General features: G+C 44.4%; 1 long non-coding RNA gene across 1 annotated transcript; it reads left to right on the top strand.

Moving 5' to 3' along the window:
- Positions 1-38,998: 38,998 nt before the first annotated feature.
- Positions 38,999-52,877, top strand: LOC131481084 (uncharacterized). Its single transcript, XR_009246020.1, has 3 exons — positions 38,999-39,057; positions 48,867-48,965; positions 52,806-52,877. It is a non-coding gene; the product is annotated as an uncharacterized LOC131481084 (long non-coding RNA).
- The last annotated feature ends 19,212 nt before the right edge of the window (positions 52,878-72,089 follow it).

A 72,089-nucleotide genomic window follows, 5' to 3' on the forward strand; every position in this document is an offset into this window, starting at 1 on the left:
CACTTCATTCCCATCCACAGTGCAGACAAGGCCCACAGCTCAAGGTAGGTCACACAGGGTGGACCCTTGGGGATGGGCCTGGCTCTGTCCCAAGGTCGCACTGTTGGGGCTACTGCCCTAATCACCCTCACCACACGGCAGCAGCCAGAGCCCCAGGAAATAAACTAATAAGGCTTGGGCAGGGACCTGAATCTTCCACAATAGAGGAAACGGAGGAAAGTGCTATTTACACTCAAAGCTTCATGGGAAAGGAGGCAGCAGGATCAAACAATGTTTGCCAATGCTTCAGATCTGCAGTGTGTCCTGCATGGTGTTGGTTATGTCACAAGGCCAATGGCTTGGGATAGGAAACTCATCTCTCCAAGCCTCAGCCTCTTTCACTTGTGAAATGAGTTGGTGAGCTCTACTTCTTGGGGCTGCTAGGTGGAATAAATAGATTATGCATGTACAGTACTAACTTATTCCTGGCAGATAACAAGCAATCAGCAAATAGCCATGGTTATGTCATTCCTGTTGAAGTTACTCTTTGGTTTAGATGTTGAAAGCATCCCACGCAGTATCTCCTTCATGTTAACCTCAGAAAGCTGACACTGTGCAGATGGGTGACATTGCCTAGGCAGGCGATATGCCCTGTCATCACACCTGCTGGTCTGCTCCCTGGAGAAAGTGGCAGGCACATCCAAATCATCCTCTACCACAAGGACAAGCAGGTGGAAGACCTTTTTCTAGATCTCTTCCTCACTGTCTATCCATCTTTCAAATGAATACTAGAAACAAACAAAAATGCAATCCAGGGAAGTCACATGACCAGTCTCAAAATGAGACAGTACTCTGGGTGGGATATAAACTCCATTCCCCTGACATGCAGGCTGACTTCTCTGCTTGGCAGGAGTGGGGATTTTAGCTATAACTGTTCATTCATCTGGGTACTGGCCCTCCATTGCTCCCACTGGCGGCCAGTGTAGCCTGTTACATGGACAGGGAGAGGGTCCGGGGATGAAGCACAAACAGGAGACCAATGATGGTAGAAGTCTCTGGTTAGTCTCCTTCACCTCTCCTTATACACTCTTGGCCCCAAGTCCTTTAGCCAAACAATTGGATACCCATGAGTCCAAGTAGTCTAGGTTTTTTTAGCTGAAAGCCCATTTCCTGTTACTGCTCAGCTCAACAAGTGCTAAATAACTCCTTAGCCCACAACACTCCAACATGCAAGAAGGGAAAAGCGAGGCCCAGCCCATCTTGGGCCTCTGTGCATGGAGGAGACTTGGGCAAGGAATGACTCCGCACATCCTCCTTCCCTCCTTCCATATTCTTCTTCCTCTGGTTTAAGTCTTACCAATCTGGACCAGATACTGTGTATGAGCACCCGGCCTGGGCTTTTTCTAGGTAATATATTTCCTGTTTGCAACTTGGGACATGGACATCACTGTTCGTGGGCTCTAAAAACACAGAGGGAATTGAAAGCAGAGACCACACCCACCCTGCCAGCTCAGTGTCTTGCCCTAGGAGAGCCTCTGCTAGTCCACATCCACCACTCAGATCACTCATTGACCATATCACTGCACTCATCATGGTTGACAATGGCTATGACACATAAAAGGGCTGCTTTGTAGGCAATGAGACCCACCAAAGGCTTTCTTTCCCTCCATTGTGCGATGTGCATGGCACCACGGCATGATGGTGGGCACAGGCCGGGAGGACTGCTGCATGGCTCACAAAGCTCAGAGCAGCAGAGGCATCCTGACCCTAAAGTACTCCATCGAGCATGCCATCATCGCCAATTGGGATGACATGGGGATCTGGCACCACACTTTCTAAAATGAGCAGTATGTGACCCCTGAGGAGTACTCTGTGCTGCTGACTGAGACCCCCCAGGAGCCCCAAGGTCAACTGTGGGAAGCCAGCCATTTACATGCTGTCCCGGTATGTCTCTGGCCACACCACTGACATCCTGATGGACTCCGAGGATGGGTCACCTGCACTGTGTCTATCCACAAGGGACACATCCTACACCATCCTAAACCTGCACCTCATGAAGATCCTCACCAAGCAGCATGGGTATGGCTTTCCTACCAAAGCCAAGCGGGAGAGGTCTGCAAGCAGGAGATGGATACCAGCATGTCCTCCTCCCTGAGACCCCCGTCAGCTCCACCATGATGTGTGACACTAACACCCACAATGACATGTATGCCAACACAGTGCTGTCTGCAGGCACCACCATGGACCCAGGATTTACTGGTAAGATGGAGAGTGCATAATCTGGGAGTGGGAGTGGCCTAGTAGGAAAATAGTGGGTGCCCCCTTCATGGGTTACCACTCCCACTGGACGGCATGAAAACCAGGACTGGGACAGGGGTGGCTAGACAGGCACCCGCCTGTACATATGTGGGCTGGATAGCAGGGCAGGTTGGGTTGAACTAGGCTTCAATGTCCATTGACATGTACGAGAGCTAAATGGGATGTGGAAAAGACCGAACAACTGTGCGGTACAGGCTGGCAAACATGGGAACCAGAGTAGGGGGCAGGTCTTGTGGGGGATATGGGGAGTCACCCCGACTAGGCTGCAGCTCCTACTGGTTGGTGTGAAGGCTGAGTATGAAGTGGGCAGGATCGGGGTGGACTGCAACAACCATTGGTTCGCGTGGAAGACAGGGCTGGAAACAGAACTGACCCAGCAATTGCAACCACTAACATATAGGATTCAAGATGGTGGAATAGGGTAAGGATACATTTAAACAGAAGGCGAAACATTAGCCAGGGTGAAGCAGAGAGGCCACATTCTAGGAAACACGAGAGGACAGACCGACAACAGAGGGACATCTGGATACTGATGGACACAGGAAAGCAGCAGAGACAGCAGTGTGGTGTGGCAGTGACCAACACCCTCACGGTATTCAGCAAGCAGTGATCTAAATTCCACCAGTGGCCAGGACTCCACCAGAAACCAGAAAGGAAGGAGAGTTCACTGGGAAGTCAGGAGGTGAACCCAGACAAAGAACTGTCCATCCTGCTGGTTTGTTTCATTTGGCCAGGAGGAAAGACAGAGCAGCAGATCCCAAACAGGCTGGATTTCACAGCCCAGACCCCCAGTAAAGCCGAATCAGATGCCATCTTGTATAGGGAGGCAAGGCAAAGTGGGACAGGACTGTACAGGCACTGAGCTGGGAGTGAATTCACTTCAGGCTCAGTGAATTGCAATGACCGACACCCTACAGGTTCCACCCAAAATAGGTCCGGGTAGCCCCCAGATCTAACAAGCTACAGATCAAAAACCCCATGAGTGGCATATCAGGTGCCATTTTGTACAATGAGGTGAAGGCTTTGAGATTACAGGAACAACGGTGAGCCACGCATGTGCTGAACTGGGAACGAACTCACTGAGTTCAGTGCATTACACTGGTCCCACATCAAAATAATACCAACTTTGGCAACTTACGATTCAAAATAGGTCTGCCCTCAGACCTAACAGCCAACAGGTTCCAGCAAGATGAGCACTACCAACAACCTAGTTATTTAGGACACCTTGTATCTCCCTAATCCTGGGACCTGCTCAAACTAGAAGTGGGAGAAAGGTTGTACAGACAATGGTACAGTCTCAGCATGGGATCACAGGAGGTGGAGACTGGTGAGCAAGGAACTGGGGCTATGGACAGTATGGTGGAAATCTAACATAAGAACCCAAACCTGAAACTCGCTGGAGGGAGTGGCACAAGTGATTGCAAGCACAAAGAATTGGGTACCAACTGCAATAAGTACAATCGAAGTGCAGATCTGTGTGTGACACAGCTTAGAAACCTGCCCCAAAGAGAAGAATCTGATAACCACAAGTACAATGACCAAGAGCAGAAGAGACAGAGGCACAATGAATATTACTGAAGACTCCCCTGCAAAGGAGCAAAAGTCTTTGCCAACCTCAGAGTTAATTGAGGAATACATCAAGAAAATAGGGGATACAGAATTTAAAACACTTGTTATAAAGCTTCTTATCAACAATGAGAAGCACATACCAGAGTTCAAGGAGTATGTCACACAGGAAATAGCAACACTGAAACAAAATCAAGCCGGATTATTAGAAATGAAGGATTCAATAAAGCAAATCAAAAACTCAGTAGAAAGTATCCATAATAGAATGAAGGAGGCAAAAGAAAGGATCTCAGAATTGGAAGATATTTCTTGTCATAATGGAGAGACAATCAAAAAGCTGGAAGTAGAGTTGGGTCAAGCTAAAAAAAAGCATTCAAGAATTAAGAGACACTATTAAAAGGCCAAACATAAGAGTTATGGGAGTTCCTGAAGGTGTAGAAAGAGAAGCTGGGTTTAGAAATTTATTTAATGAAATAACAAAGGAAAATTTCCCTAATCTGGAGAAAGAATTGGGAAACAACATCCAGGGGGAGCACAGAACTCCCAATAGGGATGACCAAAAGCCATTTTCACCATGACACATGATAATCAAGCTCTCTGCAATCAAACATAAGGAAAAGATCCTTAAATGTGCCTGTGGAAAAAAAAATCAATTGACCTATACAGGAATGGCAATTAAATTCACAGCTGACCTCTCAAATGAAACTCTACAGGCAAGAAGAGAATAGAGTGACATATTCCAGATTCTAAAAGAAAAATATTGCCGGCCTAGGATAACATATCCAGCAAAGCTTTCCTTTGTCTTTGAAAATGAAATAAAATTCTCCCACAGTAAAGATAAGTTAAAAGAATTTGCCTCTTCCAAACCTGCACTACAAAAGATACTGAAAGATGTTCTCTTGACAGAAAAGGAATAGCGCCCATCAAAACCAAAGGCAAATATGAAGAGAAGATCATCCCAGTAAAATAACAACAGAAAATTAAATCAATGAACAACCTATTGCTAAAATGATAGGACCAAATTATCACACATTCATATTAACCTTTAATGTAAATGACTTAAACTCATCAATCAAACATCATAGATTAGTAAACTGGATTGAAAAACAATACCCATCTATTCGTTGTCTACAGGAGACACATTTCACCAACAAAGATCAACAGAAACTACATCACATCGATCTTGATGTTTTGTTTTTATTTTCATTTCTTCAAAAGAGTTTTTTCTCATTAAATTCTTCAATGGCTCATAGATCATGCAGTAACATCATTCTCTTCAAGAAGGTTCCTGATTTTCATTTTTTCAGCAATACATTATTTATTCAGCAATATGTTATTTAACTTCATGGCGTTGTAAATTTCTTTTTTTCCCCTCCCTGTTGCTGATTTTGTTTTGTGGCATTGCATTTAAGGGGGTGCATAGGAACTGTGTAATGGAGACTATAATATCTAGTGGCATGTTGCTTCATGGTGTTGTTAATTTCTGTTTTTCTTCCTGTTGATTTTGTTTTGTGGCTTTTCTCTTGCAGAGATTTATAGTGACTACGTAGTGTGGACTGTCATGCCCAGATGTGAGGATATGGTGCAGTATGCATCTCTACTTTCAGATCAAGGATGGACTCCAGTGGAACTGTTGGATGTGTCTTGACAATGGGATGTTGGACTCTCTGCCATTGTCCATGCCCACAATGATGGACTTATGACTGTTTATAAGGAAGGGGTAAGGGAAATTCCAGGGCCTATAGAACTGTATCATAAAGTGATAATAACAATAAATGAAAAAAAAGTTTTGTTTCTTTTGAATGGTCAGCCATGGTGGCCCCCCAACTTAACTAAGTGAAAGCTTTTGGTCTCCCAAAGTAGGCTGAGGTGTGGGGACAGTCAGGAATTTCCTGCATCCTAACCTTGAGACCATTTCAGTAAGTGTATACATAAAAACAAAACACAAAAAAAGATAAAAATGGAAATAAAGACAGAGAACTGTGGGACATCCAGCACTACTCCTGAAGTAGGCAAGCTGCCTCTCATCCTGGCAGTGCCAGCTGAGGGAGGGGGCTGCCAATCCCACACACATGTCCTAATGGCGCCTTTCAGAGCAGGGAGAACACAGTGATGTATCAGCCTATTGACCCTGACCCCTCTCTCCTCTTCACCCTGGAAGCTTCCCCAGGGAGCCTTGCCTTCCTTCTGGAGTCCTAGACTAGGAAGCCAGTGCTCTGGGTCCCAAGCTGTGGTTTTAGAGCTTGGGGCACCTGATTCCCTGGAAAGCCATACCTGGATAGTCCTTCCAAAGACCTGTGTCCTAATAGAACTCTCTAGAGAAACAGCAATGGTCTCCTTGGAGATCATAAAGTTTCTGAGCTATCAGACAACTGCCAACATCTGGGCCCAGGGTTTAAGGAAATACCCAGTAAGAACAACTGTTACCCACAGACCTGATGTGGGTCACTTGAAATCATTTTGTTGTTTGCCATCCATTGGAGAGGCCCGCAAGCTCTCTCAAGTGGGTTTGAGTTCACTGTCTTCCACTTGACTTAAGAAGTGTTAGTGCTGTAACGGATCCAGGGTTGTTGACACACTTTCTTCTGTGTCATATATTGGTCTTCCACATATATAAATACACTAGGCAGAATGAGGTGTGAGGCTTGAATGTTGATCAAAACAGTGCTCAGCAACAGGTCCTTGAATTCAGCCTTCTCATTATAAGAAACTGAGGCCCAGAGAGAAACAAATTGCTCCAAAATCACACGGTGGATGTCAGAGCCAGCCATAGAACCCACACAATGCAGGAAGCCTGGGACGCAGTGAAAACTGACACAATTTCTTATTCATGTCTGAAATTTCACCATCAGGAATTCTTGGATTTTTAAAAAAGATTTACTCATTTTTATTGGAAAGGTGACCATATGGGATGCAAGCATTGCAGAAGGCAGCTTAACCTGTTATTCTACAACACTGCCTCCCCCATGAACTTCTTGAACTTATGAAAATATATATTGTAAAGATAGATTTATACAGTCTAACTATATATTATCCCATCTATAAATTTAAGGTCAGATTGCATTGTTTTGAGATGTTGTCTGATCATTCTTTCCTGGTGGATCCATACGAAACCTTGGTATTTTATCAGTCAATCTACAGCACATTAATACATGAACAATCCCCAATGTGTACTTAGCCATTTGTCTACCTTTGGATGTTCTGGTTGTTCCTCATATTTTTCCGTTATCGCTAAAGTTGTGGTGAACCTTCGTGTGTATAAGCCTCTGGCAAAGAGCCAAGGTTTTTATAGAAAAGCTCCCTAAAAAGTGAGATCACTTGCCTAGGCAAGGTTTCATTTCAAGTTTTAATGATTCACCTTAATGTTGTCCATAAGTTCCTCTTTTTAAAATATTTATTTTATTTTTATTTGAGATGCAGAGCTACAGAGAGGAGAGAGAGAGAGAGAGAGAGAGAGAGAGATTTTTCATATGCTATTTCACTCCCCAAATAACTGCATAACTGCAGTGGCCAGTGCTGAGCTGATCTGAAACCAGGAGCCAGGAGCTTCTGGGTCTCCCACAAGGTTTCAGGGGCCCAAGGTCTTGAGCTGTCTTTTGCTGCAGGAAATGGGATGGGAAGTGGAACAGCAGGGACATGAACCAGCATCCATATGGGATCCCAGCAGCCACTACACTACAGCACCAGCTTCTAGAAGTTTCTGTTTTGAACCTTTTTTGAAGATCCATGGTAGTCATAATTTTTTTAATACTTTACCTAGAAACATTACAGCAATACCATGAAAACAGAGTGAGTTTGGACCCTATTTTATGAAACAAATCCACCAAACTAGTAGCAAAGAGGAACCATCTCACCTTGAGAAAAAGCATTTGTCAAAAAAAAAATCTCTCATCACAGTTAATGGTGACAAGCTGAATGCTTTCTTTCTGGGAACAAGACAAAGACACTTGTTTGAACATTTTGTTTTAGCAGTACTGGATGTTCTAGTTAATACCGAAAGGCAAGAAAAAGGAAAGAAAGGAAGAAATAAAATAAAATAGTTCCTATTTGCCAATGACTTGACTGCCTTGGTAGACAATCCCAAAGAATCTACAAAACATAAACACAACTCAAAAAACCTTCTAGAACTAATAAGTAAGTAAGGCATGGTTGTAGAATACGCAGTCAAGTTACAGAACACACAAAAATCAAGTGTATTTCTGTGGTACAGGGAACAAATGTGGGGCATTGAAAGTGAAACACAACCCCTTTCAGTTTCTCCAAAAAAAAAAAAAAGAAACATGAGTATAAATGCAGCAAAATACATACAGCATCCCCATCCTGAAAGTTACCAATGGACTGGGGGAAAAAAAAACGTTGTATAACTGATTGACATTCCTTGTCTGTGAGTGCAAACCATGAACCTAATCTTATTAAAAACCTTATTGGGGGCTGGCACAATGGCTCAATAGGCTAATCCTCTACCTGCCAGAGCCAGCATCCCATACGGGTGCCAGTTCATGTCCTGGCTGCTCCACTTCCCATCCACCCCCTTGCTTTTAGCCTGGGAAAGCAGTAGAGACTGACTCAACGCCTTGTGATCTGAATCAGCTTGGGAGACCCAGGAGCAGATCGTTTCCTGACTATGGATTGGCTCATCCTGTGACCATTTTGGGAGTGAACCACTGGGTAGATCTTCCTTTCTGTGTTTCTCCTTCTCTCTGTTAAACACACACACGCACACACCCACCCCTTTCCAATAAATATTTTTTTAAAAATAAACTGGTTTCTTTTTCTTGCAAAATATAGTCCGGGAAAGTATTATATATAAAAGCATTTTCAAAGGTATTTAAAATCATCTTGAAGCCAGGAAATGGAGCCCAGGGTGACACAACCTGCAATTCACAATCTTTGCGGGATTCACTGGTGCTACAAGGTTTATTACTGCCACAAAAGCTCTTGTTATTGTCACAAACATTTTGTTTCATAATCATGCATTTTGTTGAAAGGATGGGGGCTGAGCAAGCCAAACAAGTAAAGACTGGAAGTTCTCAGAAATATGAACATCAGACCTACAGAGAGCATCCATGGAGTAAATGTCCAAGTTCAAGGCAGTTATGAGAGCAGTTTGATTACTGATGCTCACCAGACTGCAGCCAGCAACCCACTCCAGCTGGCATTCACACCCCACTCCCTTTGCTTAGACAGCCCTTATTAAGGTCACCATGTCTGCTACATGGCCAAATCTCATGAACGGCTCTTATCTGACTGGAGCTGTCCATTGGGTTTGACACACTTGGTCACTCCACTGTCCTGGACTTCACCATTGGGTTCTGGAGCATGCACTCTTCATCTTTCTTTCCTACCCCAGATCCCATTGGCTCTTTCTTCAAAATGTATACAGAAGGCAACACTTCCAGTCTGTTTTGGGTTGTTGAAATAGTGTTGCTATTTGTTCTCACATCCTTGCTTCTACCATCATTATCTACATCCATTCTCAGGATCCCTTGAGAATGAAGCAGATCTAATGGAAGCGTTGTGGTGTGGCAGGTTGTTGACTGAGATGCCCACATCCAATATCAGAGTGTCAGTTCAGGTCTCAGTCACACTGTTTCCAACCCATCTCCCTGTTAATGCTCCCAGGAGGCAGCAGAGGATGATTCAAGTGTCCCTACCACCCCTAGGGGAGAGCCAGATGGAGTTTCTGGCTCCTAACTTTGGCTTGACCCAGCACCAGGTGCAGCTAGTGTTTAGGAAACAAACAAGCAAATAAAAAAAAAAATTTCTGTATCTGTCTCTGTGTGTGACTCTGTCTTTCAAACAAGCAAAACATGCCATGCTGTGCAAATGTTCCAGCACTTTCACCTCTTTCAGAGTACAAATCCAACTCCGAGGTAGGGTCTCGACCCCTTAGTCTCCTCCCGAATGTCACCCTTTGCTCCCTTGTTCTAGGCACCAGTCCCACCAGTGTGGGACATAGCAGGACTCTTTCTGTCCATCACCTATGGGCAGATGCCCAGATGGCACAAAGTTATGCCCTTCACCCTAAAATATCAATTCAAGGTCGCCTTCTCGCAGATTTTAAACTCCAACATCCACATTCTCCTAATTGTCGTTAGCAGTTCTATTTTTTCATTTTCCCAAAATCCCTTTCACTTAAATACGTACGCGTAGCCTCTGTATTCATGGATTTCATCCACATTCTTAGATTCACCAACTGGGAATCAAAAGTATTCAGAGAAAAAAAATGGCATCTGTGGACAAATATGGCTATTTTCCTTGTCCCAACTCCCTAAAACATATAACAACCATCTGAACAGCATTTAAATTGCATGTTTTAAAATATATAGGAAGACATGGGTAGGTTATATGCTAGTGCCATTCCATTTTACACTTGTATTAGGCACTTGTGCAGCTGGAGTTGGGTATCTACAATGAGTTCTGAAACCAAACCCTTTCTCATATACTGTTGAAACCTACTTTTACATTTTCACCCGTTAGTTAGAATTCCTGCTTCTTTTCTGTCTCCTTGATTCACTGATACATCCGCAGCAGCTGTATAACCACACATAGTAAGTGCTCAATAATTTCTGGTTGAACTAACTACTGATTAAATTTCCAGGGCATTTAAATATCACAAGAGTTCACTGCCTGTTTCAATCTTCACTGAAATCTTGTGACACCCACCAAAAGTGGTGCTGCAAATTTTACAGATTAAGAAGTCAAGTGCCCAGCGCCATGGCCTAGATGCTAAAGTCCCTGCCTTGAAAGTGCCAGGATCCCATATGAGCACCGGTTCTAGTCCCGGTAGCTCCACTTCCCAGCCAGCTCCCTGCTTGTGGCCTGGGAATGCAGTCGAGGACAGGCCAAAGTCTTGGGTCCCTCCACCCACATGGGAGACCTGGACAAGGCTCCTGGCTCTTGGCTTCGGATTGGTACAGTACCGGCCATTGCGGTCACTTGCGGAGTGAAATCATCGGATGGAAGATCTTCCTCTCTGTCTCTCCTCCTCTCTATACTCTGTATATCTGACTTTATGATAAACATAAAATAAATCTTAAAAAAATGAAGTCAAGTCACAATGAGGCTAAGGGTCTTCATTCCTTTATTTTAGACATACTCGTTCATTTGTTCAATAAAAACATATAGAGTCCGAGGTGGGAATTTAGCATAGTAGTTAAGATGCCTGCATCCCATGTCAGTGCGTCTGAGTTAGGTACTGCTACTGTGGCCCTGGGAAGTAGCAATGACAGCCAGAGTGGCTGGGTCCCTGGTGCCTGCATGGAAGATCTGGATTGAATTCCCAGCTCCCAGCTTCAGCCCAGCTCATCTCCTGCAGTTGTGAGAGCTTTGGAAACGGGTCAGTGGATGGCAGTTTGCTTTCTCTTTCTGTCTCTCAAATGGATAAGTTTTTACAATGTATTGAGAGGCATCACAGTAAAGCTATACTTAGAACAAGAGGGTTATTCATGGCCATTCCTGTGGCTTTCTGCTTTTAAGTAGGCATGTTCCATTTTGAGAAACATTCAAATCTCAGGCACCCCCATTTTACTGATTTGTTGCAAGGGTTTGGGGCTGCATCCCTGTCTGCCTTGCTCTGTGGCTCTATGACCTGCGATGCACTCCTCATAAATTTACTTCCTCGGTGCTCACACTGGTGAGGCAGGAATGGCAATAACAGCTACCTGATAGCACAGTCACAGCCTCTATAGTCATTGATCCCGTGAAACAATGCAGCCCATAGGATTTGATCCAATTTCTTCCAGTACTTTGTGTGATGAAACCAACAGGCTTTTGTTTTGTTTTTGCTTTTGTTTTTCATTTCCAAATATAAAGACAATATTGGATAAGCTTTTTTTAAACCAAAGAGTTTACTATGCCCATCCATCATCCTGGGCCTCTCAGCATTCAAAGTGCTAAGTGTAACGCCGCTTCCAGAGAAGCCTCTGCCCCATGTCCTCCTCCTTTTGCATCTGTTCCTGGCAGAGGAGGAACCACTGATTTCCAGCTGCAAGGTTGAAATGGAAACCATGAAAAGCGCAAGCAAAGGGCTCCATTTCCCAATAGTTGCAGCTGTCTAGCACTCTGAGCTATTTTTACATCCCTTTTCAGAAACTCCAGTGCTTGCAATGGATCTATTTTCTTAACTGCCAAAAGATAATGCTTAAAAGGGATAGGTTGAAAATATTCCACAGCAGCCATAAAAAATGACTGAAATAGATAGTGCATAAGACGGCCTTTGTCTGGGCAGCAGAGCAAAGTAAGATGAAGTCTTTCAGACCCCAGGGCAGCGGTGCGGCTGGCTCTGCTGCTGACAACCATGGCTTTGTGTCTTGAATGTGCACTATGACCAGAAAAGGCAAGAAAACCAAACAGTAATTGTAGAGAACATCAGAGACCTGGCATTTAAATCGTTCATGAACCCCAGGAAATAGGAGACCCTAAAATAACTCCCAGAAACTGTCCTTTGACTTGAGCTGCCTTATCTGGCAAACCTGTCCAAACTGCCTAAACTGAACTTGCCTTCTGCCCCTTCCTTGAACTCCCAAGTTTTCTCTGCCTCATTTGGTAGAACCACCAGTCACAAAGTTAGGCATCATCTTCAACTCTGCTTTTCTTCTCCCACATCCAGTAAAATCTTACCAGTATTGTCTCAGTTCACAGTTTCCTTGTATCTCCACTGCTCTGATTCAATGTTTCGTCATCTCTCATCTGGATTTTTGCAAGAATATCCTTGTCGCTCATTTTTGACCCACCTTTACCAATTGACTTTTTAAAAATGTAAACCTTATTATGTCACTTCTTGCTTAGAATATCTTGGAGTTCCCTAATTGCTTTTAGAACAGATTTCAAGCTTTATATAACCTGACCTGAGGCCCTCCATCTCCTGGCCACTGTAATCACTTCAACTGCAGTCATTCTGTAAACCCCTTATGCTTTGGTCACAGTAATATCAAGCTACATGTTATTTTGCACATACCATGGTATTTCTGCTTTCTATCTTTACTTGTTCTGGTTCCCCTGTATGGAATTATATTTACCTCTGTTCGTTAAAAGAAACATTTTAGTGACAAATGAAATAAATATCATCAAACATGTAAGTCCTGCAAGTGCAACTTGACGTATTTTTATAAAACTGATGAATTCAAGGAAGACCTTAGAAACCTAGAATTAGAATATTACCATCATTCCAGAAGTCTCCTTGCTGTCCTCTCCCAGGCACCAGCAGTCTGAAAGGTAGGAAATAATCTGATTTAATTCCCAATTGATTAGCTTCACCTGCTATTGAACTTTACTTAAATGGAATCTAACATTTTTGTGTTTTTTTTTTTTTTAAGTTCAGCTTCTTTCACTGTTTTGTGTGTGGGGATAGGGGTGGAGGGGACTTATCCAGGCTGTTGCACGTACCAATGGCTGGTTTTTTTTAATTATTTATAGAATTTCATTGGACACGCATATCACAGTGTGCTAATCTGGTCTGTAGTAGAAATGCATGGTTTCTAGGAGTTAGCGATGACAAAAGCACTGCTATGAATAGCTTTATGCTCCTTCTCTTGGTGACTAATGTAGACATTTATGCTGAGATTACAGACGCATTTGGCACACAAATACATGTTTAATAACTATTGTCAAACAATCCCCTAGAGTGTACTGCTTTATATTTCTGCTAATCCTGAGAGTTCTAGTTTCTCTATGCTTTTGTCTACACATAAGATCGTCAGGTTTTTTGCTGAATTTAAAAACTATGTCTAATAACATTCGACTTTTTATTGGGATGTTGAAATCATTTGCACTTAATGATTGATTGAGTTGGTTTAAATCAATAATCCTGTTATTCATATCACATCGATTCCAACTTTTGTTCTAGCTGTGCTTTATTCCTTCCCTTGACTTCTTTTGGGTTACTGAGTGTATTTTAGTGGTTGTTTTAGGTTTCGTACTATGCATTTTGAATTCACACATTCCATCTTTTTAGTCTTCTAAAATCTCATGCATAGCATAAGAAGCTTCTATGAGTATATTTCATTTCTCTCCCTTCTTTATTGTGCTTTTATTATTGTTGTGGGGAGAATATATTGTAAAACAAACCTGGAAGAAGCTTCTGCTTCCAGTTCTGGTCATTGTTGCCAGCTGGGAAGTGAACCAAGGGATGAAGACATTTCTATGTCTCTGCTCTTGGTCTGTAAATTTGCCTTTCAAATAAAAATAAACCATTTTTAAAAGATCTGATAATAAGTTCATTCATTAAATTCCTAATTTCAAGTATTACATTTTTCAGGTCTAGATTTTCTATTAAATTTCCCCAGGGTACCTAATCCGCTGATAAAATTCCCCACCTTGCCATCACTGTCTGGATGAAAGTTCCCACAGGTACTTAACAGGCTATGTTTGTTATCCTCCAGTTCCACATTACCTGTGGGTCTATGTCTAGCTGTTTCTCTCCTTGGAATTTCGATCTTACAGTTCTCTTTTATTGGGATACCTCATACTGTGCTTTATTAGAGGCTGGATATTCTATTCAAAAGTCACAGAGACTTGAAACTGATTTTAACTTACGTATGTATTTATCTACCTTGGTAAGGCCTAATCTATTTCCAAGTGACCTTATTCCTAGGACATGGACTTTCATTGACTTTACAGAAACTACAGCTGTTTGCCAAGGCCTTTCCTCTTTGATGGACCTTGAATTTCCCAGTATTTGGGGTTTGCCAAAAATTTTTGCTTAGACTTTTACACTTTTAGCTATCATTTTCCAATGGTCTTATCGGTCTCTTTTCTGATGAACTGCAAATGCCTTCGGGGGAAAGTGATGTGAAAAATCAGGTGGACAGGTCTGCATTTCACTTTTGTCTACCAGATTGACCTCCTAAGTCCTGACTACCTTGGGTGCTTTCCAACTCCAAATAGTTATTTTTGGATTCTTGTTTGATACGCTGGGTGTTTCATTTGTAATTTAACCATCCTTGTTTCTCTGGGCAGCAGCACTGGCACATTAGAAGCAACCTTCCAATAAAAAGCAGCAGGTGCCCCTCTGTTCTGTTTTTGGCCAGCAAACTCCCTTTATCCTCCTAGATTTAGACACAGCCTCTCCAGAAAATCTCCTTTTACTTTCACTCCATTCCATCCTCTGCTCTTGATGGCTCACATGCCTTCCTCTACAATCCCATAACACTCTGTAGAGTTCCCATAGAGCATGAGAAGCATTGTGAATCATTATTCATTATCGTTAGGGTTTTTTTTTTTCTGACTCTCTTCCTCCTCTAGACAGTAAGCATTTCAATGTCAGGGAGTGTGATTTGTGTATCTCAGCATCTTCTGTGCCTTAACACAAAGCCTGGATAAACCAATACATGCTCAGCCATGAACCCCCATCAGTTCTCCAGAGATGTTTAGGAAAATATCAAAATGTCAGCTCATTCCCAAGATGTGGGCTTTTCCTGACCCTGGAAGCTACCACCAAAATTTCCAGCCCCATCGTTCTGACCCTTGTTAAGTCTGTTGGGTAGTCTCCCAATAGCGTTAAGCAAACGACCACAGAAACCAAGTGGTTTGTCCTATATACGTTCAGAGCCATCGCCACAGAAAAAAAGTTGCACTGACTTTTTTTTCCAGACAAGCCATTTTGGCTCTTTCACCTTCACATCAATCTTGGGTGAAATGAATGTATCAAAATCTACTTTCTTGGGTTGATGAGGATCAGTTGTTACTCTCTGGCTAAACACACATACTTTGAAGCCTGACATTGTGGATACAGATCCTGGCCACATTTCTTACAAGCTGAGCATCTTGGGGGCAAGTTACACAGTCTCTCTGTCAACAGTAAGTTAACATTCATGAAAGTCTTAAAGCAGTTTGTGATAGCAAAGTGACTCTCAGCCATTAGTTTTTCCTATAAGGATGAAATGAGGTCTATTCTAAGTAACCTATAAACTAGCATGGCAGTACCATGATTTAGTATTATTATAATTAAGTAATCTTTACTGGAGAAGGGCAACTCACCCTGAGCTTCAGTGAATGTCACCAGATGCCATACTAAACTATGAACACTCAACCTTTTCCCATCAACTTCCTTAAGCTGCATTTTCCAAAAGGCATTTTCAGCTGTAACACTTCCTTCGAATTACTTGCTTAGGAGATTTGAGGCTTTTCCTGTAATTCCTTAAATCTATAAACTAGAAACCCAGAATGTTTTATATTTCCCCAACCACAGACTGTGTGCAGAGATGTGGGCCAGACACAACAAAGGGCACCTACCAAGAAGGAGCAGAGGTGTCCGACAGCATCAGTGTGCTCTGTCTTGTACTTGAGACACCACGCCCTGGCCTAAGTGGGCTGGGGGTGGTGCCGAGGAGACAGGGCGGTAAGACAACATCCTTCCGGCCACGGGAAACTGCAAGTGGAGCTCCACAGGCTCAACAAAATCCACAGGGAAGACAGAGAAGGGTTCAAAGCTGTCAGCCAAGGCTTGGGGTATGCATGAATCAACATCTGCCCAGGACACAAGGGACCCTGCCCAAGACTACACAAGGCAACAGGTGCCAGCAGCACTGAGAGTCCAGAGGGAAAGCCAAACATGAGCAAGACTCAGTCCCCAGCACAGAGAACCGAAGTGGACATAGGGGGTCAGCCAAAGAGCCAAGGGTTCCTTTACAATCAGGCGGTGATGGGCTGAGAGCAAGGACAGCTGGCTCCAAAGGACACACCCTGCAGAGACTCCCACAACTTCTGAGGGCATACAGATATTGTGCAGTGCTTATAAAAATGCAAATTTTCAGGCCCTGCCTCCAGGGCATTAGAGCACGGGGATAGGGCCCAGAATTCTACATTGTTAAAGCCAATCACACTATTTGGACAGATGGCTTTTAGACTACACCGCAAGAACCCCTTGGTCTATTGGCTTAAGGGCCAATGATGTGGACTTTCTATTGGTATCCTATGGGGTCTGGGTGATTCTGGGCCCTCCTGGGTTGACCATAACCAGTAGGAAAGTCAAAGGAAGCAAAACACACAGCCCTATGCCTCCTGGACAGCTGTCCCTCTATTGTGTGAATTTTTAAATCATGCCTTTAATTGGCAAGTTAATTTGATAAAAGCAACTTTTTTCTGGGTGAAAGATCAAATCCGGATGGAGGGAATAAACACAGGGGGGCTTTGTCCACTCCATCACCACTCCAATCCTTAAGAGGAACTGGCATTGCCCTTTGGAGTTCTCCTTTTAAGATTTATTTATTTTGGGGGCCTGGCACAATGGTGCAATAGCTGAATCTTCACCTTGCAAGTGCCAGGATCTCTTGGCAGTCAGTTCCTGTCCTAGCTGTCCCCACTTCCCATCCAACTCTCTGTTTGTGGCCTGGGTAAGCAGTTGAGGACAGCCCAAAGCCTTGGGAGCCTACATCCACATGGGAGACCTGGAGGAAGCTCCTAGCTCCCAGTTTCAGATTAGCTCAGCTCTGACCATTGAGGCCATTTGGGGAATGAACCAATAGACAGAAGATCTTTCTCCCTGTCTCTAATCTGATCTTTAAAATTTTATTTTTATTTCGAAGGTAAATTCACTCAGGAGAGAGAGAGAGAGAGTCTTCCATCCACTGGTTCATTTCTCAAATGGCTGCAACAACTAGAGTTGTACTAGTCCGAAGGCAAGAGCCAGAAGCCTTGTTCCACAGGTACAGGGGCCCAGGGATTTGAGACATCCTCTGCTACTCTCCCAGGCACATTAACAAGGAGGTGGATCAGAAATGGAGCAGCCAGGACATGAACCAGTGCCCGTTTGGGATGCTGGTACCATAGGCAGAGGCTCAACCTACAATGCCAAGACACCAGTCCCTTCCTTTGGAGCTCTGTAAGTCACTCACAGCCCACACAAACAAGAGCACTGGAGGTCAGTGGGGAGCACAGATGGCACTGGCAGAACACAGAGGCGAGAGTTCACCTTCTAGAGTAGGCTAGGACTGACTTCATGTTTTAGCCTGGTTGTTGGCTATGTATAAACTCCCTAGCGTTACCAAGCCTCAGGAACATCATCTATAAAATAGAAGAATATTCTCACCTGCCAGCTAGGCCTGATCCCAGCCAAGTTAACCCTTCCACACTTGTCAGGAGCTTAAGACACCAAGCCTTCTCCATCCTGCAAATTCACTATCAGGAAGAATGTTATAATTAAAGCCAATGCAGATGATTCCTCCGTATGCAAACCTAACTAGCAAGGTGGGCAAAAATGCAGCTGTTCTCCAAGCCCTGGCTGTCTGTGCTAGGCTTGCTTCAAGTGCCTCGCCAAAAAAAGTTTTCTCCTAGGTACACAGGACCTGGTCCAGATATGCCAAAGTAAGAAATGCAGAGCCCCTTGGCTGTGAAAGATTGCCCATCTCAGACACAACCATGTGGAAGAGAAGCTGACTACTGTCACCATGATGTCTTTCATTTCTCCTTGAAGCATTTTAATGTGAAGGAGTTCAAGGTATGTGCTCTAGTCCATGTAGGCTACTGCCACACAGCACCAGAGACTGAGTGGCTGACAAGTAACAAAGAGGTTTTCCTCACAGCTCTAGGCTGGGAGCCCAAGGTCAAGGTTCCACGTCTGGTTGGTAGAATGCTTGTCACTGTGTTCTCACCATGGCAGAAGCAGCAAGGAGCTCCCTGGAATTTCTTTGCCAGAGTCACTTGAAAAATCCCATGCACAGATTTTTCCTATACCTCCTTGTACCCTTCCATTGGAAGTTAGAGTTCAAACCTGTGAATGTGGGGGAGACACATTCAACCTCCAGCAAAATATTAGATATATCAGTGACCCTGGTCTGATTCCTCTTCCAAGAAAAACAAAAGGGGAGGGTTTGCTACACTCAGCTGCATATAAAGAGGAGCCTCAAAGTTGTGCTTCTGCTTCGGAGGAAAGAGCAGCATTGAGTAGCAAGCCCTCTATACTGGACGGGAAGGCCACATCATTTGTGGGATCTTATGCTAAATGCAAACACGAAGTTTCAGGATGTTCAAAATAGAGTTGGGGTAGTACAGCCCCACACAGGCACCTGGTAGCTGGGAAGTTCAAGATCAGTACACCAGCAAGCTTGGTCCCTGGCAGCTTGGAGTGCACACAGGTCATCTAACCCTCCCCACACCTGCTCTTGGGCACTGGTGGTGGGGGGTGGTATGTAAAAGAGGAGCCAGTCGAGAAGCCACTCATACCAGAACACTTCTGACAGCATCTTGCTCTGAATCGATGCTCAAAATCATGCAGACGCTTCACAGAGTTTATGTAAATTGCACTAAAGGATATGTTTATATTAGTGCATAAAAAAATTGGAAGGCCATGTTTGTTTTCATATGAGGCACTTGTGTAACTCTCGAAAGTTCAAAATAATTGAAAACAGACCTTGGTTTGGATAACCCATGGAAAGTCACACCGTAAAGGACAGATGGGTCAGCTGGGTTTGTCCACCTCACCACTGACATGTTCTCTTATGTTTGTGAGGTTGTGGGGTGCTGTCCTTCACATAATTGGAGGTTTAGCAGCATCCTTGGCCCCTACCCACCGATGCCAGTAACATACTGCCCCATCCTTACCCCATCCATCAGGACAGCTCAAGGCATCTCTGGATGATGTCGAAAGTCACCTAAAAGGGGACAAAGCCACCCCTAATTTACAACCACTGCTACAAACTTCAGCACTTTTTGATGGTTATTTTGTTTATATTGGGTGAGCAAATTCTATATCATCCTCCCACATTTAAAAGCAAAATTCTAGCAAGCTGTATGTATGACACTTAAAACTGTGGTTTAACTGAAAAGTTGTCTGTGCCTAAACTGCTGCACCTGTTTATTATTCAAACAGGTTGAATCATACATCAATCATTCCCAGTAAGTGGAGAGAAAGCATCTTTTTGAGGAAGAAGTGAGAGCTACTTTTTAGAATACCCAACAAAGGCTGGTTGAAGGCACTGTCACATAATCAGCAGTTGATTATCAATGTTTGCAGGGAAGCAGATGTGCTGATATCCAGAAAAGAAACAGATTATGCAAAAATCACTTCTATTTGGCTGTGTTTTTGTGTTGGCTTGTTTTTCTAGCAGACCAATCTAAGTGGATTTTCTTTGGGCTGTTATTGAAATGGAAAGGAAGCCATCTGGGCCCATGAGCATCTGGAGTTCAGAAGGAAGATGAGAATCAACCATTTGGCTTTAGCCAAAGAGACATCAGGGAGCTAAATTCTCCCCTCCCCTATCTTTGTGCAGCCTTCTTGGGGGAGCACTTCTTGGAATAGGTAAAGAGTGATGGAGTTAACCACCCCCCAATCAGCCACTATTGGCACCCCTCCGAGAGCTCCCAGATTCCTCTTAACCAGATGGTTCTGCATGCCTACCCCTCACTTCCATAGATGTGGTTGCCTGGTTGCACCTGCTGCCCTCTTCACAGCATCACCCTGTGGTATAAGCAGGTGTTCGAGGACAAAAGCACAGTTCTTTCACCTCCAGCTGGGATACACTCATGGTCATTTGTACTTGGGATTCACTATGAAATTTGGGCAAGGTGACTTCAATAGAAATCCCACCCTCACCTGCCATTTTCTCCCCTGTCCTGCTTCCTCTGCTGCTTTACTTGTTTCTCCTGGGAGCACATCCTGGGAACACAACCTTAATAAATCACACACTCAGAGAATTGGCTCATGGCCAGCTTCTAAAGAAAACTGACCTGAGATATTTTCTTACACCCATAAGACCCTGAAAGAAATCTAATCTGTGCATGCCTACCAGGTAAGCAAAGGCCTACAATCAAACCTAGAAGACATGATTCCATTTCAGGGCCTCAGTGAAACCTTTGAATTTTAAAAGTAGCATCCTGTGTTTCAAGTACTCATTATAAAGAACAGAGCCAGAGAAGGGGCCTGTGCCAGACCCAAAAGGACTACCCAGATAAGGATTCTGAGAGCAAACTGAAGAATCTAGTCACCTAGTGTCCAGCATGGAACTTACCCAAGGTAAGAAAGCCAGCCTTGGACCAGGGGACCACAGCACAAACAGCAGGTGCTAGAGAATCCCTCAGACACAACTCAGGCTGAGCAGACTGGCTACTGACAGCAAACCTGCAAGTCCAAGTTCAGAGGCCATGGAGATGGAAAGTACCTACCTTGCAATTGCTCAGAGAACACAAGGTCATAGTGTATAGTTCAGTTCTCATATGGTCATCCGCCTGTTCTCTACTGCCTTGCATTGTCATCTTTCTTTTATTTAATTTCTCTTGATTAATGACATGTAGGACTCTGAGACCTCACAACAAGGATGTCCCCACAGTGCATTCATCGGGCTCTTAGCACACACATTTGTGGTGACTAGATGGCTGACCAGATACATGAGACTGCCATTTACAGCTAGGTGGATGCTGTTCACGTGCTCTACAATGTCGGCCGTGCAAGGCGTGTGATGTGTGGTAGACAACACGCTCCACCCTGCATAGGAGCCCTAGGCAGAGACCATCTTTGTTGGAAGAGATCTGGAATTTCTTGTTTCTATAAATGCACCCACCTGATGCTCCAGGGAGCTCTGAACATAAAATTATAGTTCAGGATCTATACCGCCTTGAGGCAGAAGAGATAGGCTTTTGTCCTCCCACACAATGCCTGGCCTATCCCGGTTATGGCTGAAAGCTCAGCTGATTGGATGAATAAATCCACAGGCTGAATGGTGCAGTGTGGGGCAGCAAAGAAAATTTCAGGCTGTACAGGCTTCACAACGAACCTGGCCCTGGGATATGACTTGGTTCTTCCTAGCTATGCAACTGTGCTCAAGTTCTTTCCAAACATACACAAGCATCACTGTTGAGAAAGAAGCTACAAACAGTTGGGAACTATGATTCAATAAGCAGTCTTTGTAGGATAAAAACGGCAGTATGGCATCATGGTTACAAACACTGATTCAGGAGTCAGACTCACGATTTTGCATCCTGACTCTGCTTGGGCAATAATAAGCAAGATACTGAATTTATCTATATCCAATTGCTCTTATGCATAATTAATCTACACCTTAACCACTCTTGTGTAGCAGTGGAGGTGGTCAAGCCTCTGCAGATGCATGCTTGGAGACCATGACATCATATATGTATCCTGTTTAGCATGGAATAGGGACAAAATGTTGAATAAATAATAAGTGAATACACACACAAAAAAGCAAATGGACAGTGGAATAGACATCACAGAATACCCAGGCAGCTCAAAGGGTTGGCAGCCAACTCCTTACCCAGGGAAGCTGGGGGCTGGTGAATGCTAACTACTGTCCAAGTCATCACACGTTTTTCCGAGTTGTGTGACTCCAGAGGGGATTGAGAAGGGGAAGCCCTGGTGCATAATCACAGAATGACAAATAATGACATATCACGGCAGTTGGCTTCCCGTGTCCCTGATCAAGCCAATTCTTAGAAACAGAAGCTCTTCCAAGCCCGAAAACCACATCAGGCCTCCATTTGAGGCAGTTGCTGTGTCAGAAAAATCATCAAGGGTGCAGAATAATAAATATGTAACAACATTTGGAGCCAGTGGAGTCAACAGGACAAAGTGACAAAGACAGCTGACTTGATGGTTGGTGAACCAAAGAGAAAATGAAAACTGGGACAGAAGCTAAAGCTTTTGCCTTGGGGGCCAAGATGGTTCTTCTCTAGGAATTGAGTCAGGTGTCCAACAAGGCCCTACAACAAAAACAACACAAAGACACCAGAATGAATACCAAATGGCAGAAATATCAATTGGAAGAGGGGTAAGACTAATTTTTGAGACGCTCTACAGCAGTAAGCCTTACAAGATCAATTTTTCTTCTAATAACATTTAAAATAACGACCCTTGTTAATGGTCTGTTGGGTATCACACAATGAGCTGGGTGCTTTGCAAATATGAACCAATGGAAGCCTCCCAAAACCCTAAAGACATACCTGTTGTCCTCAGTTTTCAGATGAGGTGGCAGGCACCCCAAAAAGTTAAGCCACATATTCTAGAAGGAACGTGGAAATGACCTTTGAATTCAGGTCTGCTTGACCCTAAGCCTGGCCAGGCTATGCTACAAGGTGCCACCACACTTGTTAATTTTGTGCATCCCGGAAAGTCAGCTGGGTTATCTCTGCCAGAAGGAAAAATGATTCATTCCTCATGTGAGGAAACTTTCTCTTTGCCAAAGAACCCAGTAAGACGCTCATTACCCTAAAAGGCACTTTTTGCTTTTTGATTTGCTTTGTTTACATAAAAACTCCACATAAGGTATCTGTCCCAGGCTATACTACTTCTGGTAGAAAAAATTCCAACAGCAGAAAGGACAGCCTGGAGAGAGGAGAGCTGTTAGCATGTCAAAGGTTTAGCAGCAATGAGAAAATGACCACCTCTTGTCCCTACTGTCTGGTCCTTTTTGTGATATACCTGTTTCTGGCATTTACCAACTGGTCACACTTTAAAGGCAGCACATTTCTGCAAAGTACTGTGCTAGGGAACACCTCTTCCCTCCCACCACACACTCTCTCTTTTTTTAAAGATTTATTTTATTTTTATTGGAAAGTCAGATTTACAGAGAGGAGGAAAGACAGAGTGGAAGATCTTCCATCTGATGATTCACTCCCCAAGTGACCACAACAGCTAGAGCTGAGCTGATCTGAAGCCAGGATGCCGGAGCCTCTTCCGGGTCTCCCACATGGGTGCAGGGTCTCAAGTCTTTGGACTGTCCTCAACTGCTTTCCCAGGCCACAAGCAGAGAGCTGGATGGGAAGTGGGGCTGCCAGGATTAGAACCAGCACCCATATGGGATCCTGGCACATGCAAGATGAGGACTTTAGCCGCTAGTCTACCAGGCCGCCCCCTACCCTGTCCCACTCTCTTAAAACTGACATTTTCATGGGACTTTTTTTTGTCTCCATCTGCCTTGGGGACCATGTTCGCCATCTCCTCTACTTTTTGTTTGTTCCAAATGTCCTTCTGTTGAACTCCAGTCGATCCTTCAGATCCAAGCTCTCCATGCATTTCCCCCAGAGACACTATTGCTGGACCATTGGTCAAGGTGAATTCTCCACTGTGGGTCAGTGGCCAGTTGAGGCCACAAGGGCTATTCTAGGTATTTCATCCAGAGAGAATCTAACACAGGAGCTTATTATGCAGGATTAAAAGAAGCAAAAGAGGGGCCCGGTGCCATGGCCTAGCAGCTAAAGTCCTCACCTTGAACGCACCGGGATCCCATATGGGTGCTGGTTCTAATCCCGGCAGCTCCACTTCCCATCCAGCTCCCTGCTTGTGGCCTGGGAAAGCAGTCGAGGACGGCCCAAGGCTTTGGGACCCTGTACCCACGTGGGAGACCTGGAAGAGGTTCCTGGTTCCCGGCATTCAAATCGGCACAGCACTGGCCGTTGCGGCTCACTTGGGGAGTGAATCATCGGACGGAAGTTCTTCCTCTCTGTCTCTCCTCCTCTTTGTATATCTGACTTTGTAATAAAAATAAATAAATCTTTAAAAAAAAAAAAGAAGCAAAAGAGACAGGGCTGACAATGACAGGATGGAGTTGCCAATCCCACAGGTAGGAAACGAAAGGAATAGGTGAAGCTTTTAGAGGCTAGGAGCTTGGAGCTGTTGATGGCACCTCCTGCAGATAGACGCAGAGCAGGGCTGGAGTTAGGTGGTAGGGTGCTCAGTCATTTAAGGGAGCACTGCCCAGCTGCAGAGCAGTTGGTGAAAACAAGAGAAAACAAGGAGTGAGTCTGCTATCTCACCTTCTCCCTTCCCGTCTCTTTATAGTGTAGAGCCTCCCTGCACAGGCAGTTGGCAGGGGCATCTGGAAAAACATGACCCGCAGAGTCCCAGCTCCAGCATCAACAGAGAACAGGTGAGCAGAGGCGGTGCTGAGAGGCAACAAGCAAAGCGCCTGGAGTCTTCCACTTCTAGATTCTTGGCTCCATACTTGTGACACAGTGTTAAAGGCACTCACAGTTGATCTTTCTTGAGGGTAAGCATTTATTATTTGTCACCTCCCACTAGACTGAGTGCAAAACCATGCTTATTTGGTTCAGTTTCCTCACATACACGAACAGGTGCAGAATATGAGAAGCGTTCAATAATGTTTCTTTACAATGAGTTCCTTAAAAAAACAAATGAGGTCAGGTTTCCCAAAACTCTGTGTGAGTTCTCACACTAGGGAGTTACCAAGGAAGGAACTTTGGAAGAAAGAGTAAGAGGAGAAGGATAGATGAGGAGATGCTGAAAACAGAGGTGGTGTCAGTGCAAGACTGGCCTCAGCTTGAGAGCCCTGAGGGTGCAGTTTGCTCCCCAACATGGTGCTTCTTTGAGGTCGCTCCATCAGACATTGGCTGCAAGTGGACCCAAAAGGAAGGGGGCTCCTGAGAACTGTGGGCAACTCCACATGGCAGGGCAGCCCTGTGAGCCAGCAGCCAACACTCAGGACACTGAGCCACAAGTGCACTAAAGCATCCCCCACAAATGGCAATGCACACTGGGTGGGGCTGCAACAGACTTCTCAAGTCACTTTCCCATCATAGAGGCTAAGCAGCTTGGGATTTGTATAAGAAACCAGCCAGAAGAGAAGTGGAGTTCTTTCATCCTGCAGAACTGTTTTGTCAGAGCTGTTTTATCAGACATGACACAAGCTGACATTGATTAGTCTGCCTCCCTGGGGAGTCTGGGTCAGTGTCTCTCCTCTAGCTTAAAGCACCTGCTGGCCTGGCTCTATCACCCCAGGGGCTCACAAGTAGCCAATTTCTCCCTCCAGGCCTTCTCTTATCTGGAAGAAAGATGGACCTCTCTGGCTCCCTCTCCCTCCCAGGCCTGCAGGTGCTCCACTCAGCGTTGGCCTGGCAGCCTCCACTGAAGAATGTCACGCTGGCCAGAGGCCCGGCCACAGACAAAAGCCCTTTTGGAGCTAAGCCTACACCCTCTGGCTGACAGGACCCTGCCTGCCTCCTAGGCTACCAGCGAGGGAGGATGGCTAAATTCATTCCCCTTGAGCTGACGGTTTCCACAGTCCTTGGCTCTAGAACAAACAGCTAACTGTCCTCACCCATAGGAGGGAAGGAAGATGAGACACCGTGTTGCCCCCGAGACCAGAGGCAGGGAGGCCTGCAGACACGAGCATCAGGGATGGAGAGGGGGAGCTCCACACCCAAAACAAGGACAAAGCCCTGAGTCCTGAACGAACTTTCATAGCCAGCTCTGACTCCACCATGGCTTGGAACCAGATGGACTTCACATTGAATGACCGGCTCTGCTGTTTCCCAACAGTGCACCCTATGCAAGTTTACTCTCTGAGTCTCAGTTTTCACAGATTTTAAACAGAATAGTATTTCCCCTGTACTTGCTTAGTTTGAAAATTTTTTGAGATGATAGAGCGGCAAGGACTTTCTCATCCAAATTGCCTTCAAGTGCCTCCTTAACCCACTGCACACCCATGGCTCGGTAGGGATGCCCCACATTTAACCCTCTGGGTATCTTGCAAGCATGCCCTCATGCCTGCACAGGCGTGATCACTCAGGTGTCTGCTCCCTTCCTCTCAGTCACTTTGTGATTCTGAATCTTTTGAACCCCCTGCCTGGGATGCTTCTGGACAGCCATCAGCAGTGGTCTCGCAGAGACAGCCACGGAAAGGTAAGGTGTTGGAGGGGCTGTGTGATCCTTGCAGAATATTCCTAACAGGAAGCCTGCTAAGATGGTCTTTGGTGGCTGTTTGTCTTCTAAACTGCTGCTAACGGCTCTTGAAGATCCATCTTGTCATTTGTACATAAAAGGATGGACACCCAGAAAATGCTTCTGAAACCTGGAAGTTGCCAGGACAGCCCACAAAGACAGACAGCATGGCCCTGCCTTTCCTGCCAGCACCTGTCTCCCTGCCTCTCACTCTGTTGTTCCCTTTCCCCTCCAACCTGCATTAGTGGTGGCCCCTACACAATGAATGCCCATCTACCTGTGACCTCCTGTTGTAAATATAAGCCAGGGAAGATGGGGTTGTAGTGCATTAGATTGGCCTGCAGTTCAGCAAATGATGTCCGTACAGAAAGAGGAAAATGTAAACAAAAATACACAGAGGGGCAATGACACAGAGACAGAGGTGATGAGAGCTCCGTGGCTACAAACCACAGAGCACCAAAGATGGGTAGCAACCATCAGAAGCAAGGAACAGGTGGGGAGGGGCATGGAAGGCTACTCCCTGGAGCCTGCAGAGAACACATCCCTGCCGACCCCTTGATTCTGACTTCGGAACTCAGAGACTGTGAGAGAGTAAAACGCTGTCACTTTAAGCAGTAGCACTTGGTTAAAATAGCCATCCTTGGAGCCTGGAGTCCTCCTGCTCCCTCTTTCCCTTGGTGAAGGAAGAAGTGCCCTACAGTCATACTAATTCACACCATCACATTGGCATCTGTAGCCAGGGCTCCAGTCTGCATTTGAGAAGTGACTTGCAGTGAGGGTAAGAATGTTGAAACGGGGCTGAGCAGCCTCATTACTGGGATTGAGAGCTGTCTCCACAACTCACCCAAAGAAAGTACCATCCCTTCACTGGGTACTTGCAAGAACCAAGGCTCAAAGAGGCATCAGCCAGCAGGCCAGTGCTGTGTGGGCTCTGGATTCGCAGGAGACCCAGGGCCAGGCTTCTCCTACTTTCACCACTTCATCACTGGCCACATGACCTTAGGCCAACCAATCATTTAACCTCTCTGGCCGCAGCTGTCTTGTCTGTAGAACAGAGATATTAACAAAATCCATCTCAGAACTGGCAGTTTCTAAGTACATTCATGGAGAGTGCTACCAAAGAAGTTATCATTACCTGAGTCCTGTCACGATTACCCACAGTCAACTGGTAGTAAAGGTCAGAAACTGCGTTTGAACATAGGCCTGTCTGGCTCCCCTGCACGTCTTGGTTCCATGAGTCCATGCTGCAGAAAGAGCCATGAAGTCCCAACTCCCAGCTCCGTCCATCTGACTTCCTGTCGCCAAACAAACTCAGGTTCACGGTCATCTTGGTAATAATCACCGTAACTGAATATTTCCTGTGCTAATCCACCCTTGGGAAACTTCAGGAACACAGCTGACCCCCCACCCACTCCTTGGGAGAGGGTACAGACAAGTAGCTATGACCTCAGCTTTGGGGACACAGGTCCTGTGTTGAAATTCCTACTTTGTCAGTTCCTGTCATGGGAACATGGATGGAACTTACCATCCTGAGCCTCCTTTTCCATTTCTTGTAAAATGAGAATGCTCACTGGCCCCACGTCACAAAGTAGAGTGAGGGCATAAACAGGATGCCTGTAAAATATCCGGAAGAAGGACCTGATGCTGCTTGGATAATGGTGATGATGAACATGACCATGATCCCCACTCAGAGGTTGAAACAAGGAGGCAGAACCACCACCAAATGCCTGGGCACCCCTCTCCAGACCAAGTAGTCTCCCCATTGCTGGGACTTCAGCCCTTTGAGTCCACTTGCAAATTCCCAGCTCAAACGAATTTGGAAACTGCTCCACTTTCATTTCCTTGGGAAATAGTGTTAAAATTCTGTCAGGGAGAAACTTCCCCATGGATGCATAAAGATCTCCTTGGAGCAAGTTGACCCTCAAACCAGCATCTCCAGTCAACATGGCCTTGTTCTTTGAGACATGAAAATGACTACAGCTCTTTGTTCGGTGTCTTTTGGCTGACTTTCAGTTCATGAGGAAGTGTCTGTCTCACAGCCAATTTGAATTCGTGTTTGCAAGTAAAATTGCAGGGGACAGTGGATCAGGTGTCTGAGAGCTGGAATCTGGTGGGTCCTCTGTCATCTGCTTACAGGAACCTGACCTAATGTCTGTCTGGGGAGGTACCAATTTCAAAGCTCTAGCTTGTTGAGTTTGCTATTGTATTCCAAATTCATAACAGCACTGTGAAACTCACCTTGTCTTCCTTACTTTTTAATTTTTCCATTTAATAGATAAGAGAAGCAGTTAAGATCTTGAGTGATGAGCTGGAGGTTATATACGTAGCACCTGGCCGGTTGGGAAGTTCAACCCGGATTTTACTTAAGAAGCTTTACTTCAACAATTTTGTGAGCATCTACAACATGTCAGGAATTCTATATGAAATACTGGGGTTACAAAGATGCATAAGGCATACCTGCTAAGGCAGATGGGCACACAGTGTGGCACACACTGTACTAAGCACGTACAGAAGAGGTTCACCACTCCCTCCTGCTTCAAACCTCTTTCTACACACTCTCAACAGGCTTCTTCCTCCCCCACCCAAGCCAGGCATTTGGCCTGGCAGTCAAGACACCCACATGCTGTACAGAATGCCTAGGTTTCATGACCACCTCTGGCTCCTAATTCTAGTTCCTTACTAATGCAGACCCTGGGAAATAGTGGCAATGGCTCAAGTAACTGGGCTCCCGTCACCCACATGGGAGACTCAGATGGAGTTCTTAACTCCTGACTTCAACCTCAGGAAAACCCAGCCCTGGTCAGCATGGATCTCTAGGTATGAGCCAACAGATGAGCTCAAAGTCAATCTTTCTTTTGCTCTCTCTTTGCCAAATAAATAAACAAATATTTTTTTCACAGTTCTGCTCTTATCAAAGTACCAATAATCTCAGGTTGCCAAATTCAATTGTCAAGTCTTCCTTTTCATTGACTGAAGTTCTCAGAAACAACAACACAGTGGCGTATTCTCTTCCTCTCACAGTTCTTTTCTGAGCTGTAGACAACATTAAATGTTGAATTTTTTCTTTACAGAATCTCAATATCTTACCTAGTCTCTTTTGCTGAAACTTTACTTTAAAAAAAGAGAGAGAGAGAAAGAGAGATTATTTACTTGATAGGCAGAGTTAGAGAAATAGAGATCTTTCATTTGCTGTTTTACTCCCCAAATGGCCACAACAGCCAAAGCCAGGAGCCAAGAATTTCTTCTGAATATCCCACATTGTTGCAAGGACCCAAGGACCTAGGCCATCTTCTGCTGCCTTCCCAGGTGTGTTAGCAGGGAGCTGGTTTGGAAATTGAGCAGTTGGGTCTCAAACCAGTTCTTCTTTGGGATGCTGGCGTCCATGCAAGTGCTTAACCCTGTTTACCACAGTGCCAGGCCTGAGACTTGACTCTTGCTCTCACCAGTTTGTAAAAGCTGAAGGGCCTTGGGCTCAGTTTTGGGTTCCTGTCTCTTGTCTTGGCTGTCTTCTGGGCCTATGGATACAAGCACCGTCCATACTTATCTCCAGCCCCGATCTCTCTCCTGAGCTGAGCACCATGGATCCATTCATCACCGAATTTATCATAAGTAAAACTAGCCTACCTCCTCACACAAGACTCTGTATTTTCTCCCCTAAAGCTGTTCCTTCATTGCTTCCCCATTTCAGCAGCATCACCATTCACCCAGACACTCAGGTCCTGAATAGCCAGCCTTGGTTCCTCTCCGTCTTCACATCCAATATATTGTCAAGTCCTGATGGCACAGCATCCAAATTATGCCTTGAGTCCACTTACCTTTCATTTCCACTGCCACAACCCTGGTCCAAACCATCACTGTTTCTTTGAGCCTACCAGAATGCCTCTAGTACATCACTCTGTACTAGGAGGATGCACTAGGGATGCACCTCATCTCATAATGCAGCCAAGATGGGGATCTTTTAAAAAATGTAAACAAAGTCACACCCTTCCTCCTCTTAAAACCTTCCGCTGGCTTTCCCCATGAAATCCCAACTCCTTCACCCAGCCTTTTTGTGATCACTTGCCTCTCCAATCTCGCTGACCACAACCCTCACCCTGTGGCTCTTGTGGTGGTTCAGTGGGGCTGCCCTGGACTCCTGCCCTTGCTCCTCCCACTGCTCGGAATATTCTCCCCAGCATCTTTGTAGGGCTGATTTTGATCGTTCTTTTAGGTCTCCATCCCACTGTTGTCTCCTCGGCATGGTATTCCCTAAGTCACCACTTACTTTCTTTGGCAGATTTATTACCACCTGAAATTCATCTCTTTCATGCCTCCTAGACCATGAACCCTTTGCATATGTGGCCGGAACATGTGCTGAGGTAAAGCCTACACCCTGGCTCTGGCATTCAGAGCCTCCTCCATTCATGGAAAAGAAAAACACAGCCCTAGACTTGTTTAGAAACTTGTTAATGGCCATGAAGGAAAAGATCTGGGTTTTAAGAGTAAGACAATCAAAGGAGAGTTATTTTATGTTGGGTGATCAGTGAGGACATCCTAAGGAAGCATGGTTAGATGAGACCTGAAGAATGGGACTAGCATCATTGAAAAGAGTTGGGGGAAAAGCATTTCAGGCAGAGGGAATGGAATATACTAAGGGAACATACAAATACAAAGTGATAAAGACAGACATGTGTACCTTTCTCTGTCAGTTTAAAAATGGGTTCATGGAATTTAAAATTTCACTTATCATATCATAAACATCTTTTCATGTCCTTAAATCACCTCCAGTTTTTGCTTATTGTGGCTGCTCTCATGAACGATGAGGCATGAATATTTTGTCTGAAAAGCTATCCAAATACATGACAATGGTTAAAGCAAGTAAACAAAGAAAAAGTGCCAAATGCCAAAATGACAGAGCAAGTGATGGTGGAAGTATAAACTAAAACACGTTGTGGAAACTCTTCAGCAGAAGCTACTCTAGCCAAGCATACCCTTGTTCTGTGACTTTGTAGTTCCACTAGGCATGTATTCAGCAGAGGGGCAGGAGTGCATGTGTCCATCAAAAGTCAAGTACAACAAATTTAATGGCACCGTTTGTCATAGCAAAATCTAAAGCAGAAACAAATGAAATACCCATCAACAACAGAGTAAATCTTAGAACAGTCACAAAATGGGATTTATGCAATTACAATTAAACATGCAGGAGTCCCTCAAATATGATGTAAGGCTGAAGAAAGAAGACACAAATTGCATCTATGGTGTTAGAGGTGAGATCAAGGGCGGGGGCAAAAGGAGCACTCTTGCAGGCCAGCTGACCGGCTTCTTGGTCTAAGTGTTGGCTATGAGCTGCAGCAATTCATGGAGCTGAACACTTAGGATTCTTGTACTTCTCTGCATTGTGAAATATTCATGAGTATTTCAACAGGAAAATTCCAAAGCATGAATTTTCTGTGAAAGCAAATTTTGACATTTTTGGCAAATAATGTTGCTATCACTTGCACTATATTCTCATAAGAGATGTAAAAGCCCTACCAGAGAGTATACAGGGTCCAGAGAGACCCTATAATTTTAACCAAATGTGATCAAGTCGACTAAGATCAAACTGGATGAAGATGGGTCCTTTAGACAATAATTAGCATCCTTGTGTGGAGAAGCAGGTTTGGAGAGAACTGACACCAGGAAGAAGGTCATGTGACACAGAGACAGCCAGAGTAGAGTAAGGCAGCTACCAAGCAACCATCTATAAGAATACCTGCGACCACCAGGAGCTGTAAGAGGCACAGGTCAGATTTTCTTTCAGGCTCTACAGAAAGCAACCATCAGGTCAACATTTGAACTACTGACCTGGCCTCCTAAACCACGGAACAGTGCATTGTTGTGGGTTTTAGCCACCCAGTTTGTTATAATTTGTTATGACAGCCCTAGGCAAGTGATTCTGAGAAGGATTACTTTTTGATTCCCATCCAACCTTTGGGTGGAAGGTAGAGACTGTTCCCAAGGGATTATTATACTTGAACTATTTTTTTTTTGCTTTCTGGTTTTCAAGCAAACCCAGGTCATCTCCCAACTTTCTTCCGCAAATGACTCAATCAACCAGTTCTGCACAGATCAGTCCTAAGCAAGGTGACGAAGTAGCGCCACAATTTCCAGACATCACCAGGCCCCATTGTTCTCAACTATTAATGTTTCACCAGAATTCTAACATCTGCTTAACTCCTTTCTCATTATATAAATGACTGAGGTTGACATTTTAAATATTTGAAAATGAAGGTGGCATTTAGCATGGTGTTTAAAACACCGTTTGGGACCCCACAGATCCTGTATTGGAGTAATGTTTCAATTCTCTGCTTTGCTTATGAGCCAGCTTCCTGCTAGTGCACAGCAGGGGGTGGTTCAGTAGTTGGGTCCCTGCCACCCACATGGGAGACCCAGAGTTCCAGGCTCCTGACTTCAGCCTGGTGCAGCCTTGATCATTGCAAGCCTTTGGAGAGTAAAACAGAAGATGGAACAAATCTCTCACCAAATTCCATCCTCACTGTCCCATCTCTTTGTTGTAAAACAAATGAACAAATGAGACTAGAAAAGAGAGAAAAGCAAATAATACCCACAGACAACCAGCAGCGGAGATGGTTGGGGTATTTGGGATATTGCCTGCCAGACATTTTTAAGTGAGTGCGTTATACACTTACAAGAAAAATATCACCCTTTCCTAATTGGCCATCTTGTCTTCCTCTTTCTGAGAAATACACAATTCAGAACACACTCCTGAGACCTACCCTACCGCCACACACACACATTTCTGCTTTGTTTTCCACCCATTCCTCGCCCTAGGCCCCTTCCTGCAGCCAATCCATTCTTTCATACACAGCCAGTGCTCTCCTCAGCCTGGAGTTCACACGGGAAGACTTAAACTACAGCACAGACATTAGAGAGAGCAGAGTGTTTCCAAAGACCGCGTTGGTATGGCTGGTGCTTCTCCAGAAAACAGCTGTTGTGCTTTCTTCTTTAGACTTTACATGCTTTGAGTTGAGTTAAAGCACACACTCCTCAAGACATGATGATGGTCCTCACTCCTACACCAAGAACTTGCTTTGGACCGCTTCTTCCCGCTCCTAAACCCCGTTTCCTTCTGCTCTTCCTGTTAATAATCACCTTCATGGGTTTGATGCATGTCCTGCAATACAGGGGTAGGCATATTCTTTTTTTTTTTTAAGATTTATTTATTTTTATTGGAAAGGCAGATTTACAGAGAGAAGGAGACACAGAGGGAGATCTTATATCTGTTAGTTCATTTTCCATTTAGTCCCAGTAGCCAGAGCTGGGTTGATCCAAAGCCAGGAGCTTCTTGTGGGTCTCCCACATGGGTGAGCTCAAGGCTTTGAGCCACCATTTACTGCTTTTCCAGATGATAAGTCCAGAGCTGGTGGGAAGTGGAGCAGCCTGGAGAATAATCAGCACCCATATGGGATGCCAGCTCTTGCAGTTGGAAGATTAGACTGTTGTGCCATCACTCAGGCCCCTAAGCATATTCTAGAGCCACTCTCTGATGCAGCCCAGTGCTGGGTCCCCTGGAAGATTATCCACACTGTGCATGTCAGTGGACTTGTTGGCTCCTCTGCCCTCTGGCTGGGTTTAGCCAATGGAAGGCAGAAGATCAAGGAGGTGGATGTGTGTAGGCCTGTCCTCTTCCTGCTTGAAGCTTGACAGCCAAAAACATGGACAGCTGGCCCTTCACATTCACAAGGTCCACTTCCTCGGTTTCTACCAATTATAGATCCAATGCACTATGGGAAAATGCTATAAAAATAACTGAACTCCTAATACATGTGACCCATGAGCTCTTTGAAGATACACAGTTTCCTCCAGCTTGTTGCTTCTACCCCCTCCCCCCAGGAAGGCTCTGCCTGCAAGAGCCTCCAACTTTCTACTGTCCTCTATAGTGCCACAATAGATCCAAAAGTGTACAGACTGCTTAACTCAGGGGTTTTTTTTTCAAGTTATTTTCCAGCCCTCTCATCTGAACTTAGGCCAAGTGTAGTCAATTCAAGTTTAAAGCATGTTGCATATATATGCCTCAAGTCCATGTTCTTCATTTAAACACACTGACCTTAAGGTCCTTTTGAAATGTATTTTTCTCACTTTCCTCCTACAAACACAAGTGATATAATAAACTAAATGGCAAGGATCATAGCTGATCATTTGTCAAACCTTCATTTGTGCTTAGCTCTCCCCCACACCGAGTATGAGCCCTAGCTCACTCTACAAGCATTTGGAGCCAGCTTGGGCTGCTCTTCAAAAGCTGATTATTAAATTTTCAAACATTTTGCAAGCCAATTGCTAAACACAGCAATTATGAAAAACTAACTTATATAAACTTCCAATTAAATTATATTAAAAACAACTGTAATAAAAAAACTCACTAGTTCCTAATTACTTTACTTCCCTTAACTACTGTCAAGGCTCAGGTACTGTCTGTTTTATCTGCATGCCGAAAGTACCACATCACGGTACACATCTCATTTCAATTCCAGTCATTGATGTTGCATCAGGGGATAGTATCAGTGTGCAGTACATTCAGTAGTAGCTTGCTACACTGAAATTCCTTCTAGAAGCACCAATTCAAATCCCAACTGTTCATCTGTGAACTAGCTCCCTGCTCATACACGTGGAAAAGCAGCAGAAGATTGGCCAAAGACTTGGATCCCCTGCCACTCATGTGGGAGAACCAGATGAAGTTCCAGACTCCTAGCATTGGCCGGGCCCAGCCCCAGCCAATTCATGCGGTTACTGAAAGAACAGACATGGTGCATTATTGCATCTGATTGGTCAAGCTTGGATCCTGCGGCTGCCCTTCAGCTCAACTGAAGAGTTCAATATAACTTTTGGGCATGCACACCCAGCTCATAGATAGGGAGACAGTGCTGGGATGGGGTTTGGACTACAGACACCCAGAGGGTGTGGATAGCCTGCTAACCAGGTGCCCAGCCAAGGAGACCCCTCAGATGTTCATTTGGAGAATAGTAGCAATCACTCTGCTAGTTCTTAGAATGGACAACACACACACTGACTTTGTATAATAAATGTTCTGTGCATGCTATTAACATTGTCATCCTCCTCCTAGGTGACACAGCTGAAAAACAGAAGGTGAGGAAACTTGTCCAATGTCAGCAGAATGCTCCCACAGTATTTACAGGGCTTTGTTTCCAGGATCCCTGTAAATAGTAATATCCAGACACCCACGTCCCTTATAGAAATGGTAGAGTATTCATGTACAAGTACTTTATTTGTAAACTATTCAGAATTCCCAATAGCATGTAAATTCTGTGTAAACAGTTGTGCTGCATTGTTTAGGGACTAACGACAAGAACAAACGTCTGTCCAGGCTCGGTACACATGCGATCTTTGCAAAAATAGTTTCATCCTCTGGTTCAGTGGACCCACAGGTGAAGAGCCCACAGCTGCAGGGGGCTGACGGGAGCTCATGAGGAGCAAGGCAGAAGCCCAGTACCTTGCCTGTTCCCTGCTCTGCCTACACTAACAGCTACATCAGCCAGCCTCCTCAGCTGCTATGAGGCCCACTCAGAAAAATAATGCCTTGGAGAGCTTTATAAACTCAATCTTTAAGCAAAAATGATCATTTCTCCTTTGCTGTTGTGCTGTTCTTTATGCTGGAACCAAGGCAGTGACTGGATGTAAAGGCAGATAAAGGACCTGCTACAGGTCAGCCTGCCCTACCAGCCCTCCTCCCACATTCCCACCAGGGAGAGTCATCTATGGCCTTAAGCCATGTCTCCAGGAGAACTCCAGTAAACCCCAAACAAAGGACTTAAAAAGGCAGTAAAGCTTTTATTAGACCAATAGTTTGTTATCTCTCATGAGAGCTTGGAGGCAGGTAAGTCTTGTGTCTCTTCAGGAAGTGTGGGGGAGGCAGAGGCTCCAAGGGGAGCCTGATTGGAAGGCAGGGCCAGCCACAGAGTGCAGGGGAGGAGGGGACCAATCTAGCAGGTGGCATCCAATGCCAGCAGGTCCGCTTGCATTCTGAGTCATCGGATTGACCAGGAAGGAGCTTCTCATAGTGAAAATGAGACAGCCAGGGCCCAGACCTGCCCAGGGCCAGCTGCTTCCCTTTTTCCTGGCTCACTAGGTTCCCTCTGTCACAATTTCCACCTCTTGAAAATTCCAGGAAGGTGTCCCCTGCCTGTGACAGGCATCAGAGTCACCCCATGATGCCAAAGAAAACACAGCAGACACACAAACCCAGACATCACTCTTGTCTCTGTTCCTTCTGGAAGCTCTGTCGTTAAGAACTGTCCTTCCTCAGTGTCACTGGACCCCTCTGCCCGGGGCACAAGGCCTCCCTGGTTTTTTACCACTCAGATATGCTGTCCTCTCCAGGCCAACAGCAGCCACAGCTTCCCCAGCATATCATCTGTCAAGAATGACACTCCACGTGTTCCATCTTGTCTTCACCTCTAGCTTATCGGTCACTGGAGGATTCTCCCAGAAGCCTTCACTGTGCCACCCGGGGAGGCTTTTGTGACTCCACTGCCACATTCTTATTCTCTCCTTCTCAGGAACTGGTGGTAACTACAAGGAGAGCCTTCATATACGGAGCCCGTCACGTGTGTCAGGCACTGGACACCATTTCTTATGCCAACCATGGCAGGAAGTGACTCAGGGCTAGCACACTAGGAAGAGTGAGTGTTGGCTCAAGGTTCAAGTGCATATTTGTTTTCTTCAAACCCCATACTATCTCCCCAGCAGTTCAACTTCCATCCTCTCATTTTTAGTGTAAATAATCTCCTATTTCAAAACTGAGGGAATGGCATCGTGGCTTGCGAGGTAAGCTACTGTCTGTGACGCCAGCACTCCATATGGACATTGGTTTGAGTCCCAGATGTTCCACTTCCAATCTAGCTCCCGGTTAATGTGCCTTGGAAGCAGCAGAAGATGATCCAAGTCTTGGGCTCCTGCATCCACGTGGAAGACCCGAAAGAAGCTCCTGACTCCAGGCTTTGGTTTGGTCCGGCCCTATCTATTGCAGCCATTTGGGGGGTGAGCTGGCAGATAGAAGATCTTTCTCCATTTCCCTCTTACTCTGCCTTTCAAATACATAAAATAAATCCTTAAAGAAAAAAGAGCATTGTGGACCTCCTCAGCTTCCTGTGTACATCTGTAAAGCACCTGTGTGACATGCATCTCACTCCCACCTTCCCAACCAGCTCCTCAGGAAGCCCAACATGTCCACAGCCATCTAGGAGGTAGAGACTGGTGTTATACCCATTTCACAGATGAGGAACAGACTCAGAGATACTACAAAATAGTGGCAGAATGAGACTCTAACCTAGGCCTTGCCCACTATGCTGGCCTTCCACGAGAGGAGCACACTTGTTCATTCTTGTTTCTTTTAGACTAGAGATTCTCAAAGTATGGTTTCCATGCCAGCAACATTGGCATCACCTGAGAACATACTCCAAGTGCTAATTATTAGCTCTAGGGCTGGAGTCCAGCGCTCTGAGTTGTGGCAAGCTCTCCAGGCGATCCTGGTATAGGTGAAGATTTGAGAATCACTGCTCTGTTCAAGGGGCAGGTTCCGAGAGCACAAACAGAGCTATTCGTTGATGTTTGTGGCTGCTGTCAGGCTAGAAGCCTCAGTGGTGACAGTCGGGGAAACATACCAAAATATCTACTGTTTGACCATTTCTACCAAAAGGCTGGAGACCTCCGTTCAAGTGTGTCACCAAATCCTTCGGATGTATCTTCTGTTTCCATAAACCCATCACAGCCTTTCTCACGGTTTCTAACTTAGACTGATGAGGTAGACTCCTCATAATGGTCTCCCTGCCTGCAGGCTCGATCCTCTCAGTTCCACATCCAACACAGTTACACTCCCCACAAGGATTCCACCTTGTCACACCTCTTCTTAAAATCCCCCTTAGCTTCAAAACCAGCTCCAAGGACTGGAGCAATGCACACTGAGTTCTTCATGACACAGCGCCTGTCCTGCTGTCCAAAGTGCCGCGTCCAGTTCATGGCTCACCCATGACCTTTCCACCCCTAGGCCTTTGCAGGAAATGTTCTCCTCACCCCTCTCATGCGGCAAACACTGCTCATTCTGTAAGATCCAGCCCAGCTGTCATCCAGGAAGCTCCAGAATTCATCATGTTCCCTTCTCCCTGGTGTCCTCTCATTTGTTCCCTTTAACTCCATGCTATGTATGCAAATTACTGGCCTTATCCCACCTCATTAGCTGTAACATGAGAAAGGCAAACAGTTTTTTACCTGACCTGGCATCTCCAGCATCCAGGACAAGCCTGGCCCATAACCCCTCAGTAAATGTTCACTGAATCGGCCAGAGGCTCTCTCTTGGTCACCCTGGTGCCCTGGCAGTGTGCCCTTGCTCGCCGCTGCAGCTTGCAGACAGCAGTCACTGCCGACGTGGCCCTGTGCCTTTCAGGTAAAGACTGTGCTCTGTGTGTTTGTGGTCCTCCACAGCAAACAACACAGAGCCTTGTACACAGTGGGCACCTGGAAGGATTATGAAAGCTCCAAGGAATTGTTGGGCTCTCTGTGAGTCATTCTTTCAGGTGAGCTTTATTTTTAATCACTTTGGGATTTTGAAGCTAAAATATACTCATTGTAGAAACTTTGCATAGAAAGCAAGTAAAATTACCTACAATCTTTCAGTCTATATATGTTGTGCAAGATCTTGAGGAATGGGAGGAGGGGTTGTATGGGGCTTCACTTTTAAGTCTGAATTCCACAGTTCCATAGTTCTCCAGGAGGTTAATTGTTTATTAGGAAATCTGCTCTGGCAGCAACTTTTTCACAAACACTAGAAATCAATAATGAAACTTTCCTGAACTCTAAAATTTAATTCTTCTATTACCTCTGTGATCTCCCTTTAGAAGGGAAGCAAGCAGACTCCCTCAGAGACCTTACAGCTAAGAAACACAAGGATCCAAGCCTCCTTCCTAAGAAGCTGCCAGCCCAGGAACCCCAGGCCTTGCTTCTTGGTAAAGGATATTTGTTTTCTTGGGGCAGGCCTGAAGGATGTGTCCCAGTGAGCTCAAGTCAACACAGGGAGGAAACACCTGGGGGTACACGGGGAAGCAGCCCTCACCCCGCCACTTGAAGGTAGAGATGCACTTGTGGGAAGGACAGAGTCCACACAAGTGCCAGAAGCTTGATTTTGGTGCAGGAGAATACCTGATGTTGGCCATGACAAGACTGGAGGCTTGTGATGGCACCATCAGCTTCAAGATCCACCACCAGCTTGGAAGCATTGAAAACACTGGAGGGGTGTGACAGGTGGACACCCAAGTGACAGAGATCCAGGGAGCCCAGCTTAGGCTTTACTGACAGCCAGGGTCAGCTGATGCAGCACCCGGGTCCAGGGAGTGGCAACCCCCACCCCCAGAACAGGAGCGTCTCAGAAGAAATGTAAGGAATGGAAGAACAGGGTAGAATGTGGGCTTCTGGTGGCAGCCTTATCTTAAAGGAAAAGTAGATGGGGGCAACTTCCAAATGTGTTAGCCAGATAGTTCACTCCTCCCTGGGAAAGTGTGAGCACAGGACGGAAAGGAAGTCAGCAGTGTTCCCTGCACTGATGGTCCTCCCCAAGCACACAAGGAAAAGAGAAAGGAAGTTCCACATGAGAGGTGCTGTGTTGTGAGTTTTAAGTGTTTTACCTCTAATTCTGAGTTAGTCTGTAAGGAGAATATGAATATCCCCATTATAAGGTGTGGAAATGAGAGGAATTAAATAATGTCATTCAGCTAGCAGATGATAGAGCAGGTTTTTTTTTAATTGAAATTATTTTTTCTACATTGGTGTTATGGTCCCATCTGAGAACCTCTGCCAATAACTAAGGCTTGCACCTCAGCCGGAATATCGGAGTCAAAGTGTAGTATGCATAGCGTTGCAGAAGGACACCTGATTAAAGGATTTCAGAATGGGGGAGATGGTTCTGGTCTCTTTCAAGGAGGGTACTGATGGACAGGTGGAGTTGCCAGGACACAGGCTGTTTGTTTTCCTTTCATCGCCCAGTGCATCAGACGAATGAGCCCAGATACCCATGGCCCTTCTGTGCGTTAATTTCTTGGTATTAGTTTAAGTTTTGGTCTCATCATAAATTATCTGGGGCAAGTTTCTTACCCTTTCCAAGTTTAGGTATCTTCATCTGTGTGATGATGATGAAGACTAAACTAGATGAAAGTGGTTGGTCACAACCCAGCTCAATTATTTTCCCTGCCATCACTTTTGATTTTGAGTCATTTTTCATTGCGTGTTCATTTCCAGGGGCCTCTCTGACTTTGACATTGCCAGTAGCTCAACACCCACTCCAGATCCCTTGTTTAAAGTGTTATCTCCCGTTCTTGCACAAGCATACTTTCATCTTTCATAGGAGCAGAGACAAGAAGCTGTCCTGATCTAAGGCTTGCTGCTCTACACAGTGAGGAACGTTTATGTTCAGAAAAACAGGTAGAGTCAAGTCCCCAGGAGCAGGTAGATCTGAGTGCCCTCCGTTCCCGCACTGCGACCCTTGGGTTGCCCTGTCCCTGGATTCAAGGATAAGGTGTCTGCCCTTAGAGCCAGGGATGCTGGGTGGAGAGCTTTTGACCTTCTTTAGGGATTTGGCAGTGATCCTAGAGGGTCTTGAGCTTGGATTCTCCAGGTTTCTAGATGGCTCCTTGATCTTTTAAAATGACCTCCAGCATCAAGTGGACCTTCTAAAATGGCTTTCCCTATATGTTAGCTTCTTTTCTGTCTTTCCCTCCTGTCTCAGACCCTCACCCCTTCCCTGGCCAGGCCTTATTCACCTTGATGCAAGTATTATGTTTGTTTCATTTTTGTAGCTCCTGCTTATCAGCTTCGCATTCAATCTTTCCCATTCTCACTAGCAGTTTCCTTAGCATATAAAAAATGTTCATTCAATATGTAATGAGTGATTAAAACCATAATAAGTTTAGAAGATTTGAATTCATGCTGAACTCAAAGAAGCCTTACATCCTGGCCACCCTGGCCAGCTCTGCCAGTATTCACATAGTCATAATAAATAATAATGAGGCTAATAAATTAATCATAGCTAATTCTGTGTTTCACCTTTGACATTGCAGATACATATGAAGGTCTTGGCAGCCATTTGCTACTTGGCCTGAGACTTACAATCACCCTTAAAGTGATTTTTGCAGGAAGAATCTGATGCTTAGAGGTTTTCATTCACTTGCTCAGGATTCTCCCGAATGCTTCCCAGTGGAGCTGAGATGTATCTTGGGCCATTTACCATCATGCTGCCTTGCCTGCATTGTGGGTGGCGCTGGCCAAGTCTCTTCCGAGCTAAGCTGTCCTCCTGTGAAATGGAGGCAGACAGCAGAGGAAGCAATTTCAAAGGGCCCTGTTAAACTTTTCCATGAGCTTCCTAACACCACCAAACACTAATGGCTCCTGTGGCGCAGCCTTCTCCAGTCTATAAAACCCTGACTCATCCTTCTCTGTGAGCAGATCACCTTGGAAACCAGCTTTGCTTGAAACGGCCCTGCCAGATCCCTGGAGTCGCTGCCCCAGGGAAAGCTCAGTAGGAAAAGGCAGTTCCGGGAAGAGGGCTGACTGTGTCCATTTTGAGACCTGAGAGAGGCTGCCAGGCTTTCCTCTTTGGTTGTCTCCTCAGAGATCTAGCAGAGGTTCCACTGTAGAGTGGTCAGACAGGAAAAGCAGCCTCCTTTTGCAATCTGGGCAAGGCAGGGTCAGACACTCGCCAAGGATAGGCCTCTAGAAAGTCCTCAGATGGAGATGGGAGCATGGCCTCACCTAGCCAGTGGGCTTCATGAAGGGATATGCCATTCAACACCTCTGTGCAATTTCATTCACTCAGTCATTCACTCAACAAACACATAAGGTAACATCCATGAAGGAATTTCAATGTGTCAGGCACTTAGGTCATGAGATGGTGCCTTCTTTGCTTCAGGAGCTCATCATAGGAGCAGGTGCAAAGAGCCAGATACACACACAGGTAAACCCCACCTAAGGCCACACATACCGGCTTTGAGACCCTGGATCATTGTATAGCCTCTCTGAGCCAGAGATTCCTTGCCAGCAAAATAAGGTCAATGAGAGTCCATCGTGGCCTCATCCTCTGCAGATTCTCACAAGCTCTAGGCCACACCCTGACCCCCAAACACACCATTCAAGCCCCTATCCCTTTGCTTCACTGTGTCAATCATGCCTCTTCCCAGAGTGCCCCTTACCCATATGTGTCTCAAAATTACTCAACTCCAGCAGCTTTTGGAGTTTCAGGTACATAACAGAGCATAGATAAATATTTGCTGAATGAATCAATGCCATGATACCAAGTTCTGCCTCACCTGCTCCCTCTCTCACCATCCTCACCTCCCTGAGCCCAACATGACTTCCACAGGCAGACCAATCTTTTCTGTCTCTCCCCGGAAATTCCAGACTGCTCACGGGCAGACGCTGAGTGACACAGAACATCAGTGTTTAGTGAACATTCGTAAAAGTGAGAAACGAGTTAGTAGGGAGAGCTATTACGGTCTTTGTTTTAATAATGACTCTCGGGTTCTAAAAAAATCTCAGAAGACACTGGCAAATCACCCAGAGGGGATTTAACTTGCCCCAGCACTCAGGCCCCAGGCAGCCTCATGTCCCAACTTGAGTCTGAGCTGTCAGATCAGGGGTATGTTCTAAAAAATACTGATTTCACAAATTCTGGACATACTCCTTCACCATCTCAGACAGTGAGATGGATTGTTCTTCTTTCGCTGGCGTAAACATATGAAAAAATGCTCAAGTTCCCTGGCAATAAGGGAAATCCAAATTAAATACCACCTAACGCCAGTAAGACTGGCCCACATGAATAAAAGCACCAACAACACTTGTTGGCGAGGTTGCGGGGAAAAGGGAACCCTACTCCACTGCTGGTGGGGCTGCAGGCTGGGACAGCCTCTATGGAAATCAGTATGGAGAATATTCAAACAACTCAAATTCAACATACCGTATGATCCAGCAATAGCACTCCTAGGAATATATCCAGAACAATTGTTTTATGAGAAACCAACATGCACTCCTATGCTCATAGCAGCACAATCAGTAATTGCAAAAACATAGAAGCAACCAAAATGCCCATCAACAGAGGATTGGATAAGAAAGCTATGGTTCATCTACTCCATGGAATACTACGCAGCTATTAAAAAAAAACAAAATGCAGTTCTTTGTGGCCAAATGGGCCAAACTGGAAACCATAATGCTAAGGGAAATGAGCCAATCCCAAAAGGTTAAATACCACATGTTTGCCTTAATTTAAGATGATATGATGTTATGTATAACATGCTATGTTATGAATGTTATATGTTGTGTATAAACTAAAATTGAAATGTAAGTGAGGTGGTCACTGAAGGTGGCTAGGAACTCGCATTTACTTTTAACATATTGGTTACTCATTACTATGTCAATTAATTCCATAATGATGTAAATTTTTGCTGATGGTATGTTGGAGCTTTCAATTGACTGGGATGATACTCTGCTGGCTCTGTCTTCAGACCAGAGAGGGTATACCTAAGGAGCCGTTGAACTTGACTGGACAATAAGATGCTGGACTCTATGTTTGGTATACGCTTGCAATGGGGAAATCTCAACTGAACTTGAGCTGTGGTTATGCAACAAGGTGGAGGAATCCACCATGGTGGGAGGGTTTGGGGAGGGGTGGGGAGAACCCAAGTACCTATGTAACTGTGTCACATAATACAATGTAATTAATGAATTACAAATAATAAATAATAAAAAAATAAAATAAAATAAAATAAAATAACAGCAGTGTATCTGATCACCAGCGTGTCCTTGAATTGGATGATGGCCAGTATTAGCCATAACTACAAAAAGAAGAGACAAAAGTAGTCAAGCTCACCCTCACTGGCAATCCAAGAATTGCAAATGAGAACCACAAAGGAGATCATTTCCGTCATTGCACTTGGTACAGACAGACAAAAAAAAATGATGTGACTGAATGTAAGAGAATAGAAAACACACAGGCTCTGGTCTACAATAAATGTTGAGGTGATTTGTTACTGTGAATTTTTGGAAGCACATTTCAAAGTTTTTAACATATGTCAAAAATTTTAGTTTCCCTGTGGGAGGGTTGTAGCCTTGCAGTTATGAGGCCCACATCCCTATCACAGTGCAGGATTTCAATTCCCAGTTGTGGCTCCTGCTGCCAGTTTCATGCCACTGTGTACCCTGAATGGCAACAATGAAGGCTCAGATAAATTGGGTTCCTGCCACCCACAGGGGAGACCCAGACTGAGTTTCCCCCTGGGCTTCTGCCCTGCCCATTTTGGGTATTTGAGGAATGAACCAGCAGATGGAAACTGTCTCTTTTTCTCTCAGTCTGTCCCCCTTTCTCCTTCTGTCCTGCCTCTCAAACAAACAAAAAAAAAATTTTTTTAATATTTTTTTAAAGATTTATTTTACTTTTATTGCGAAGTCAGATATATGGAGAGGAGGAGAGACAGAGAGGAAGATCTCCCTTCCGATGATTCACTCCCCAAATGGCCGCGCCGATCCGAAGCCAGGAGTCAGGAGCTTCCTCCAGATCTCCCATGCGGGTGCAGGGTCCCAAATCTTTGGGCTGTCCTCAACTGCTTTCCCAGGTCACAATCAAGGAGCTGGATGGGAAGCAGGGCTGCCGGGATTAGGACCAGCACCCATAGGGGATCCTGGTGCTTGCAAGGCAAGGACTTTAGTCACTAGGCTACCATGCCAGGCCCCCCAACAGACTTTTTTAAAGAATAAATTTTAAAAGGTTTAAAAATAATATGCCATGGGTGAGGATGGCCCAAAACCCTGCACCTACGTGGGAGACCCAGAAGAGGCTCCAGGTTCCTGGCTTCAGAATGGTTCAGCTCCAGCTGTTGCAGCCGCTTGGGGAGTGAACCATCGGAAGGGAGATCTTCCTCTCTGTCTCTCCTCCTCTCTGTATATCTGCCTTTCCAATAAAAATAAATCTAATAATAATAATAATAGTAATATGCCAGGGGGCTGGCATTGTACCCCAGGTAGGCTGAGTACCTGCAATGCCAGCATTCCACACTGGAATTCTGGTTTGAGTCCCAGTTGCTCTGCTTCCACTCCAGCTCCCTGCTAATGTACTTACGGAAGCAAAGGAAGGCAGCCCAATGTTTGGGTCTCTGCCACGTGTTGCAGACTCCGATGGAACTCTGGCCTGGACTGGCCCCAGCCATTTTAGGGAGTGAATCAATGAATGAAACACTGATCTCGTCCTTCCTCTACCCAATCACTCTGTCTCTGAAACAAAGAAGTAACTATTTTAGAAATGTAAAAATGTAAATAATATGCTTACCCTCTTAATCAATTCTAGAATTTCTGGGCATTCCACTTGCGGATTTTATCACAGGACAAATTCCTGGTTGTCCTTGGAAACATTTCTGTAAGCAAATTCGCAGAAGCCCTATAAACAGTGGGAAAAACTTGAAGCTACCTAATTTGACAGCTGTGGAGTCAGTATGTGAAGACAATTTACACAGTTTAAAAAGATGGAATAATGATCAATACCATTAATAATCATTATTAATTGCAAATTATGTTTATATATGCACAGAGAAGAATCCTTTTTGAGTCATTGCTGAACTCACAACAGCTTCATTCTGATTCCTTTTCTTCTTCAAAAACAGTTCTGGATTGAAAGTCACTGCAATATCTGATGTTAAGAAAACTACAGGTATTTTTTTTTCCTCATGATTGTACTTCAACAATTTACAAAATAATCCAATGTTTATCTTGTGTCCTTTTTCAAATGTTTTGGTTTGAGATCATTTCTAGCTTATAGGGAAATTTCATGACTATACAAACAAGACCCAACAGTACTTAACACATTTCTTCTTTTGTGTTCTTCCAGTCACAAACACATGTTCTTGCTCTCCATCTATATTTGTGCTTGCATAGTTTTCATGAAAATTGGGGAGTAGGTTACCTACACCTTTTAACCCCTTAAAATTTCAATATACATTTCTTAAGAACAAAAATGTTCATTCACATAGCCACAGAACCATTCACAAGGTAGTCTTGACACAATACTTCTGTCTCAATTGCAGTTCACTTGGAACCTAATCAATTGTCCCCACTAGTCCTTCATAGGAACTTAGGCTTTCCTTGCCCAGGATCCAGTCGGCACAGAGCATCACAGTTAGCCATCATGTCTTTTTAGCTCCTTCATCTGGAGTAGCTCATCAGCCCTTTTGTCTTTCATAACAATGGTAATTATGAAACTAAGCTAGACTGTCCATCATTTTGGTTGTCTGATAACTTCTCATAATTTGATCCAGGTTATGCATTTTGGCTAAAATAGTACATAAGTGATGTCATATTTTTCTCTAGGCATCACATCTAGAGCATTATAATGTCTATTTGTCCCTTGGTGGTGACTTTAATTCCTATCACTTAGTTATCACTGGTGCTTTTTCTACTGTCTAACATCCATTTGTCCTCAAGAAAAAAAATACTTTGGGCCTGGCATGGTAGCCTAATGGCTAAGTCCTTGGCGTGCACACACCAGAATCCCATATGAGCACCAGTTCACATCCTGGCTGCTCCACTTCCCATCCAACCCCCTACTTGTGGCCTGGGAAAGCAGTAGAGGATGGCTCAGAGCCTTGGGACCCTGTACCCACTAAGAAACCTGAACGAGGCTCCTGGTTCCTAGCTTTGGATGCATTCAGCTTCAGCAATTGTGGCCTTCTGTGGAGTGAATGGTGGACAGGAGATCTTTCTGTCTCTCCTCTCTGTAAATCTGCCTTTCTAATAAAAATAAAAGATTTTTTTAAAAAAGAAAAGAAACAGATACTTGGAGACCACAAACATTTCCTGCTTATTATCAGATTCTTTCCCACCTACCATCTAGAATTCATGGATGATTCTTGCTGGAATTAATTTTTCCTGACAAAATCATTCTTTCTAAGCTAATTGATGGGGGGGGAAAAAAAGAGTTTCTCCTGTATTTATTCATTTGGCATTAATGTTATTATTATCAAATAGACTTAGAGGTATTTAGTGGGTTATAATCCATGACTATCTATATCCATTTTCATACTCCTGGCTGGCTCCTGTTTCATTCTGGCATGCTCCATGATTGTAGGGGGCTGAAGGGAGGGGATCTCTTTCTTTCTGGACAACCTGATATTCTAGATTTATCATGTACTTTCTACACTGCAGCCATAAAATTAGCTGTTTCTCCAAGAGAACTGATTGTTTTTCATGGATAACATTTGGAAACCAAAACCTGGGTGCACACAGACATTTCACTTTTCATTTATTGATGTATTCTATTTTTAAAAATATGACTGTGTAACAATTTAAAAAACACACACACAAAACAAACTATGGGGCCCTGCGCCGTGGTCTAGCGACTAAAGTCCTCACCTTGAACGCCCCGGGATCCCATATAGGCGCCGGTTGTCATCCTGGCAGCTCCACTTCCCATCCAGCTCCCTGCTTGTGGCCTGGGAAAGCAGTTGAGGACGGCCCAATGCATTGGGACCCTGCATCCACGTGGGAGACCCGGAAGAGGTTCCAGGTTCCTGGCTCTGGATCGGCACATCGGCCATTGCGGCTCACTTGGGGAGTGAATCATCGGATGGAAGATCTTCCTCTCTGTCTCTCCTCCTCTCTGTATATCTGACTTCGCAATAAGATAAATAAAATCTTAAAAAAAAAAAAAAAAAAAAACTATGGGGCCAGTACTGGAATGTAGCAGGTTATACCCTGGCTTGTGACACCAGTATCCTAAATCAGAACCATGGTATGAATCCCAGCCACTCTGTTTCGTATCCCACTCCCTGCTAATGCACCTGGGACAGCAGCAGATAATGTTCCAAGAACTTGGGTGCCTGCCACCCAAGTGGGAGATCCAGATGAAGCTCCTTGCTCCTAGGCTGACCTAGCCCAACCCTACCATTATAGCCATTTTGGGAGTGTGAACCAACTGATAAAAAAATCTGTCCCTCTACATGTATGTGTGTCTTTAAAATAATTCTGCCTTTAAAATAATTTTTAATCCTTAAAAAATAGAAAAAAATTAAAGCTATTTTTCAATTATAGCCATCTCTTGATATTCAAGCAGTATTTGGAACTAAGACCTTCCCCTACCCCCCATAGATACCAAAATCCATGGATACTCAAGTCCTCTTTAAAAAAAGAAGCATTTGAATGTAAGTTCTTCACCTCCTCCTGCACACTGTAAATCATCTCTACACTGCTTATAACATCTCATACAGTGTAAATGCTATGTAAATAGTCATTGCATTTAGGGAATGATGTCAAAGAAAAGAGCCTGTATGTGCTCAGTTATGTTCACAATTTTCTTTTCCAGATATTTCTGAGCCAAGGGTGGTTGGATTTGCAATCGTGTAACCAGCAGATCTGGAGGGCTAACTACATTCCTAAAGAGGAAAAAACAATCCAGAAGATGGTGAGTTGTTACCCATGCCCTTGAGAACCCTAAATCCTTGGGCCTGTGAGAATTATTTCCATCTGCTGACTTGGTCAAATGGCAAAAGCAACAGCTCCCCGATCACAGCTCCATGCCTGGAGTGGAGGGAGGCATGTACATACATGGGTCTCTCATCTGGGAAGAGCTGCAACCTGGTGACTTGCAGTGATGCCCCAGGCAGTGAGAACAAAAGCCAACGGACAATGCTTACCCCAGCTCACGGCAGACAGATGTGCCAGCCTCTGACCACTGAAACCAGCATCCACCTTCTGCCTGCCTCTGAGCCCCTCTCCACACACAGCCCTCCCAGCTCTGAGGACCAAACATCTGGACAAAAGACTCGTCCCAGAGGAGTTGCACATGCTCACCTCATTTAACTGTTTCACTTCATTGCTGATAGGGTTGCCAACACAATTGGGACCTGCCTTTGGCCAGGAGCAATGGTTGGCACTTTTTTTTTATCTCTTCTAGAAGGAACTCTGTGTGGCCAATGGTGGTCCATGGGTCATGGTCCAACTCTGGCCCTGAGGAACCCCTCTGCTTTGCTTCAGACCAATGAGGCATCAAGGCCTGTGGCAGTTCCAAGGGCAGCCATCCTCAGCCTGGTGGGAATGGAAAGGGCAGGCTGCCCCTGTCCCCAACACTGGACCTATTTCCAACTGCTTAGGCTGCAGCATGGATCATGGACATCTTGGTTTTCACACAGCTGTAAGCTCTTACACATAGCCCCTCCACCCCCTGGCAGTATGCCTGAGCTCTCTGGAGCTGATCTCATCCCTCTGTCATCAGGTGTTACCTTGCCTGGCCATGAGCTCAGGAAGGCAAGAGCTGCACTATTGTATTCTTGCAGTCTCAGCACCAAGTACAGTGTCTCAACACAGACAGAGTTCAACAGGAGGGAGCAAAGGACCAAAGGAAGAATGAAGAATGGACGGATTTGAGATGGTACGAATGCAGCTAACTGAGGCCAAAAGGAGAAGAATGGGATATTGGGATTCAGCAACTTGTTCCAATAGTGGGAGCTACCGAGCCCCTCTGCTGCCAGCTTCCTGTTCCAGGCTCTGTCACATCACCTTAGTTTGGTTTGTGTTCCACAAGCGTTCTTGGCATCTGCCATGTTGTGTGTGTGCTTGCCTAGTCTCAGTCTCCCTAGCCTTGCCCCCTCCTCTCAGCTGCTCCATAACAGTGCATAGGAACCTGCTTCCTACTCAGCTCCATCCCAGCCCTGGCATAGCCCAGGTATGTAGCAGACACTCCAGCTACTTACTGAGTGGCAAATAAATCAATGAATGAACTCCTACTCCTTATAGAGGCTCATTTTATGCCTTCTAAACCTTGCTTTTACCCATCTTACACCCGCCATATTAAACTTAAGCTACATCCTTTCCTATAACTTTCTTGAAATTATAACAGTTTCCAGGACTTTTTCGTCCTTCCTCCAGCTTCCTTGATTGTCTTCTATTTTTCATATCTTTTACACACATTTATTGAGTGCCTCCCAGGGCCTTGTAGTGTCCTGGACACTAGGAATACAACCAGGACTCAGGTGTGGGGTCCTGGGGTAAAGTAAGACTGTCAGAAAGAAGGCAGGAGGGTGTACAAATGTTCTTTGTCCCTACTTAAGCCCTAAATGTGTGACTGGAGCCAACCTGTGGAGTGCTGTTCTTAAGGAGGTTGACTGCATGCTAAGCCCTATTACAGTATGACAGTAAATGTGAGGAGGTTTAGTCCAGAATGTTCTATTCAGTGTAGAAGAACATGTCACTTGAAATTCTTGCAACAAAGATACTAACACTGCTCCAGGTAAAAGACTGACCAATCTTTGTGGCCACCTGTGTATGAGGCACATGAAGAGAAATTGTATGCATGTTAGGGTGGGGGATGAGTCCCTCCTGTCCTTTAGAATTAAATGGAAGAATTCTACAGCAGGAATGGAGAGAACAGGAGAGGAGAAGACTAGCATTTCACTGGTAAAGGACATTTTTTCCTCATTATACATATTTTTTATAACTATTCTGACTACAAACTTAATATGCACTGAATCTCAGAGAAGGTGGGGGTGAGGTGGGGAGTGGAACAGAAAATGTAAACAAGAGAAAAGCAATCTGTGAATTTCCCAGAAATAAGACACACACACACACACACGTTCATGCACACAATGGTAGACTAATGTCATTGAGATATTCCTTCTTTCCTTCCTAAGTAGGAGCTTGGTTGTGCACATTTGAGATCATGTTGTTTATGTCATGACTGTCCCTTGCTTTTGTCACTTGGTATGCCACAAGTATTTTTCCAAATAGTTAAAAAAATGCATCAGAAGTGGGAAAAATAACTTGCAATGCAATAAATATAATATTATATCAGGGAAGAAAACACCATAATAATGTGTTTTTCCACTGACATGGATGTGTGGAAGGTGTCTATGCAAAGCTCTGAATGACTACTTTTCTCTTTCAATATATTTTTATTTTGAATTTTTAATTATGTGGTACAATTTTGTATAGGCTGGAATTCCCCCCAAACTCCCACCCCCTGTTAATTTTTCCCATTTTGTTACAATAATGTATTCCTTCATAAGGAATCATAATTCGATCAGTCTCTTATTTGATTGTACCTAACATTGTTGGTACAGACAATGTTGGACAGTCCAGCATCCCATCGTCTACACATGTGAATGACTACTTTTCAAACACAAAACAACAAAGCATCTATGGAAAGATGAACAAAAAAGAGACTGATGCCAGAAGACGCTGAGCTTTACCTGTGAGGCTCAATTTAAATAAAGACTGTGCAAGACTCATGCTTTTGTGTAGTCTGTATATAATCAAAACTATTTCTAAGAATAAATCTTAGGAGCCAATGCTGTGGCTCAACAGACTTTAAGCAGTGGCATCCCATGTGGGCACCAACTTGTACACTGACAGCTCCACTTCCCATCCAGTTCTCTGTTTTTGGCCTGGGATAGCTGCAGAGGATAGCCCAAGTCCTTGGGACTCTGCGCCCATGTGGGAAAAAGCTCCTGGCTCTAGCTTTGGTTCACCTTAGCTCCAGCCATTGCAGTCATTTGGGAAATGAAACAGTAAGTGGAAGATCTTCCTCTTCGTGTCTCCTTCTCTCTGTAGATGTGCCTTGCCAATAAAAATAAAGAGCTCTTCAAGAAAAAAAGAACTAATTTTATAATCATCATCAGTCATCACATTGTTCAATATTATGTGATTATATTTCATTGTATATAATTCACCTTCTAGGACTGAATATCAAAATTCTAAATACTTTTCTGGTGAATGTCTTTGGGTATAAATCATTGTCTTAATCTCAGGTGATTTCCTTCGAATGGATTCCTGCAAGTGAAATTCTTGGATGCCGTTCATCCACTTACACTCCTCTAAGAACCACATGTCAGGGGATTGTGCCACCACATCCTCATAAGCACTCAGTTCCATCAATTTTAAACTCATTTCTAATTTGGTGCTAATTTAATTTTAATCAGTGCTTCTCTACGTCTAGTTTAGCTTAAACATTTTTTATAAATATTCTCATGAGCTATTTCCTTCCTGAGGAAAGAAATTTCCTCACAGACTTTAAGGGAAGAAGGACTATCTATAAGAGGGGATGCATGAATGCAGAGCCTGCTATGCTTTTGTTTTGTTTTTGTCCTTGGAGGTTTCTTGGGAGAAAGAGATGCTAAAAGACAAGGTAGAGGAGAGTGAGGGTGACATCAACGATGAGTCAGCCTGAAGCTCATAAAGTTAATCTTCCTAAAAGGCAGCCCTGGTTATATCACTGACCTGTCACATAGCTGCCGTATCTCCCCATCAGCCACCAAGAGAAAATCCTCTTCAGTGGATGCCAGCCCATCTCCCAAGGATGCGTCCCAATTCTCCACACCTCTATGTGCCAGTCAAGAGCATGTCCTTGCCTGTTCTTCAAACAGGCAGCTCAACCCTGCTCCTTCCCTGTGCTCCCACTGCTTCTCCGCCTCGTGAGATTCCCACCCTGCTCACCCCCACATCATGTCCACAGGGACTCCACGCACTATCTCTCATTCAGTCCTATTTCTAATTATTCTCAAAAACATGTGATTTCATTCCTTGATTGTGTCTTTGTTCCTGTGGTAAGTATTGAGGGTCAAGAGGCAACCCCTGGGGTAAACATGTGCTGTTTAATTTTGGGTGGTAACCTGACTGTGCTAAGAGACAGCCAAATCACTGGTAGAAGAGTGTGATCCTACTTGAGAAAGTTTGTGTAAACTAGAACTAAAAGATGCACATTGTTGTATAAAATAAGTGCAACTCATGTATAATTTTTCCATGATACATACTTTCCCTGAACTTCTTGGAGACTGCTCATGTTTCCAGATGTGCTTTGGGAAATGTCTCTGGAAGAGACTAGCATTGGGATCAGTAACCCAAGTAAAGAAGACCCACCTTCATCAAAGTGAGTGGGTGTCACCCAGTTCTTGGAAGGCTCAGTTAAGTCAGACACATGGAGGAAGAGCAACCTGTTTCTCTGTTGGATCTGAGACATGCATAGTCTTCCACCCTCAAAACCCACTGCTCCTGGGTCTTGGGCCTAGGAACCTGGACTTTTATCACTGGTTTCCCTAGTTCTTAGACTTGAAACTTGGACTTGAACTCTATCACCAGCTTTTATACTTTTTAAAGAAGATTTATTTATTTTTATTGGAAAGTCAGATTTACAAAGAGGAGAGACAGAGAGAAAAATCTTCCATCTACTGGTTCACTTTTCAAATAGTTCAGGGCTAAAACTTGATGTTCCATTGTCTGGTTGTGAAATTCTTTTTTTTGTTTGTTTAAGATTTATTTATTTTAATGCAGAGTCAGATATACAGAGAGGAGGAGAGACAGAGAGCAAGATCCTCCGTCCAATGATTCACTCCCCAAGTGAGCCGCAACGGGCCGGTGCGCGCCAATCCAAAGCCGGGAACCAGGAACCTCCTCCAGGTCTCCCACGCGGGTGCAGTATCCCAATGCATTGGGCCGTCCTCGACCGCTTTCCCAGGCCACAAGCAGGGAGCTGGATGGGAAGTGGAGCTGCCGGGATTAGAACCGGTGCCCATATGGGATCCCGGGGCGTTCAAGGCGAGGACTTTAGCCGCTAGGCCACGCCGCTGGGCCCTGGTTGTGAAATTCTTGAAAAACTATTTGCTGCTTGTTAAAGCTTGTGTTCCTCCATCTTGAAAGGGTGCAATTTATCAAATTTTCCTCAAAGAATTCATAGGAAGATTACTCGAGTTCCTTAGAGTATACAACACCAGGTATATAGTAAGCCCTTGATCAAAACTAGTTATTATTCTATGGGTATAAAAGAAGGCAAAGATAAAAAATCATGAGGCATAAAGCTGTGAAGATTGCAATATGAACTCTGTAGTTCATATTTAAGCCCCTATTGATACTTGCTTGATGCGTGTAAAAGGAAACATTTTGTAATCAAGGAGTGAAATGTTTTAATCAACACAAGTTGTGTAGACTTCTGGGATGTTATCAAACCATCATCTCCAGTTCTACAGGAAGTATGTATTTCACAGCTAGGGTGACAAGATGTTGACACAATTTCACTGTCTTCATTCATTTATTGATAGTACATAATAAAGCACATTGAAAGTACAAGATACAGGGGCAGTGCTGTGGCATAGTAGGCTAGGCCTCTACCTGAGGCCCCTGCATTCCATATGGGTAGTGGTTTGAATCTCAACTGTGTTCCTTCTAATCCAACTCCTTGCTTATAGCCTGAGAACACAGCAAAGAATGAACCAAAGCCTTGGGCCCCTGCATCCACATAGGAGACCCAGAGGAGGCTCCTGGCTCCCGGCTTCAGACCAACCCAGCTCCAGCCATTGCAACCATTTGGAAAGTGAACCAGCAAATGGAAACTCACTTGCTTTCTCATCTCTCTCTCTCTCTCCTTCTCTCTCTCTCTGTGTGTCTTTTCTTTTCTCTGTGTAATTGCCTTTCAAATAAAAATACATAAATTTTTTTTTTAAAGAAAATATAAGATGCCATCTCAGTGGTCTAACAGTTAAGGTATAATGAATGCTCTCCAAGAGAGTGATAAATAAGCAAGGTTTCAAATTAATAGCTCTTTTTTGTACTAAACTGAGGGAAATAGAAGAGAATTGACACCTTTGACCTTCTGGTCTGATGGTAGGAAACTTACCGCATTCATTTCTGATAGTTTCTGTATTTTTCTGTGGTGGGACTCAACAAAATATAATCTGGGTAGAAATGCTTTAAAGCATTAGAGAAACACAAAGCCATGTTTTCACTTAATAAGCCTAATCACTTAGCAGAAAGAGCTTTGCACGGATAAGGCCCCAGGACACTTGGACTCGGATGGCTGTAGACTCAAGACGTCAAAGAAGCTCTGTGAGTGTTGAGCTTGACCTGCCCCATGACTTGGTCACCATCCAAGACTGCTGCTGCTCATCTGTGCCTGATTCTCTCTTTCCTCAGGGCCCAGCTCTGCCAGCAGCAGCCACTGGCTCTGAGAAATAAAAGCTCAGGATTTTCCCAGTCATTGCATAACATCCGGTGCAGATCTGCTCTGGGCCCCGGCATGTCCGAAACAGCACACTGAGGATCACGCTGTGTGGAGCAGCCCATTGTGATAGATCCTAGGGCAGAGCAGGCAGTAAGCAAGCCCATACGGGGCTGCATCGCAGGCTTGACAGGCCTCAACTGTGATGGTGCAGTCTTCACTGGCCAAGGAGCCTCCTGCTCACTCACAGCCCAGCCCAAATGCTCATTCACACTTGCTATGCTGTGGCAGGTCGGGCATCTGAGCAGAGCAGGTGAACAGGGACCAGGAGATCTGGCTTCAAAGATTTGCATGGCAAATGTTCCTTTCCCCTTTGTCTGAGACACTTGCAAAAACACACTTGTTGTTGAAAAAGCAAAATACATACAGAGGAAAAAATATTATTCCCAATCCCAATCTCCCCCACATGGGAGCGGGAAATATCTGGCCCACAGGCTGTGTAAGGGCCATGGAATCATAGCTCTGACCCTGCTAAGGAAACCGCAAGTGGGACTCAAAATTCCATATATCTATGCCAGGCTATTTTTTAAAAAAGAAGATTCATTTATTTATTTGAAAGTCTGAGTTACGGGGGTGGAATGGGGAGAGAAGCAGAAAGAGAAAGAGGGAGAGAATTTCTGTCCATTGGTTCACTCTCCAAATGGACACAATGGCCAAAGATGGGTGGTCCAAAGCTGGGAGCCAGGAATTTTTTTCCAGCTATCCCACATGGATGTAAGGACACACAGCCTTCGCTTCCTTGCATGTTATCAGGGAGTTGAATTAAAAGTGGTTCAGCCAGAACTCAAATCAGCAGCCATATGGGTTACCAGCACCACAAGCAGAGGCTTAGCCTGATATGCTACCATGCTAGCACTATACCAGGCTAATTTTCAGGTTGATAATTTTGTGTGGCCTGAGAATGATGTTACAAATATCCAAATGGTCCTTGCCAGAAAAAGATTTCCCACTGATGATTATACAAGTAACAGCCTTAACATTTTGGTATATGCCTTTCTTGGTGTGTGTGTGTGTGTGTGTGTGTGTGTGTTATTTGTGTGTGTTATTGTGTGTGTTGTGTACAATAAACACAAAAGGCAGGGGAGGAAAACAGAGTCTAAGTACTCTAAAGTCCTTGCATTTTTGGGGGGAAGTGGTAAGAGTGCTCTCCACAAAGGTGCATTCTGTACTAATAGTAATAAATCAAGGATATACACTGAAATTCCTTGCATAATAACTTAAAGAATGTTGAAAACACGTACAACTACGCACACTACCAGAAGACACTGAAGAATGAACAAAAACAAAGTAGTTAACAGAAGAGATATAGCACTTGGAAGAAGGACATAGTACAGGGTGAATCTCATATTTTAACAGCTTTTTTGGCTGAAGGCAGGTGCCAGTCTGTTCCATACAAGGCAGCTAAATCTGCAATAGAATCTGACAGGTTTGGGCCCGGCGCCGTGGCCTAGCGGCTAAAGTCCTCGCCTTGAAAGCCCCGGGATCCCATATGGGCGCCGGTTTTCATCCCAGCAGCTCCACTTCCCATCCAGCTCCCTGCTTGTGGCCTGGGAAAGCGGTCGAGGACGGCCCAAGGCTTTGGGACACTGCGCCTGTGTGGGGGACCCGGAGGAGGTTCCTGGTTCCCGGCTTCGGATTGGACGGAGGATCTTCCTCTCTGTCTCTCCTCCTCTCTGTATATCTGGCTTTGTAGTAGAATAGATATATCTTTAAAAAAAAAAAAAGAATCTGACAGGTTTGTGACTTTGGCAGACAATAGATTTCAGGGTCATCATAGATGCTGGGAAGTGAGGATGCCAATAGCCCAGCTAAGACAAAGACATTTAACCCCAGCTTCAAGGAAGACAGAGTTTGCAGTTCAAATTTGGCAACTTAACTACCTGTTTTTAAAATTAATAACATTTATAGTATCATTCACAATGTCCAGTATACCATCCAAAATTGAGTGAGATATATATGTATATCTATGGGAAAAGGTGGTCACTTTCTGATATCCTGCCAATGATAATTTCGAGAGAAAAGGCAATTAACAGGAATCAGTAGACAAGGATTTTTAAAGTTTTATTGATTTATTTGAAAGCGTTACAGAGAGGAAGCGCCAAGGAGGAAGGGGTCTTTCATCCTCTGATTCATTCCCCACATGGCTACAACAGCTGCCATTGGACCAGGATGAAGCTAGGAGCCAGAAGTTTCACCCAGGTCTCCCACACAGGTGGCAGAAGTCCAGACACTTGGGCCATCACTACTGCCATCAGCAAGGAGCTGGATCAGAAGTGGAGCAACCAGGATATGAGTAAGTGTCCCTATAGGATGCTGGCATTACAGGCAGCAACCTTATCTACTAGGTCACAATACTGGCCCCACAGATGAGGATTTTAAGGAAACTCCATAGTAATGTTCAACAATATATAGGAAGGGGTTGGCACAGTGGCATAGCATGGTAATTCTCCATTTGTGGCATTAGCCTCCCATATTAGCATGGATTCATGTCCTGCCTGCTCCACTTCCTTTCCAGCTCCTGTACTTACAGCCTGGGAAAGCAGTGGAGGATGGTCCAAACCCTGTATCCATATGGGAGACCCAGAAGAAGTTCTCAGCTCCTGGCTTCGAAACAGCTCAGCTCTGGACATTGTGGTCACTTGGGGAGTGAACCAGTGGATGGAAGAGCTCTTACTCTCTCTTTTCCCCCTCTATCTGTAACTCTGACTTTCAACTCAAAAGTAAATAAATATTTTTTTAAACAAAACAAAACAAAAAGAACACACGGTAGCCTAGTGGCTAAATTCTTGCCTTGCATGCTTTGGATCGCCTATGGGCACCAGTTCATGGCCTGCTGCTCCACTTCCCATCTCACTCCTTGCTTGTGGTATGGGAAAGCAGTAGAGCATCGCCCAAAGCTCTGGGACCCTGCACTTGCTTGGGAGACCTGGAAGAAGCTCTCTCAACTCCGGCCACTGTAGCCACTTGGGGAGTAAACCAGGGAACAGGAGAACTTTCTGTCTTTCCTTCTATCTGTAAATCTGCCTTTCCAATAAAAATAAAATAAGATAAAATCTTTTTAAAAATAAAGAAAAATATATTTGTGATTAATGAAGACACAGGAAATCTTAGAAGAAAAATATAGCGAGAACCCAAGTAGAAATTCTGAAACTGAAAACTATACAATGTCTGAAATTTTCAAGTTGCTAGATAGGCTTAATAGCAGAATGAAAATGACAAAAGAAAAAGCTAGTGACTGTGAAAATAAGTTAATCACTGTATCCAATTCGAGGAAGAGAAGGAAAAAGACTGAAAGCTGGAACTGTTGAAAGAAAAGAAAAGAAAAGAAACAAACAAAAACCTATCAATCCAGAATCCTATCACGTGAAAATCTTCTGCAGTGCAACTTTCCGGCATACTTGCACTTTGAGGAAACAGAAAAGAAAGGTGTTGCGTTAAAGGAACTTACGCCACAGGGAAACTTAGATCTTCAGGAAGGAAAAAGATAGCATCAGAGCAGGCAAATGTGTGGACAAATGAAAAAGACCATTGTTCCTCTTAATCCCTTTTAAATACATATGCCTGTTTCAACAAAAATCAAACCTTTGTCTTACAGGTTCATAACTTGAGTAGATGGATGGACTTCCCACAGCAACTATGGCACAATGAAAGTGACTAGGTGGATAGAATAAACCTACATAATTATGAAATTATTGTATTTATGCAAAATGGTATAATATTACCTATAGATTGGGGAAAGTTAGGGCTCTGTATGTTCATCTTTGGAGCAACTACTAAAAAAATACAAAATACAACAACTAAAAAATGCAATGTATAAATTTAAACAGAGATCTAAAAGTGATTGAATTTTATATTCTAAATCAGGGTAATATTGTATCAAAGAGATTGGAAAGTGGTTTTTGGGTTTAAAGTAATCTTATGTAAAGCATATATAAATGAGAGAACATACATGTACAGCATCATGTAGCATTAAAGCTCCAGGGGACACGCTGAGGGAAAAATGACTAAGTGATTCATTAGGAAGACAATGAAAAGCAAAGGTTGAGAAACACTGAACTAAACCAAAGGAAGGCAGGAAATAATAATATAGGAACAACAACAACAAAAAAGAGATGCGGAATGAAAATATTAAAAACAGGGCCCGGCATGGTAGCCTTGCATGCGTGGGGATCCCATATGGACGCCAGTTCTGATCCCAGCAGTCCTGCTTCCCATCCAGCTCCATTCTTGAAGCCTGGGAAAGCAGTTGAGGATGGCCCAAAGCCTAGGAACCCTGCATCTGTGTGGGAGACCTGGAAGAGGCTCCTGACTCCTGGCTCCTGGCTTCAGATGGGCTCAGCTCTGGCCATTGCAGCCACTTGAGGAGTGAACCAAAAGATGGAAGATCTTCCTCTCTGTCTCTCCTCCTCTCTGTGTATCTGACTTTCCAATCAAAAAAGATACTTAAAATACAAAAAGAAAATGTATTAAAAACAAAAAATGTTAAAAGCAGAAGAACTAACCCCAAATACCTCAATAACTACGTGCAATATGAACAGACTAAGCAGGATGCTTAAAGATTCAATCTACAAGGTAATATGAGGTAAACAGGGCTGGAGCTTTGGAATAAGATGGGTCTTTTTTTTTTTTTTTTTTTTTTTTGGAATCACATTTAACTTCCTTAAATGCAAAGTAGAGATAATTTTAGTACTTCATTTATATGATAAATAAGTTTATCTGTGTTTTGCCTGGTATAGTATGTGCCATCTATTAACTATTCAGTAAATATCAATACCTTCTCTTATTCTCTAACATAACTATGAATAAGATAGTGTGCAATTTCACTAGCACATATTGGCATAGGAAAGTTGGGTTCAGCTCAAACAGCAGTTGGAGGCTTGGTGTAATGGTACAGTGGGCTAAGCATCCCATATCTGTGCTGGTTAGAGTCCTGGCTGCTCAACTTCCAATCCAGAGTCCAGCTCATCATGTACCTGGGAAGTCAGAAGAAGATGGCTCTAGAGCTTGGGTCCTGTCATCACATGGGAAACATGCATGGAATTCCTGGCTCCTGGCTTCGGCCCCAGATCTGGCTGTTGCAGCTAGTTGGGAGAGAACCAGCGAACAGGTGATCTCTCTCTCTCTGGCTCTATTCTGTTTCTGCCTCCATCTGTCACTCTTCCTTTCAAATAAATAAGGAAATCTTTAAAACATAAAGGCCAAATATAAATTGCCACTTGTTTTTGCAAAAAAGAAAGTTTTATTGGAACACAACTACATTTATTTATGGATTGTGGATGGCTAATTTTGTCTTATGACAGAACAGATACTTGTCTATAAAGCCTAAAATAGTCACCATCTGATCTTTTATTTTAAAATTTTGCCCAGGGGGCCAGGCGCAGTAGCTTAGTGGCTGGGATCCTCACCTTGCATGTGCTGGGATCCCATATGGTTGCTAGTTCTAATCCCGGCAGCCCTGCTTCCCATCCAGTTCCCCTGCTTGTGACCTGGGAAAGCAGTTGAGGACAGACCAAAGCCTTGGGACCCTGCACCCGTGTGGGAGACCCTAGGAGAGGCTCTGGGCTCCTGGCATGATTCAGCGCGGTTCAGCCATTGTGGCCATTTGGGAAGTGAGTCAAAGGACAGAGGATCTTCCTCTCTGTCTCTGCTCCTCTCTGTATATCTGACTTTTCAATAAAAATAAAGTAAATCTAAAAAAAAAAAATTGCCCACCTTTGGGCTACAACATGATTATGGAATTTTTCTTTCAAAATGGCCACTCAATTTTATTTTTGAGTTATCTTATAAGCACTTTTAATTCCATTTGTTTAACCTTAGATAAATCTACTTCTAAAATATTGGGAGTTATTTAGATGTTTGTTTCATGTAAATTACAACCAATGCTTGCTCTCTGATAGCCCATCTGTAAGCCTTCTGCCTTTGTATATAAACATTTACTGGAATATATCTAGAATTACAGTAGTGTCAGAGGCCACTAAAATCCACTCTCTTCCACCATTGTTAAAAATCATAATCAGGACCAGCATTGTGGCTGTGGTGCCAGCATCTCATATGGGCACCAGTTTGTACTCCAGCTGCCCCATCCATTTCTGAGGAGGCTGTTGGCTTCTGAATTCAGATTGATTCAGATTGTTGCAGCCCTTTGGAAGTGAATCAGTAAACTAAAGATTTCTCTCTGTGTATCTAACCTTCTTTCTAACTCTGCCTTTCAAATAGAAAAAAATTATAATCATTCTTGCATGCATTAGCATCAGAACTCTCACATGTTCTTAGATAATCATTATCGTCCCCATTTGGCAAGTGAAAAAACAGGTTTGGTGAGGTTTGGTCACTTGCCAAAGAGTGGGCAGTGGAAAATCATCTATCCATTCCAACCATCATATCACTTCACATGCTGTCCTCCCTGAAGTTTTTAGTTTTTGTGGGGGAGACAGGGGGTAGCACATACTAAATATGAAGGCAGTTCAAATTCTGACTTCAGCAAGTAAACAAGAAGTACAGAAACTATAGCATTTTCAAAAGGCACTGAGGCCTCTGGTTATGTAATTAGAACCATTAGCTCTGGTTTGCATGCGATAAAAATTTACAAAAGCAGGAAGCATGCAATGAAAACCTATTAAGTTAGCACAATAAACAACACTTGAACAAACTCCACTTGTCCAGAGAAAGTCCCCTGTGTGATATAACTGCTCAGCAGATTCAGCTGATAACTCCAAGGCCCACAAACTGCCAACTCAGGGTGAACACAGTTCTCCAAGAAGAAACGCAAATGGCCAACAAATAGATGAAGAAATGCTCTACAGCACTAGCCATCAGGGGAAGGCAGATTGAAACCTCACGGGCTATTCCTGCAGCCCTGTCAGAATGGCTACATTCCAAAACACAGAGAATAGCATGTGCTGGTGAGGACATGAAGAAGGGGACCACACAGGCACAGTTGGTAAGAATAGAAATTAGTATAGCCACTGTGGAGAACAGTGTGGAGATTTAACACCTGAAACAGACTTACCATACAATCCAGCAATCCCACTTCTGGGTAATGCCCGAAAGACATGAACACAGAGAATTAAGGAGACTTCTGCCCCGCCATGTTTTGCAACACTGTTTGTGATAGTCAAAACTTGCGATCAACCAAGGCGTCCATCATCAGATGAATGCATAATGAAATGTGGACTGGATGCTCACATGGAGTGTTACTCAGCTACACGAAAGAATGAAATTCTACCATTTGCAGTAAAACAGACACAACTGGAAGACAGGTGGAATGAAATAACCCAGACCCAGAAAGCAAATACTATATGTTTTCCTTTATATATAGCAGTTAAAATGTTTAAAATGAAAAAAAAGAATAAAGAAATGCCTCTTTCAGTATTGCTGTAAATGTCGTTTTGTAAAACTTTGTTTTATACATTGTCAAATCAATGGTTAACAATGCTATGTTACTATAATTTTAATGATCTATGATTACTTTAAAATGTACTGTATATGAACAAAATTGTTACTTTTCCCATTCAGTTATTGTTTGTAGCTGTTGTCTGTAATCCTGCAAAATGAAAGTCCTTTTGCTTTTTACTTATTAAACTTACTTAGTGAAATCTTAAGCCTTTTCACTGTCGTGTAAATTTAGAATGCTATCTCAAAAACTGAAACAAAAAAAAAAGAGAAAGGAAGAAAGGGAGAGGGGTAATATTATGTTCTTAGAATTGTATCTATAAATCACACTGAATCTATTAAAAACTAATCAAATGTAAATTAAATTTAAAAAATTTTTACACCAAAACAAGTGTGTCTTTTAATTCTATTTTCCGCATGCTTTTTGGAGGATGTCATATGCGGGTATCCACCAGGAAACATGACTGGTGGTGCTGGAAGAAGACAGCACACTAGACTGAGGCTGAGGGGATTAGGAGATGCCAGGTCAAGAACCTTCACTCGGGCCCAGCGCAGTAGCCTAATGGCTAAAGTCCTCATCTTGCATGTGCCGGGATCCCATATGGGCATTTGGTTGTATCTTGGCTGCTCCACTTTCCATCCAGCAACCTGCTTATGGCCTAGGAAAGCAGTCAAGGATATCCCAAAGCCTTGGGACCCTGCACCCCCAAGGGAGACCTGGAAGAAACTCCTGGCTTCGGATTGGTTCAGCTCTGGCAATTGTGCTCACTTGGGGAGTGAAGATCTTTTTCTCTGCTTCTCCCTCACTCTAAATCTGACTTTCCAATAAAAGTAAATTAATCTTTAACAACAACAACAAAAAAGAACCTTCACTTGGTCCTGCAGGCACCAGGCTACCCACTGATCTTCATTAGGAAAATGGAAATTTGAATTTTCTTTACTAGGAAGACAAGTGTGCTGAGAAAAGAGAGGCTAACATACAGGGTGAGCAAAGCGCAGGTGGGAGTTGAGCCATGGTGCTGGAAGCTATTTCTGAAGCAGATGTGAGGGAGGAGTCCTGTCTCCAAAGCCCACCACAAGAAAACCAGGTTCTGCGGTGAAAACTTTCCCTTTGAGTTCCCCCTACTCGAAGCGCATGGAAGCCATTACCTAGCCAAGGACATTAATACTTGTATGGACCCTTCAACAACACAGACTGGGACAACTCCCGTGGGCAGCAGCTGGGGGCTTGCCTGCAGCCACAGGAGTAATGAAGCCTTGGCTTCACAGAGCTCTTTCTCCGTTCATTCTCGATACAATCTTCTAGACGCTCTCCTCTTACAAACTAGGGCTACTAAGCGATGCCCACAAAGAGTAAGTGATGTCCCAAGGTCATTTGGCTCGACAGTAACTGAGTATAGAACCTCCATCCCTGGCGACGACAAGCTCAGCAATATTGTTAAATGTGTGCAGTTGCCCTTTGACCCCTCCAGGGAATTGCTACAGAAACCCAAATCTGCAGCTGCTTGAGTCCCTCCTGTAGAAAGGTTTTGAATCTACATATAATTGACACAATCCTCCAGTATACATTAAATCATTCCTAGATGACGTCTTATGCCTAGGTGACATAAACGCCGTGTAAATCATTGTTAGACTGTATTGTTCAGGGAAAAATAACCAGAAACAAAGTCTATACATGCTCAGTATGGATGTAATTTGTTTCTCAAATTCTTTCAATCCTCAGTTGATTGCATCGGCAGATGTGGAACCTGTGACTATATTGACAATTGCATAGATGACAAAATTATTGCTTAGATAAAAATTAGAGAAGATAGAGAAGGTATACAATGGAAATAATTGTGCATGAGCCATTTTATCCATAAAATCCTTTTACATTGCTTTAATGCTTATGTAATGGTTAGAAGCTTGAATATGCATATGCATATCTCTCTCATTTCCACATTTCTCCTTTCCGCATGTCCCACCTCTGTTGCCCCTTTTCCAACCTTTTCCAAGGCTGCCCCTTAGCCAATGTTCCAATATCATGGCCAACTGAGAACCCGCTATGGCTGCCATATGCTGTTTGGCCTACACCATAGAGACCCGAGCTGATTGGGAACATTTAAAAATTAGAAACTTTGGGCCCATTGCAGTAGCCTAAGTCCTCGCCTTGCATGTTCCGGGATCCCATATGGGCGCTGGTTCTAATCCTGGCTGTCCTGCTTCTCATCCAGCTCCCTGTTTGTGGCCTGGGAAAACAGTCCAGCATGGCCCAAAGCCTTGGCACCCTGCATCCTCACGGGAGACCTGGAACAGGCTCTGGGCTCCAAGCTTCAGATTGGCTCAGCTCTGGCCATTGTGGTAGCTTAGGGAGTGAGTGTAGCAGCTTGGGGATGGAAGAACTTCCCCTCTGTCTTTCTTCCTCTCTGTACATCTGACTTTCAAATTAAACAAAAAATTAGAAATTTCCCAGTTTTTGTTTGTTTTTAATCTGGATTTCCAATTTTCCTGGGAAATCTGGCAGGCCAGGACCTGCGTTTCCGTAGAGCAGCACCCGGCCAGAACCTGTTCAGGATGACACAGTGTCCACTCGCCTGCTCTGTCCACCTGTGTTCCAGCACTGAGCCTGGAGGTGCTGAGTTTGAGGTTCCTGAAGAAGTGACACTCAGCCCTGTGAATTAAAGCATGCACGGTCACTGGCACTTCTGGAGAATCTAGCTGGTCTGGACACGCAGTATTCTGTGATTTAACTGAGACACAAGTGCATTGGCCTCACCATGAGCATGAGAATCAAAGAACATCAGGGCTTTCAGGTAGGGAAGTCATTTTTCACCTTTCTCAGGGTGGAATTCACAAATAACAATCGGAAATTCTAAAGGGTACAACATGATGTGACTATCCTAAACTAATGAGCATCATCTAACATACTTGTCCTTTTTGTTTGCTTGTTTTACAGTAAATGTGCTAAGGATATACTCTACACATTTCAAGTATACTCACCATGCTATACATTAGCTCTCCAGCACTTACTCTTCCTATCTTGGTCAAAATTATTCTTTGACCATCCAGATAGCATATAGTTTTAGAATTTTTGTTAAGAAAACTCTTTGTTTTCATTTTATTGAAGAGTTGGAAAGAAATATTTAGAACTCTTCATGGGGCACAGCATGACGGCTCAATTGCAAGCATCCTCCATCTGCAAGCTTCAGGATCGCATATGGGAGTGGTTCATGTTCCATTTGCTCCACTTCCCATCCAGTTCTCTGCTTATGCCCTGGGAAAGCAGCTGAGAATGGCCCAAGGGCTAGGAATCCTGCACCCACATGGGTGACCTGGAACAAGCTTCAGCCCAGCTCTGACCACTGGGGCCATTTGGAGAGTGAACCAGTGGATGGAGGAGCTTTCTCTCTCCCTAACTCTGACTTTCAAATAAAAATATCTTAAAACAAAACAAAACAAACAAAACAAAACAAAACAAACAAAACACTGTTGGGCCCAGTGTGGAAGGCTTGTGGCTAAAGTCATTGTCTTGCTTGCACTGGCATCCCATACGGGTGGCAGCTCGTATCCTGGCTGCTCCACTTCCGATACACGGTTTACTGTGAGTTTTTGGAAGAAGCTGGGCCCTCAGAGAACACAGTTATTCAGGAGGTCAGTGCCTGGGCTCTAGGACTCAGCCTTTGCGATCAGAGTGACCTTGAGAAAAGGACATAACTGCTCTTGCTCCAGGTTCCTCATCCATCAACTGGACAGAATTATAGTACCTACCTCATGGGTCTGTGGAAGGGATTAAAAACACATCTGAAAGAATTGTTGGATGGCATGCTATGGAGAAAGGTCTGCGGGAAGAAAAAAGCTATCTCCTGTTTTTGCCATCAGGATCTTCGTCAACAACATTATTATGATTAAAAGCAATCACCCTGAAGATATTTATCAAAAGCAAGTACTCAGAAACACTTTGTGCTTCGTATGTAAAGGACTCTCATTCCTGCTTAGTTTCAGATTCTTATCCCTGGAAGAGTCCCTGGTTCTGGCAGGGTCTTAGTGTCTAGGGATACACGAGTGGAAAGACATGAACCACCTGACTGAGGATGAGGAGTGAGAGACTGCTAGGGGCGTGTTCTGTTCAGATCTCAGAGGGGGAGACAGAAGCCTAGAAGAGGAGGACAACCTCTCACTTAGTTGATCAGAGTGAGTCACGGACAGATTCAACCCGGAGGGAGCAGCCCCCGGGACCGCCCCACAATTTAGTGGTGGAAACCTAGATGATTTGCTTAGACGGATGGTCCCAAGGCCCTGTTTTGTGCTGATTTGGGCTGCAGGATTGAAAGAACACTCTGGAAGCTTTCAGAGGGAGGCACTTGGGTGATCTATTTTGGAGGAGTTATCTAGGGAACAGAAAATGAGAACTTCTGGTAACCTTGGCGGTGCTAGCAGGAGGTGATTCTGGGACAGCCTCATAGCCTGGTTTCTCAGGCCTGGTGCACTGCAGAGCCCTCTGCGAGTTAACGTTGGAAACTGAACAACCTGATGGGGAATGAGCTAGGCTGGCAAAGCGTTCAAAGTGAAGAGACTGTGTTCTATTTGGGTGGGGATTTTTTAAGTTAATATTTTTAAAGTAATGGAGCTAGAGAAAGATGCATAGTAGAGAAATGTGCAACTAACATTTCTTACAGCTGAACCAAGAATGTTCTACACCTGGGTGATGGAAATGTGGCGGCATTAACCGAAAGCTTCCATGTCAGCATCTGAGATGGGAAGTTGAAAGGGAGAGAAAAAGGACAAGAATGGGATATTCTTTACTAAGCCAAAGCATCACTACCACGAGGATGGGCTGGGGTGGGGGACCAAAAACCTCCTTCAAGCACATCTTTCCTGGGCAGTGCAGGCAAGAAGGATCAGTGGTAGAGGTTTTACTCTGTAGCTGAAAGCTCTTACTGAATTTCAGGCCAAACACCAAGCGCAGAGGATGGATTCTGGACCTGAATTAGCCTTGACTTGGGAGATTGCAATCCCCTCCTAGTGACTGCTTTCTAGAAAACTCAATTATGCTGGTCAGTGCCCTAAGAGGGACTATGAACAACACACTGGGCTGTAGTTCACTGCCTTGGGGATATGTCACAGTCAGACATTCCTATCCCACAACTGACAAATCGAGTAGCCTAAAGCAACTCATTTCAGGTTTTGTATTTTGTTTTTCCTGGAACACTTACATCCCTAGCTCTGGGCTAGGCACTAGGGGAATGTGAGCCAAGGTACAAGGGCTTCATCCCTGAGAACAGGCTGTTTGGGTTGGAAACTGCCTGAAGCCTACAAGAATCATTTAAAGGGGTATTTAAAAAAACAGATGTTTTGTTTTTTATTGGAAAATCAGATATACAGAGCAGAGGAGAGACAGAGAAAAAGATCTTCCGCTCGATGGTTCACTCCCCAAGAGGCCACAATGGTCAGAGCTAAGCCAATCCAAAGCCAGGAGCCCAGAGCCTCTTCCAGGTTTCCCACGTGGGTGCAAGGAGCCAAGGCTTTGGGCCATCCTCGACTGATTTCCCAGGCCACAAACAGGGAGCTGGATGAGAAGCAGGTCAGCCAGTTTTAGAACCAGCGCCCATATGGGATCCCAGAGCATGCAAGGCGAGGATTTTAGCCACTAGACTACCATGCCAGGCCCTTAAAGATGGTCTTGCCCTTGCTCCAAAGAGCCTCAGAAGGTCAGCTGTGAGACCCAAGAATCTATTTTTTAAGTCAGTTTCTTCCGGGCATTCTGATGCCCAGGGGCAACAGGTGCAGGGCACTGGGGACAATGCTATGATGCAGTAGGTGATGCGAATGCCTAAAGCGCCAGCACCTGTGTCAGTGCTGGTTCAAGTCCTGGCTGCTCCATTTCTGATCCTGCTCCATTAATGCATCTGGGAAAGCAGTAGAAGATGGCCCATGTTCTTGGGTCCCTGCATCCACATGCATGAAATTCCTGGCTCCTGGCTTCAGGTTGGCCTAGTCCCAGCTATTGCATAACTTTCAAATAAATAAATCTTTCAAAAAATAAAAACAAAACACAGGTGCAGGGGATAAACACTGGCCCATTTCAGACCCAACCTTCTCTGGGCCTACGTTCTACAGCAGCTAAAATTCTGGCACAGAAGAAACAGCATAATAGAGTCACAGTCACCTAAATGGGATAACCTTATAGAGGGGTGACGGCAGTGGCTACATGCTGCAACCCCAAGACAACCCGGCTGACTCAAGACATTCGTCAATTACTCAAGCTTGCTGGGATGTGGCCACTCTGCCTGGGCTGACATTTTTCTCAATGAAAATCAGGGCTAACCGGCCCTAATAGGTTTCCCCTTGGTCTTTCTGAGAGCACACACCAATAAATGTCAGAACAAGTCTCAGACTAGCCTGGACAGTCACAGGCAGGCTATAACCATGGTTGGTCAGGATTTGATGCTTGAGCACTGCCTATGTTAGTAGCTTACCCCGCCCTTATTCGCTCCTCAATTGTCTATCACGGCCCAGTGCTCTGGCAAGGGGCTTAAGCAGAGAAAGGGATGAGATGATAGAGTACAGCTGCCCCTCTTCTGACCTACAAACACACTCATCGCTCATTAACCACTGTCTGGAAATATGAAGGTTTTCAGGCTGTGATGATTTCGCAGTCTCGTGGCTTCCAAGCATGCTAACTGACATCTTTAACAATGGCCTGTGACCCAGGAAATACAAGTCCATTAAGGTAACTGAAGATAACCAAAGGGGGAAAAAATCAATAACTTCACAAAGTTGTAGTGGATGTTCAGGCACAAGACAGAAGGCTTACAACTGGGTGCATTTTCCTCTTCTGTTCCAACTGTTCACCCTTCCTGTCTGCAGGTCTACGTGGCCTGGATCACCCCATCTGTAGTCATCAGATTTGAACTGCAACATCCCTCTAATAGAGGTAGAGAATCGGCCCTAGTAGAGTTTACTTGCAAAGCAAACTCCCTTTTCACTGATGAGATGGATGGAACAATGAAGGACACAATCCCTTTTATTCCATGTTGGGGTGGAAATGAGTTATAAGGGGATTTTCAGAAACAACATAGGAAGGAGTGGGTATTATGGTGCCATGGATTGGCTACTGCTTGGGAGGCCTGCATCCCATACTGCAGTGCTTGATTCCTCTGCTGGCTCTTCCTCTTTTGATCAGTTCCCTGCTAATATACACCCTGGGAGGCAGCAGATGATGAGTAAAGTCCCTTCTGCTCACATGGGAGACCTAGATGGAGTTCCAGGTGCCTGGCTTCTGACTTTTACAAACATGAGATTTCAAAGTCACCAGAATTTAATCCTCTGTCATGTGTGGGTGGGTCTTATCCTCAGACATGACTTCCCTGCCCAGTTACAGTTGGAATCTTATGATGTCTCATGTTTAAGTCTGATGGCCAAAGGGCACCTTCAAGAAAACCCCTGGACTTTTCTGACCGGGCTTTGGCTTGAGTCCTGTTTCCTCCTATTGCTGGGTTAACCACTGTGCCAAAAAGAACAGGGTTCCCCACGCGGCTTGACCTTACTCCTGTGACATATCACTGAGACCCAGCTGGAGGTCAGAGCACATGGCTGAACATGTGGGTGAGGGTTTTCCCCACCCCAAGTCAGGCAACATGGAGACAGGCAGCAAAACAACAGATGCCCCTGCAGCTCACTTGAACATGCCTCCCAGCCCACATTCCACGTGTAAGTGGATGCACAACAGGTGGATGTAACAGAAAATTTTGTTTGTCATGATTAAGAATTCCTTTTCTGGGTTTGCCAGTCAAAAACCAGAAATAGATTCAATGAGGTTTTTATGCTTCCTCAGTTATAGTCATTCTTTTAACTAACATTTTCTGAGCTCTAGTGAAGATAGCAATAGTGATTATATATTAATAAATCTACATATACTCTGCACATTATCTCATTTAATCCTTACCACTGCCTTGTCACTTCTCAAGTAGGGGTGATTTTGCTCCACAAAGGATAGTGGGCACTGTCCGGAGACAGTATGAGGTCATAATTTGGTGGGAGTGAGGGAAGGCTACTGGCATTGACTGGGTTTAGACCTTGAACAAAGTCAAACATTCCCTGATGCACAGGAAGGCTCCACAGCAAAAAATTACCCATCCCCAAAAACTAATAGCACCAAGACTGAGAAATTGGATGAGCTCATGTGGCTGTCCATGTTTTTATTGATGAAGAAAAATGAAGCTTAGAAACGTTAGTTTGTCCTGAGTGATACAAGGCAGGAAACAATGGGGTTTAAGTTTTAATCCAAAACCCTTGCTTTTATTTATGGATTATGAAGCTTGGAATTGGAACTCAATGTCCCTCCACTTCACCCAGTTCAGTAGACCTAAGCCATGAGGAGTTAGTGCAACAGGATTGCATTGCAGATGATGCTAAAGTAAACATCTCACTAACCAGTATTTGGAAATCCTTGCAAGACAAAGACCCTGCAAACCCAGTGCAAGGCTTGTGGGAGACCAAGATGGATAATCTCCATGGAGACAGACTCATGGGAGACCAAGATGGTCAGTGGGATGAACTTGTAGGGAACAGTGCTCTGCTCCTCTGAACTTCACATGAGCTTTTCCCTCCGCTTGCAATTCTTCCAGCTTCCTTGTCTAGCTTCTTGTGTTCATAAAGATTTGTTTATTATTATTGGAAAGACAGAGCTGCAGAGATAGAAAGAGAGAGGTCCATTCCCTAACAGCTGGGTTGATCTGAAGCCAGGTGCCAAGAGGCTCTTTCAGATTCTCTTTTACCCCAGGTACATTAGCAGGGAGCTGGAGCAGAAGTGGAGCTACCAGGACTTGAACTGGCACCCACAGAGGATATTGGAGGCTTAATATACTTTGCCATGGCACTGGCCCCCTTTTCTAGTTTCTTACCCTTGAAGTTCAAATAGAAAACTGACCTTCTCCATGCCTGCTTTGGATAATCTGCCTCAGTGGTTCCAGAACACCCTGAACAAAACAGAATTATCCCACTGTTAGGCCGAGCAGAAGCAACTCCTGGAGGAGCTGAGTGCATCAGAGAACAAGAGAGCTTATTACAAGGCAGAAACACCTGGTAACCTTGAAACACCAAGCAGCAGATAGAGTCTTGGTACTATCTCTCCTTCCTGCCTCCCTCTGGCCACCAACAACAGAAGAGAGCTTT

The sequence above is a fragment of the Ochotona princeps genome, chromosome 9 (assembly GCF_030435755.1).
Source record: "Ochotona princeps isolate mOchPri1 chromosome 9, mOchPri1.hap1, whole genome shotgun sequence".
NCBI classification, from domain to species: Eukaryota; Metazoa; Chordata; class Mammalia; order Lagomorpha; family Ochotonidae; genus Ochotona; species Ochotona princeps.